The following is a 72089-nucleotide window of genomic DNA, read 5'->3' as shown; positions in this document are numbered from 1 at the left end:
TTTTTAAAAAATACTTTAATCGGTGCGCATTCATTGTTGACGCTTCTGCCGATGACACATAGAGTAAAGAAATGCGATGACATCACAAGTGATGAAACTGTTGCCATTCGCAGTGCAAAATATTTAATTCGCATCTTTACTCATGTGTATTGGCAACGATATGGTTGATAGCAAGCGTAGAGCGCAATATTTAATTCGCTTCTTGATTATCATAACGTGGAAACGCGGTAGAAAGATGCGCCTAAGTGCATCATTTGTGATGTCATAAAGACCACGCCTTGTTTGAAAAATTGGACATTTTAAAAAATTAATTAAAAAATAATTGTTGGGAAAATAAATGTATCTTTTGGGTCCATGTTTTTTTTTTTTTTTTTTTTTGTTACTTATTCTATCAATTTCAGTGACTAAGAGTAGTACTTATGACTGAAGGAAACAACCCCATTGCGAGGGGCCTCTACGACCATAGGATTCCCGAAGGAGAATGAAAACTGTTCATAATAAATGCTTTACATTGTAGTTCTATGATTTGACTAAGGGGCTTACAAAAACTGCGTTTAGACGGCTAAGATTTTTAAGTGACTAATTTGGAATTCATTAAAAGAAAATATGTACGTTTCGTGGAACCCTTGAGGAATCTTCATGGAACTTTGGGTTCCGCGGAACACAGTTTAAGAAACGCTATTTTTTAGAGGGTGCAGAATGATTATTTTGTACAAATTGCGTTGCGTATTTGAATTGAATTCTTTTTTCTACGGGGGTACGAGATTTTCTTTATGTTCTAGATGTAATGTGTTTTTAATTACGTCCTTTTTCCTCGAAAGAAAGGGGAGAGAGCAGGGTATTTGTTTGAACGTTTTTTATTTAAAGATCGGGTCGCTAATTGATTGGACGGTTCGCTCATCGGCTGGGTTTCGGAAGCTTGGTCGCTTGGCGAGGTAGGCAATAAGCCAGAGGTTCCCAAACTTCAGACCGCAACGGACCCCCTCTGGATAAATTACAAACTTTGCGGACCTCTCCCCCCCCCCCCCCCCCGGCCGCGCGCGCAAAAAAAAAAAAAAAAAAATGACGCAGTTAAATCTACTTTTTTCTAATACAATTTTACGCCTTTTTCCCTTTAAATTTATTTATTCACTGTTCTGTATATTTTTCAGAGCTCTTTTCTGGTTTTCATTTCTTACATTATTATTTTGAGTTATGGAAGTAAAATTCTATTTAAAATTCAATTAGTAACAAAAATGTTATCACCAAATTTCTGCAACAAGTTTACTAATAAAAATGAACATTTGAAGTTAGTGAACAAAACAGTTAGCCTAGTTTAAGTGTGTTAATTTTTCATATGAGTTGTATTTTTATGACACATTAGGATTTTAATTATTAACTACGGTTCATGCAAACATACCCTGGCAGCATCGTAATGCTGTGATTAGGATATGCGAACCCTTCACAATGATTCGACGTTAAATCCCGGTTATCACAAATTTGCCATTTCAACTGCGCTTGCGCGCGGACATAGCTGATTTCAAAAATCCTGCTAAAATTACAAAGATTTTAAATTTGTTAATAAATATGAGATAACAGTTAAAAATTAGAAATCACAAAGCTTTCTCTGATTTAGTTTTTAGGCCTCGGTAAATATTGAGTTTTGATTTTTAATTATCAATGGATTCGGAGTTTGATTTTTCTATTAAAGGTCCTGTTCACGGCCAAATTTTCAACCTCATAAGAGCGTACTAGAATTGCAGCATCACTTCTAATACAAAGCCGAACCATCAACCTAAATAAAAATGTATAATACTGCTGTTTACGCCTAACGTAAAATATCCGCAAAAGACGGACATCTGTACTCATATACCAATAATTTTGAAGTACACAACGTGTTTTGCGTTTACGTTAAGTAAATATTTTCAAACCAATAAATATTGAAGTGTTATTTTTCCCTTAACTTTATAAAGATTATCAGTTATTCATATCCGTAGTTTCATATAATATATCACGAAATCGCTGTTAAAATATTCTAATCGCATTCATTAATTTGTTGGGACTCTAGCTCAACCTAAATATAAACAAGCAACACAAAATCTTAGAAAGCCCAAAAAGCAAAGTTAGCGCGCAAGTGCAGTTGAAATGGCAAATTTGTGATAACCGGGATTTAACGTCTACTGAGTTCAGCAGGTGCGGGTTCAATATGGTATGAAATATGTGCTTTCTTTTAGAATTAAAATATAGTTACTTGTCCTTCAATCTCAATTACATTCAACCTATTTTGCTGGATAACACTGCGGACACCCTGGCATGGACTCGCGGACCGCCGGGGGTCCGTGGACCACAGAGGGAAACTGCAATAAGCAATAGCATTGGTGGATTGTTTGACAGTTAAAATACTAATGTGATTCAATGCTTTTATTTGGGGATATTTCGGTAATTGGGAATCTGGCGCGATCGTCTCAATTTTTTTTTGGCGTAAATACTTTTATTTTGGTAACTCTGCTGATTTATAGTTCCCCTATGTGGATAGATGTGTTCGATCTCTTTGTTTTGATTTGCAAAAAAAAAAAAACCTCTCGCGCAGTTGCTGGAGCCAAAAATTGACGCCAATGAAGAAAGATTGCCAGATTCCCAATTATCGAAATATCCCCTCTTATTTCTTCGGAAAAATATTTTAAAGGACCTTAGACTGTGTTTTTAAATGGAGTGTGCGGGGAGTTATTTTCATTCATTCAAACGAAATCCTTTAAATTCTTAGCACGGGCATCGCCGTGCGATTACAGCTAGTAAAATATAATGCATTCTATAACAAAAATAAATAAATAAATAAAAAATGGACGAATGAAGAAGAAATTGTCAGAATGAAACGAAATTTTACACACGTAATTGCAACATTGATACAAAATGAAAGCAAAGTGATCATTTATTACTGGAAAAATCTTACTAATATTATATATGCGAAAGTTTGTCTGTATGGATGTTTGTTACTCTTTCACGCAAAAACTACTGAACGGATTTTGATGAAACTTTACAATAATATAGCTTATGCATCAGAATAACACATAGGGTAGTTTTCGTCCCGTTATGGGGGGCAAAACCCCCTTAGGGGGGCAATAAAACACAATTTTTGTATAAATTCTCTAATATTGGGATGAAAAAATACTTGCACATATTTACATTATATGTCCATCGAAAGCTCTGATTTTTCTGCTGAAGATGGCACCTGTTCGAAATTTCTAAGTAGAATAAAAAACGAGTTATGAGCTTTTTAGATCCATGTTCGAAGGCTTTCTTCAACTTAATACAGTATTTAGTGTATCATCTCAACTCCCTGTCGATAGCGACAATTGTTGTATTGTTGACTTTCTTTGCTTTTCGTGATTGTTCAAGGCTTTTCTCAAGTCAAATCTTGAAGTAAGATTTTGCACAAGATTGGCAAATAATACATGATTTGGCTGATGATTTTCCATTTAAACGGAACTTTAATGTAATTAATGGTTTTTATTATTATTTATGCTGATTGAACACTTACTCATTATCCAAACAACCAGCAGATCGCCAAAATTTTTGCAGAAAGATTTCCGTAGCTGATGCATTTGGCAGTTTTTTCAACGTTGCTGTTTTTGAAGCCGAAGACTACGTCATAATATTTCTCAGCTTTCACCATGTAAACAAAATATCGCCAATCAAAGAATTTTCAAAAGACTTTTTTTACTGTGTTAAATAATCCAGCAACTAAATTAGGAAAATCCATAAACAGCACAAAAACTTCCATTAATTTTCCTTTTTGCACAATTTCAAACAATCACCAAATTGTATTACTTATTTTGGTAACATTTCGGATGAAACTGTTTAGCGCCATTTTATGGTGACCAAAAATATCTCAGCGTCTGGCGACGATATCTCTGTAACGAAAATTAATATCATATCGTTTTACAAAGTAAGGAAAGAAGGGGGGAGCATCATCGAAGGTACCCCGAAACGACTTTCGCAAATTCGGTAAAATCGCACCAAGAGCCACAATGATTGAAATTTCCCGAAATAACTAAAGCAAGTATAAGGGGATTACGAGCGCAGCTACTTTTTTTTAATCACTTCGTACTTCATTAGCCATACAGAGAAGGTTTTAGATTGAATGTTAAAAAAAAAGTATCAACAGATTAATCTTTTTAAACATGAGAAGATAAATTTCATGTTTTTTAAATTTGTATATGCTTAAATATAGTGCTTTCGTTTCTAAATCAATACTACTTTGTTCTTTATACTTATTGCTATTTTAGTTTTATGGGTAAGGAAGAAACTCGATTTTTAATCACGTCAAAAAGATGTGTTTTAAATTCTTTCACTTAAAACAGAAAACAAAAGCAAGTAACGATTTTTTCTAATAATTATTACTGACCCAGGCAACGCCGGGTATTTTTGCTAGTAACAAATAAATGGAAGTTTAAGTACTCTTTTGAGCCACCTTGGCGTGAATGTACGAGGCGATACAGTCAAGCATTGAGGAATAACAGCCTCGTACGATAAAATCGGTGAGAAATTTCCCCATTGCTGAAATACCAGTAGCCATTTTTGAGCAATCACGATTGCTTATTGTTCTCATTTGACTGTTTTGATGTCCTTTGATTTTATTTTCCCACCGCCACCCTCTGCAGCATCACCGTCGACCGGGTCCTCACGATGCTGCTACTCTAGCGAAAGCCGTCTCCAGGTTGCATCCATGTCCTACACACACGTGCATACATACACAACTACACACACACACACACGCACGCACGCACAAACACACATACAACCACATACACACAACTACCCACACATTCATACCTGCACACAGACACAAACATACCACATAACCCCCCCCCCCCACACACACATTCATATACACAACTACCCACACACATATGCCTGCACACAGACACAAACACACATGCCTACACACACATACACATACCCCCTACACACAAACAAACATACCCCCCACACACAAACACACACGCCTACATATACACACTCGTGATTGCGAAAAACATAATTTGAAGTCAAAATGTCGAAATTCAAATTAATTTTCTTTTTTTTCTTCTCTTGCTTTCATTTCACCTTTGAATGAGACTTACATCGTTTCTCAAATATTTGCGCTTGATATTATTTGGAATTTTTATTTTACTATTTAATGGGCTTAATTTAATTATTTGACGCATTATTATTATTTTTTAAACCTTGTTTTGTTTGAAAATAAAACGCTCAGTTCTGAATTTCAGCAACATTATTTTTGGTAACGTTTGATTAGTGCTCTGTTTTGACTAGTTTGGCGATTTTTTTAAAAGACCCAGCAAGTGTTTTGATAACACACCCAGTCTCGTCTTTCAAAACTGAGCGTTTTCACGCTACATCGTTATAATCAACAAAAATTATCAGTTAAAAAATTAGACGAAATTTCAAATACCCGCATGTACAAGCAAAATCTGCACAGGTATCCATTTCTAATCCAGCCTCTTTGAAACACTTTTCAAATGAATGGATAAATTTTAAAACTAGACAAATCAGACAATAAAAATAAATAGAGCGATAAATCTAATGCAATGGTAAAGTGGAGCAAATGAGTGGTGGAAATTTGCATCTACATTTCACGTGATTTTCGTAAAATGTCATTAAAACTGTTAGGCGCAGTTAAGGTCACTGTATAGACAAGCCGACGCAGTTTTTTACACCGCGGCCTGAGGATTTAGATAAGAAACGCAGGGCCTTTTGAAGAATGTCAAAAAATTAAGTGAGTGTATGAAATTGGTGGCATCTCATTTTTTTTCAAAAGCACATTAAACATAGAGAAAGGATTCAGCTTCTGGTTTAAAATGGAATCGGGGAGAAAAAGGATCAGAATATTGGAAATGTGAATTTAATCGTAAGCCTGATAGTCACTTAGTCAGGAGATTTCTCCTCCGCGAATTTTTCGAAATTGTAGTCTTAAAAATGCATATCTTAGATTCGATTTCGTTTGACTATATCTTTGGTAGTATTTTAGGGGGGAGAGCTTCAGGTACGCTTCCACCATTCATTTTTCAAAATTTAAACTTTTAAAAACGCAGTTATCTCCAATTGTGTTGAGAAGTAGGGGTAAAGGGCTCTCCCCCAGAAATTGCTCGAAATCGTAGCTCTAACAATGCAATTCAGATCATCTTTGATGATATGGGGAGGAAAGATTTGAGAGCTTTCCCTCAGAAAGTTTTCGAAATAGGTCAAATAACTTAAAACGAAGTTTAAGACAATTTTCCACGATTGTGGAGAGAGGGGGATGCTCTTCCGGAAATTTCTTGACGTAAGCTTTTAAAGCGAAGTTTTAGAAGATCTTTTGTACTGTTAGTGGGCGGAAATGTTCGCGGAGCCTCCATCGGTATTTTCGGAAATAGAAATTCCAGAAATGCTACTGTAGATGATTTTCAATGATGTCTATCAGCAGGGAGTTCGGGTGCGTTCCCTCGAAAACTTTTTCAAAATTGAAGCTCTAAAATATAAATAAATTTCAGACGGCTTTTGATGATATTAAGTTGGGGGATGGTTCGGGAATCCGCGGAAAATTTTGGAAATTGAGGTTCTAAAAACGTAATTTTAGACAATCATAAATGATGCTTTTCGCATATTTGAGTTTGCGCTATATTTGAAGTTTTCTGGAATTGACGTCCTAAACCTTAGAATGTAATTGAAAGAGAATGAGAATGAGGCTTAGGAACGCTCCCCCAGAATTTTTTCAAAAACAAAGTTTCAAAAACATTTTTTTGTATACTTAGGAAACGTAAAATGAAGAGATAAGTTTCGGAGACTTCCCTTCATTCCCTTTTTTTGCTATTCCCCATCTTCTGTTTTGGTTTAATTGTTGATAAAAAATATTTTGGAAACCTCTCCCTGAGTTTTTCTTTTCCAAAACCATTCGAGTGCTTTGGTTTTAGATGATGGAATTTTCAATTTCCAACCTGATATTTTTATTTGTTTGAAATATGAGCGTTTGTGGTCTCAGACTCTTAACATTTTTGACTCTTGTGATACCTTTTAGTGATACAGGAGCAGGGCCGTAGTGAGCGTGAATGTCCACGGCAGGCCAAAAAATTAATAAAAGTAAAGCAATTCCAAAAGTTGCTTAGCTTCGAGTGAAGTCTTTATAAATATAAAGACTTCACTCTTTATATTTGTAAATAAAATTTTAGGGCCGAGTGGTGCGATTACTGCTAAAAGTTGCTAAGATCCCTTCCTTAAAAGTAGTCTACCAACAGAGAGCCATCATGATGGGCAAGGAACTGAGGGAGGGAAGGGGTTATGAAATTGTAGGGCCCCTTAATTGTTTTAAACTCATTTTAAATATGCAAACAGAGAGAGCGGGAATTTCATGTTCTGGTCTTTAAGAGAGTCATTACTAGATGTAAGTATTAGCAATATGAATCTAATCGTAGGTATATTATTTACTCAAAAATAAGGGGTCCGGAAGTTTCTCTCCCGGGAATGTTTCGAATTTGTACCCTTAAAAATGCATTTTTGGTTATGTTAAAGGGAGAAGAGGTTCGAGGGCACTCCCCAGTCAATTTAGAAATTGAATCTTTATAAAGGCAATAATTGTTACATCCGATTGTGTTTAGGAGAGGGAGCTAGGGAAATTTCGAAATTGTAGCTCTAAAGCGCAGTTTTAGACGATTTTTTGTGATGTTAAGGGGAGCAGAGATTTGTGGGCCCACCCCTGAAAGTATGTCGAATTTGTAGCCTACATTTTAAACAAACTTTAGTAATATTAGGGGAAGAAAAGGCTCTGTGGTGATGCCCTGATCATATTTTGAAATTAAAGCTCTAAAAACACAACTGTAAATTACCTCCAAATACAGGGTTTGTTCAATATATCGGGGCTGGTTCCAAAAATAAAAAAATATTAAAGGTATGATTATAATTACTCAATAATCTTCAAAATACTTTCCACCTTCATCGATACACTTAGTTCGGCGGCGTCTGCTACTCGTCAAAAGCCCACTGGAAGTCGATTTCCGGAATACTGTTGAGAACCTTTGTTTCACCTCTTGAACCGGCTCGATGGAGTCGAACTGATGTCTTTTGAGCTTCATTTTCATTCACGGAAACAAGAACAAGTCTGGTGGAGCCAGGTCTAGGCTGTAGGAGGGATGATGAGAAATTTCCACTCGCAAGAGTTTTTGTTTCTCGCTCAAGTCTTACGGCACTATAGCATCGCGCACACTTTCCTCATTTCAAGATCCTTTTTTACAACTGGGTGGACGGTTCCGGCTAAAAGGCTGGTCCCCTCACTAATAATGGCGATGGTTAAACGCCTGTCAGAGTCCAAAACTGTTTTCACTTTGGCCACCTTGAGCTTTTCGAGAAGTCGTCGAGCGTCCGACGCAATGATCGACTTCGACAAGCTCCGGGACTTCCTGAAACATTTTGTGCCACTTAAAAAAATATTGTGCTGATTAATTCATCATCCCCATAAGCCTGTTTAATGAGCTCAGGGTTCTCGTACATAGATTTCCAAGAGTTTGAAGCAAAATGTCAGAGTTCCACGCTGGCGCGATAACACCATGAAAAATCACGCTCACAAAAATCCACCTCCTGTCTCAACGCATGCCTGCAGACGATAAATTAGAGTGTGCCTGAGGGGTGGAGGATCCCTCTACTGAAGCCAACCGGTCGGGCTGCCCTCTACCGTTCCATTGAGGATACAGGGAACCAGTCCCGAAACTTATTGAACACACCCTGTATGTTAGAGAGGGGTTCAAGCGGGTCCCCCGGAAACAATTTGAAATTATAGCTGTAAAAACGCAGCTAGGGACTGGCCATTTTTCTAAATTTAGGTTCCAAAAACGTAATTTCAGTCGACTTTTAATAATGATTAAGGGGACGAATTTTTGCAGGCTCTCTCCCCGAAATTTTTCAAAATTGCAACCCTTAAAGCAAAATTTAAAACTAAATTTAATGATGTTAGTGAGAGAACTGTTGCCTGCTCCTGAAAAATGTCCAAAATTAGCTTTTAAAGCACAGTTGTTAGACAATCTTTAATCATGTCAGTGATAGGAGAGGTGTGGAGGCCCTCCTTTGTTAATTTTCTGGAACTGAAATTGGAGAAATGCAATTTAGATGATCTTCAATGAGTGGGTTTGGAATCTCTCTCTCTGAATATTTTTTTTTTGAAATTGAAGCTCTTAAAACGAAATTTTAGACGATGTTTTTTTTTTTATACTAAGAGAAGGGGGAGGTTCATGGAATCTCCGGAATTGTCCCAAATTGAAGCCCTAAAAACAAAATTTTCGACGATCTGTAACAATTGAGGGGTGGGAGAGCTCACCTGGATTTTAAAAATTAAAGTTGAATTTTTTGATACATAGTTGCAGGTTGTAGGCTATCTTTAATTACAATAAGGGAAGGATAAAGGTTTAGAAACTCTTCTTTCAAAATTGAAGTCTCGAAAATACATTTCTATATTACTTTTGATGACCTAAAATTTTGCACCGATTTAGTTCTATTCAATGATTTTTTAGGTTTTCTTTTTTCCAATTCATTTTATTTTAAATATTTTGCCTGTTGAGTCTCTAGATTAAATTTTTGTTTAAACTGAATACTTTTGGTTCATTCATTTTTTCAGGGGTTAAGAAAACATCCTCACACATCTTAATTTAATATAGTAAAATTTTTTTATTTTTTAAATTTAATTATTTATTTTCAATATTTGCTTGTGGCTGTTTAGGACAGGCAAAAGATATCCAGGCCACCACGCCTGGAAGAGGGACCGTAATTTGCTAAATGAATTTGAAAAAAATATCATGAATAAAAAGTTAGTTACTTTGATGATTTTTTGAAAAAAGTAGTAACATTTGAGAGCTAGGAGGTAAAAAGAGGCATTCCCATATGCCTCCCCCCCCCCAAAAAAAAGGATTTTGCATGCATGGTGCGTTTTCTGGTCTACTGAATACTTCTACACTGCTGTGGAGTATCTGAGAAGGGTAAGGTACGGTTTTCCACCCAGAATAATCCTTCTTTTTTGAAAAGGGAGCAGCATTTTAACTCTCAATGAGAAAAGAAATATTTTGAAACACTATTCAAACAAAATACATACAAGTTACAAGTTAAAGGGGTAGAAAACTCATCCCAGAAAAATTACAAAAGGTCAACTAAACCTGCATTTTAAGAGCGACACGACAACTTAAAAAAGTTACAATCAATATTTTTAAAACTTAAGTCCACAGCGACTTACTTCTTTACTGGAGCACTGAATACTTTCAGAAACACTCGGTACTTCACTCAATTTTATCATAATATATTTATGCTCATCTTCTGAAGGAGTGATTATCACCCCCAGAAGCATGTTTAAGGCATTTGGAAAATGTACCCCCCATCCCCCGAGTCGTTGCTCCAAGAAAAAATTACTGTAAGCTGAAAACCAATAGTCTCTAAAGGCAAGACTAAAACTCATAAGAAAGCTGTGACAGAAAAATGATTTTCACAAATAATGACACTTCTGTGGCATCCAATTTACAGCTTTAGAACTTTTGTTCTATGACTCGGGTTCTTGGTATAAAGCTGGAAATTTACTGCTTCACAACGTCAATATTTTCGCACAAATAGCCTCCTTATCTTCATAAAAGAAAATGCAGTTAACTTCTATCGTAGCATCAAGTTTTCACCCGTATAATACTTACAATGCATTCCCAAACAAGAGTTTCAGTAAAAGAACATATCTTAAACATGATTGAAAAATCGGATATGGAACGTGAAATCATTGTAAAATAATGACAAAAAAAAAAAAAAAAAAAATGAAACGGTTAAACAATACATTTTAGGAAAAGGAGAAATTTTGGAAAAAAAAAAGCTCACCAATTAGTTTTAGTTAATGTTGTGTACAGACAGCATACAATTTATCCTTTCTGACTAATGTAAAAGCTTGAGACTGAAATTAAGTTTTAAAATAGGGTCTTTACTACAAAATAAACTCTCTTTATGTCCAAAAGGAAGTAAAATAATAATAAACAAATCCAGCAGTTATAAAAAAGCAAGAAAATAATAATTTGTGCCGATGTCTGATGAACTTCTTTACAATATTTGTGGAGTAAATTTAATTTTAAATAGGTTGGGATTTCAGTATTTAAGTTTTTCAGAAACTCTTAAATACATTTTTGGTGATACACCTCAGAGATGTATCAGGGGACGCTAATGTCTTCTTCCAAATATAATTTGAAATACATTAGGATATTTTTCAAACTCTTAAATGCATTTAAGATGCCACCCCACTGAAGGGTGTAACCCAGTCGAAATGCCCAGGGAGTAATGCTACTGTGTGTGATAGATTAAATAAATTTAAAATGTTGTAAAAAAAGATCCAAATCAAAGTACATATGTTTTTCAAAAACTTAAATGCATTTTGGCGTGACTTCCCAATGGGATGTCACCGGGCACAAACGACCCCCGCCCCTCCCATTGAGTATGCTACTGCCTTTGGTATAGTAAATATAAGGTAAAATGTTCGATTTCAGAATAGAAGTATTTACATTGATCATAAACTTGCAAATCCATTTTGGGTGTCACCCAGGGCAGACCCCCCACCCTGTAGTGACTCTATTGTTTAGAGTTATGTCCTATCTATAAGATCAGATTAATGTAGTGATTGAAAATTATTTTGTTTGGAATCACACTTGTAGAAAAACTTAGTTAAGGTTCCCTAAACAATTTGCAAGTATCTTTTGTTAAGGGGTCTAAGGACCTTCTACCCTCAAAATTTTTGACTTCCTGGTTTCTTGTTTTGTGTGCATGATATTTCAAGAAGTTTCTTATTTATTTCCATAAAACTTTTATTGCATGTTTGTCTGGTTTTTTTTTTATAATCTGTATCTAATTTTTTCATTTATTTATTTTTTGAAATTTTATAAGTTAATATCAAAATTTTGGGCAAAAAAATATATTTTTTAGATATTTACTTTTATTTTTAGTTAAAATTTAGGCTCAGATCATAAAAATAAACCAGACAAACATGTTTACAGAGTTTTATGGAGATATATAAGAAACTTTTTGAAATATCATGCACACGAAACGAGAAACTGGCACCTAATAAAAATAGGCTTAAACAGCTGCTGTTAACATAAATCTCTATGGGGAAAGTTTACGCATTTTTACGATAACTTGAGAAGTTTTTTTGCGTATGGTAATAAATAAGGTATCAAATTGCTCAGAACAAAATTATGCATAACATATATTTTTTTCCAGAAAGTTGAAAATTTTGAAGGTCAAAGGTCCTTAGACCCCTTAAGTGGTTGCAAACATTTTTGGCTCTGCCAGCAAGTGGCTACTTACAAAGTATTTAATTTCTGTTTCTAACTTTATACTGTAGCTAGCAGTAATCTAAAAGTTATTGAAGAAAGGCAAATGACTTTTTTTTTCTAAATAAATAGCTATAAAGGTAGTAAAATTAAATAACTAAAAAAAAAAAAGCCTCTCTGCTTTAATCAGTGGATATAATTAGTTTCCTAAAAAGCAGACAACCTGTTCATTAAAAATGTTTCATTTTTTCTGACCAATATTTTTCTATGTCATTACAAATTTTTATGAGAGTTTTTTTTCTTCTCTCGCATATGAAGTCCAATGACATACGACTAGGAAAGTTGAATACAGAAACAAATATATTTTTTCTCCTGAGATTACAAATAATAATAATAAAAAAGTTTCTTGCAACTAAAAACAAGCTAGCTCCATGTTTAATTTGTAATTATGGTTGAAATTCTTTTTCATGATGTGTTTTTTAGACTTCTGAATGTGTGAATGAGAAACAAAAGTGATATCAAACATCTAAATAAATAATCTAGTTATTTATTTAAAAATGAAAATTCAGTAAGAAATGTAACAGTTGCAATTCAATAAAAAAGATAATTTTCAGCTGAGTATGCAAACTAATTTGCACATAATTTTGACATACATACAGTAAAAATCAAATTTTTTAGTGTTAATGTGCTTTAAAAACGTTTAAAAACTCAAATGCACCAAAACTTTCATACTTTAAGCCAAAATATCACCAAAAACTCACTAATATGAGTAATAAATGATAACAATTCAAAATAAGTGGTTTCCATACTACATTTTATATATACATCAATTTACAAATAATTTGTGAAAATGTACAAGTAAAAACAAACATACAGTAAAAGAAAAAAGAAAGAAAAGCAGGTTAGAAGAATCCGCAAGTTAGAATAAAATGCTAGAAGAAGAAAAACATTAATGTTTTCACTTCAAGCCCCATTTACCCAAAGAGCCATTCCATGGAAAACGGTCATTTTGTTTCGCATGTGACGCTTCATATATTTCATTAAAAAAAACTTCAAAAAAATAGAACAATTTTTTTCTGCTTAGCAAATTTCAAACTTATGTGTGAATTCTTAAGCAAAAATTTTTTGTCATTATTCTTAAAAATTATTTTTTAATGAAATAAAATTAGTGCAGCATCTTGTCTTTCTTGGTTACTTTTATGGTGCCAAACCGGGTACCATAAAGGCATTGGCGCAGCTAGAAATATTTTCTCTGGGAGGGGTTTCGAAAATCAAATATTGTTGCTTTCTTATGCATTCATTTATAATGAGAAAATATTCAATATTTAATCAAAGAGTTTCTATGGTTTAGCAATTATTCATTTATAACACCCACTTAAAAAAAATTGATAATTCGTACTGATATCGCTATGACATTAAAGCAAAGAAAATAGAGGAAAAACCACATTATATTTATCACTAGGTTTTATTTGAATCTTGTTATTCATTTTATGCGGGTTTTTTTTTTTTGCGAGATCATTTAAAACTTACTCTTCAAATACATCAATGTCTATGAATGTCAAATCCTAACCAATAACAGTTTCAATCTTTCAATGAAAATTGGAAAAGAGCCTCAGAAAACACATCTTAATAACAACTGTGCTTTTTCTTTAGTTTCTGGTAGCCGTACAGAGGTGACCTAGACGACCATTTCCCCATCCGTACAATTGCCTGTGTCCCTCTTGAATAGGTTCTTTAAATGCGTCGACATGTCTTTCAAAGCTAAAACTTTATTCGGAAGTGTAACATTGGTGATTTCGTATCGACTGTTTCATCATACACTTTTTGCCATGGACTGCCGACTTTTAAAAATATTTTGTTATGTATTTTTGCCCAACAGAACTTAACATCAATAAAGAACGAGTGCATGTACACTGAAGAAAATGCAAAAAATAAATAAGCAAATAAATAAAACAAAAGCAAGTGCGTTTAAATTTACAATTTTTTGATTTAAAAAAAAGCCACTTTTATTAGCTTTTTGCTACGAAAATACATGTTCTTGATTGGTGATTGACTGGCGGATAATCGGGAGTTTACTGTACTATAATAGAAACTATAGCCGCAATTTCTTCATTTGTTGATTCACTGTCTTTAGATTTTTCCAAAAGATAATTATCAATGTCCTCCTCTGGCTCATTTTTCTCAAATGTATCCACCTCTTCTCCACATTACTGGCCAAATCATTTACTTCATTGACTAAAGGATACTGATAAAGTACAAGATAGGGGCAATTAAAGTTGGAAAAATTTTGCTGCATCAATTTGCTCACCATTAGCCTTGTGTCTCATATGGTCCCAAAGTCCGAAACACTGTACTGTCATGCTTTTGCTTCATATTGCTACATTCTGCTTCTTTTCTTACTTTGGCACTAATTTTAGGGTACTTCAAATTTCTAATTTGTTTTATAGGTAACTTGAAGCATTTTCTTGGCGAATCAAGGTATCAAATTGATACTTTTTTGTCTTTTTTAAATACTTGCCTAACGAGCAGGCTAGTACAAATTCTTAAATTTGGCCCAGACAATATCCTTTGGGGCAACTTGAAAAACTGCATTCTCTTCAGAACCATTGATTTTCAAATACACTGGTGGAAAAAAGATCCCAAGACCAAGAAAGACTTGTGTTTGATAAACAAAATTCAGTAAACATGTTTGATGACATGGATTCAAATTTCACGCTTCGTGCAAAAGTGCGGCACTAGTAGCGCCACTCAGAACATGCAAATTAGGGTTGCTTTAAATGCGTGCTGCAAAATTCATGAGCATTATTTTTCTGTGAAATTTGACTTATTGAGTTGATGTTAGTCAAGAATTCTATTAAGAGAAATCATAATTAGCTCATCCAGTTTGGTTGAGGTCGTGCAATAGGGCTACGAGACGATAGATTTTCTTTCTGCAATATTGCATTAAGACTTAGCCAGAATGTATCCACTGTGCATGATTGTTAGGAGTAGTAGTCAAGAGATGGTACTGCTTCAAGAAGACCGAGTTTCGGGTGGCCACATGGCACTATTAAGAGGGAGGACCGCTATAGCCAGCGTTCGGCTGTGGCGCATCGTACTGAGTCTACAGCAGAAATTTGAGCTGCAGTTGGAACCACAGTGACACAGCAAACTGGGGAGAAATAGACTACCTCACCGACAGCTCCGCGCCGGGCACACTGTAGAGTGTGTTCTACTGATGCCAAGACATTGCCATTTGCGACGCCAGTGATTTCAAGCCAGAGCTCATTGGAAGGCGGAGTGGAGATCTGTTGTGTTTTCTGATGAAAGCAGATTCTGCCTCAGTGCCAGTGATGACCAGTTGTTGGTTAGAAGGAGGCCAGGGGAGCACCTGCAACCAAACTGTCTGCGGCCTGGACTCACTGGACCAACACCTGGAGTTATGGCCTGAGGAGCAATTTCCTATGACAGCGGGAGCACTCTCGTGGTTATTCCAAACACAATGGATGCGAATTTGTACGTCAGTCCGGTATTTCAAACTGTAGTATTGCACTCATGAACATCACTCAAGAGGGAGTTTTTCAAACAGGATAATGCTCACTCTCACACCTCTGTAATAACATAATGTGCTCTACAGTGTTGACTTGTTACCTTGGCCTGCGAGATCACCAGATTTGTCTCCAATTGAGCATATATTGAAAGTTTTGGATGACAACTCCAGCATCATCTACAGTCAACACTGACCGTCCCAGTATTGACATAACAAGTTCAACAAGCATGGAATTCCATGTCACAAAGTGACATTCGGCACCTTTATGACACAATGCATGTTGCATTCAAAATTGTGGAGGTTACACCGGCTATTAAAGTAACAGCACTTCACATTTGAAACGTATTTTCTTGAGCTTAAATTAACCAGTGATCTTGAAAACTTAATCAATTAAACATACTAACTAGACAAATGCCCTGTCTAAATTTCCTTATTCTACAATAATTTTTTTCTTGGTGTTGGGATTTCCCCCCTCCTCCGTCAGTGTATACAGTAAACATTCCAACTTCTCATCATGCATGTTGCTAGCTTCACCCATGAAAATACTTCATGGGCGAATTTTTCGAAATAGAAGTCCCTAAATCCAGTTTTAGGCTATATTTGGTCACTTAAGGGAGGAAGGGTGGTCATGACCTCCCTTTTGGATCTGTGCCTGCATAGCACAACATGTAAGAGCAACTGCGGAGGAAAGATGGAAGAACGACAGTATTTTTCATTTGCCTGGCACATCTTGAGTTCAAAGCTTTGGATGAATTCTTGATTTGAATTTTCCACTTTTCATAGAGGGGCGCCCAAGTAGGAGGTGACCGTGATCGCCCAAAAATGTCCTTGATCCGCAATTCTTTAATTTTGGGTACAATAATGTAACATTGATATTCTTTGATTTTATATTATGAATTTTTTATGTAATGTTGCTTCTAGTTCCAGCTTTTTAGATGCTATGTATGTATAGTATATGTGCATACTCGTATTTTATCCTTCAAAGTTTGAATTTTCATTCAGTAAATTGAGAATTTCCCCTTGTTCTGAAACCTAGTCATTAAAAATGTTTTTTTTTTTTTTCAAATACATTTTCAACATTGAACGTAACGAAAACTTATTTTACATTCATTTATCATGAGAAAATATTCAATATTTAGTCAAAGAGTTTTTATAGCTTAGCAATTATGCATTTATAACACTTACTTAAAAATAATTAATAATCTGATATCACAATGACTTTAAAACAAAGAAAATGGGGAAAAGCACTAAAATTTATCATTTGTTTTACTTGAATCTTATTATTCATTTCATGTGGGAGTTTTTTTGCGAGACCATTTAAAACTTCCTCTTCAAATACATCAATTTCTTTATGAATGTCAAATGCTAACCAATAACAGTTTCAATCTTTTAATGAGATTTAGGAAGGAGCCTCTGAAAACTCTGTGGGATAGGCTTTGGCTCTTTAGGTTTTAATAAAAAAGGATTTGTGCAGTGCTGGAAGGGCCGAGTGACCGTGAGACTCTGTTGCGCTTTACTGAAATCATTTTAACTCTCTTATATCGGTAGAGTTGCTCATCATGAAATATTACTTGTTTATTTAAGAATTGGAAAATAATTTGTGACTGCTTCTTAATTATTAAAAACAGTAAGATATTTTGTTGAAACCTATCCCGCTTAGAAAAGTTTAAATAGGGTTTCTTTCCTTAATTTGTATGGGGGAGATAAATGTGTTCAAATAAATGTTCAGATAAATGTGTGCGGGAGGGGTTTTAACCATAAAACCCCTCCCGCGGCTGCGCCACTGCATCAAGGTAACCAAATGATAGAATAATAGTGTTAAGCGTTTTACATATTGAGCTTCCACTTTCAAAATGTTACTTGAAAAACAATTTATGATATCTAAACATTTACTGTATGGTTCAATCTCAGCTTTATGGAATTTCATGAAAATTTATTATCACATCAATAAAAATGGGAGAGGGGAAAATATTTTTGTTTGAATATAGTAAAGTTTTCTTGACACACAATCAAATAACAGTAACACCTGGTTATATTGCCCTTGTCGGGAGTCGACAAAAAAACGATATATCCAAAAACACGATATAACCGAGGTCATAAAAAATAAATATTTTATTCATGTACGAGTTAATCACATGTGCATCTGTAGAAAGATAAGTTTATTATCCTATCATAACAATCTTCTAATAAAAATAAAAGAAAATTTGAGGCAGTGAGAAGCAAAGGGATGGAAGTGGCAAAATGAAATATTTGGAGATAACCAGTACAAATGGTAGGTTAACCCCTCTTCTGTCTTGGGGCAAGAGATAGTACTAGTAATCCTGGTAGGTGTTGCTCTACAGCATCATTTAGAAAAAAAATTCAATGAAAGCCTACCCAGGATGTTACCTTTAAAGTCGTTTTACTCAAAACTTGAAAATGTCCACTTACATCCCTTTGCTTCGAACTGCCTCAATTGTTTTTCTTTTTTTTTAAATAAAATAATTATTTATAATATTTCAATTATTTTGTGGTGGAATACAAATCAAAAGCTGCAGCTTAAACTGCAATGAATTCAGATGAATGGATGACATGCCAGTTTTGTTCATTGATTAAAAAAATGAAATATATTTTTCTCAGAAAAGTAACTTTTTTTTTTGCTTTATGATGCCAAATGCAAAGCCACATTTTCCAAAAAAAAGTAAAATAATTTTTCTGAAGACAAAGGAAGAACATGATATAAGGAGGTGCAATGTAAGGAGAAGTCATTGTACTTTCAAACATGAAAGTTATTGTTCGTAAATTTCTCATCACCTTTATCTCACAACAGGTTCATGCACACTAAATTGGGTAGAAGAAGGGAAAAACAAAATGGTAAAAGAAAAAGGAGAGGTGCTGATAAAACTTGATCACAAAAAGATAACGATTTTGTTGGTACTAACTCAATATAATCTTATGCAATGAATGGTTAATGGTAAAACAAACTGAACTACCTCCAGCAGATCATTGGTGGACACATATTAAAGCTGCTGAAAATATCTCTTGGATAAGACATTGGTTTATCACTAAAGTTTGCTGTCATTTTTTTAAAAACATTTGATGAATTCAATAAGCATAGCATAAGAAGATTTTTGCCAATTTGAAAATTATATTTTATTAGTAAAAATTGCAGTCATTTTGGCAGAAGTTCAATACACATACAATTAGATAAATAACTCTGAAATTCATTACTTTATAAATCATTGAACCTAACAATAGATAGATTCTTGATCATATTGGAAAACATATCAATTGGCTGCCAGTACTTCTGCAAACACCTTATTATAAATGAGTAAAAAAAAAAGGACATTGCAAAAAACCTGTGGCAATATTGGTTGGTTCACAGCAAAGATAACAGCGGTGTTTGAGATCCGAAAATTTTGGGCTGACAACAAATTTTAAAACTGAAAAATATTCCCCCCCCCCCAAAAAAAACTTAATGTTTTTTCCCCAAAGACTTTTGGATGCAAATTTCAAGAGTTTTTATGAGGAAGAGGGGGTCGAGCTTCCTCAGTTTCGGAAAGTTCTGCAGTCTTCAGAAAACTTTAATTGAGCCCACTATCACTCCTGAAAGATAAGCATTAAACCAAGTCAAACTCAGTATGTGTGTCTCTGTGTGTAAAATATTAATCCTTTTAAGGAAACTGTTTTCAGCTGGAATTACCTTCAAATGCAAACTGGAACATTAAATAAAGAAATATTTCTACCTACATACATGTCTATACACAGCAAGTCCCTATTTAACCTGCAAGACCTCTATTTTTACGACTGCTAGTCCAAAATGCATACTTGTAAAACACGTCAAAATATGATACAGAGCAAGAGATGAAAAAATTTGAAGCAAAAAAAAAAGTATGAAATTTAACTTTTTACAAGGTTTTCAAGTTCCCATTGCATTTAGGGAAATCACAAGCACGAAAAAACAATGCAGACACGAAAAATTTGACAATAGTATGACCAATATTTACTCAGATATGAAACACAGAATGTAGAGTTTTGTTATTTACGAGTTTCAAAATTATATTTGTGCATAGAGTGGTTTTTCAAATTATACGAGCTTTCATAGCGTGTTTTTATGTATCATAGCATAACATTTTTCAATAGCAATGAAAAATATGTTTTTTTTTTACTTCAACTACATATCATTCTTCTGAAAGGGCGATATGTTCTAATCTCATCTTCTGCACAGTCCCAAGTAACTTTGAATCAAATATTTGCTTAAAATTTGGTCACAAATGTTTATAAATTTCTGCGTCGGCTTTCAATGTCGATTATTTCTCCAAATGCTATGTAGGAGACTTAGGGACCACATAGAGAGTTTGATTTAAAGTTCTCTCCCCCCCCCTTTCGAACTTTTATTCCTGAACTCTACATCTAGGACTAGCAATTGCAAAAATAGAGGCAAGTTAAATGTGGACATACTGTATAGTAAGTTTATAAGTTTTTTAGTATAGAATATTGCCATACACATTCGAAAATTATTCCAACTGGAAACATGCGGTAGGGTTCATTTTGTGAAATTTATTGTTTGCTTGGAAAAAATAGGGAAATTTGCCAACATTGACCCTAAAAAAAAACACAACATCTACATAACTTGAAGCTCCAACAGATTCTAGTCAGTTTGGAAAAATCTTGTTTCTCAAGATAGAATGTATAAATAATATATCAAAGACAAAATATTAATTAAACTATCAAACATCAAATTAATTAAATATCTTTCATAGTGTTTTAAAGTCGCATTAAAGCAAGTTACTTTTAAGAGTATCTCATATTTAACACAATCAGCAACTTTTCCATTTTTACTGCTTTAAATACTTACAAATTGTTATTTTCCACCCAAAGACACTTCAACATAATTTTAGCGTGTTTTACTACTATATTATAATAATAATATAAGTCAATAGACATTTTAATAAAAAAGGAGAATATATAACCAGAATATAAATTATTTGAACAATTATGTCATTTTCTAAAATGTAATTTAAACTTAATCTTACTATCCACTTACTTCATACAGAGAAATTATGCATAAAAAATTATCCAGATGTAAAACCTATGTTTAGGGGACTTTATATTTTTTCGCTTATCTTTTATTCTATCAAAATTATTGTTTTCAAAGCAAACTCAGAAAATGTTCAAAATGAAAGAAGCAGTTGAATTATAGTATATCTGCAATTACCATAATTAATTAGTCAAAAAAAAAAAAAAAAAAAAAAGCTGAAATATCAAAGTTAATCAACTTTTGAAAAGTATCCAGCACTATTTTTCTTCTTAAAAAAAATTGAATGATGCTTTGCAATATGTTTCAAGTGCAGCAATTTTTGATCTCTACGTGAAATAATAGTTTTCTAATAAAGTTAAAATGATGCAGGAAAAAGTGAACTTAAAGAATGTTTGTGATCACAAATCAGTACCAAAATAGGCAACTGTTTTAAGGATATTACAAAACATAAAGCAGAAAACAAATTCAGCAAAAAAGTAGTTTGTGCAAAAAAAAAAACCTACAGTAACCATATCCAGGGTTTGCCGATATATATCAGTCAATATATATTATGATATATATCCGATATTTATTTTGAAAATATCATGATATTTTTTCAATTACGGTATTTTTAACATAAAAATTACATTAATCAAAGTAATATTGTTTATTAATATTAAAAATAACTAAAAAGTTAGTATTATATTGTGATGATGTATTAATACATCATTAATATAAGAAAGTAATGTACTTTTTATTATTATTTTTTTCTTTTTTAAATTTTTATTCATAAAAATTTTAGTAATGTAACAATTTTAATCCATGTTAAAAGTCAATCGATCAAGAAAAAATGTCTTTTGACCTGTGCACCGAATAATGTATATTTTTTATTTCTGAATCATTAAAAGTAGCTAACAGAAGAAAATTTAGTAAAACAGCTAATACAAAATTAAATATTAGATATAAATAAAGAGAGAACCTTAAGTCTACATTTTGTAATAATAAAAAAAGATAATAAATAGTGATTTGGGGATGCATTTACTATTTTGAAGACTTTAGTTTGTGCTGATTGAAAGTATCGGATACATATCAAAATATCGGATATATATCAAAATATCGGATATATATCAAAATATCGGATATATATCAAAATATCGGATATTTTCGAAAATATCGTGATATTTTTGAACCCCTGACCATATCTATAAAATAAAACAACTTGGTACAGTTTATAAGACAAAATTAACACATTCACGTGATAATCCGCATTATTTACAAAGCCACTTGCAAATGGCAAAGTCCATGAGTCAACAAAATTTATACCTAAAGAAAAATATTCCTTTTAAAAGTAGCAATTGCAGTAGCTACTAGTTAGTATGCACAAACTTCAAAAGTGACGTCCATGATAATTTTTATGTGGCCTTTGAAATCTGTCGTAGTAGTTATTACGCTTCCAAGGGCGATAACCGTCATATGGTTTCTGGTGATGATGGCGATATTTATACTGATAGGTCTGGAAATAAAAAAAACCATACCATTAAAAAAAGCAATAATAAAAATGTAAAAAAAAAAAAAAAAAATCCAAATGTCGAAACATAATATTTTGCTTATGATCTTCAGAAGTGCCAAATTACAATATGTTAATGAATGAAATATAACTTCAAATCCTTTCAACAAATCATTCACACATTAATTGTTAACTTTTTTTTTTAATGGGGCCTGCATTCTAATGCTATTTAGCCTTTAGCAGATCTAGTGTGATCCCCCGACATGGCATCCAGTCTTTCATATGTCACAATTAAGGCGCAGGATGTCAATGGCACGTATAATTTGGACGCCCAGTTTCCACCAGATGGAGGCACCTGGGCTTTCGTTTGATGTGTAACTGCGCTAGGAATTTAATTTAGCCGAGGGGTATTCTAAGCCAAACGAATACCCAAGGGATCTTTTACATGCCACATAATCATACAACATGGGTGCTGATGATTTTCTGCATCTCAAAAATTCACCGACAAGCAACCCCAGGTCAGAACCTGGGTCCACAGGCGTAGAAGGCCAGTGCCTAACCATCACGCCATCAGCCGGTGCTTGTTGCATAAAACTAATGTAATAAATATTTTTTTTATAATACATAAACTATTATATAGTTACATTTCTTTTTCTTTCCAGATAGGTCAAAGAAAAGATTCATTTATGCCTTAAGGACCACATGACCGAAGGATACCCTGTTTAAAGCTTAAACGCTTCTATAATACAACATACAAGACAAATATAATAAAATTTGGAGCAAAATGGTAGCAAATTCTGTTTTTTTGCAGTCCAGGTTTATACTATATAAAAAAAAAAAAAAAAAAATTTAAACCTCAAAACCAGTCTTAAATTTTTTTTTATCACCAAGGATCTTATCGACTTTCATGTGTTTGGCCAGAACCAGTTACATATTAACTGGTCGATATATCTGGTCAAGAGTCACAAGAAGGTTAAAAAAAAAAAAAATAGAAAACATCTTTAAAATATGCATTTAAGGCATACTAACATATTATAACCCTGGTGTGAGAAAAATTTAAATTTTTTCCTTTCTTTCTCTTTTTTTTTTCTATTTGACAGTCATACTAGCCAATTTTCTGTAAGGGAAAGGGGGAGGGGATGGAATTCGCCTAAGATATGCGTAATCTTTCAGATAACACAATGATATTTTGAACCAACATAACCAACATTAAAATTGCGCATGTTCAGAAAAGTAAAATAAGACAATGTGTCAAGTTAGAAATGCTGTACATAAAATACATTCTTTTAGATTTTTCCTTAATTACATAAATTAAATCAATTACATTACTTTTCACAACATTCTTTGTCACATTAGGCTGTTAACAAAAATTTCAAAATGTTGCTTGTTACATCGTACATGCCAGCAAAATTATATTTTTACTTGGAGCAAACTCTTCTATTATATCATAAGAAGCAAAGAGCATTACAGTAACCTAATCTTTTTTGCACTGGAGATAGGGTTGTCCTCAGAGTTCAATCTGCTAACAAACTTTAAGAAATTTGTTTTTGGAAAGGGCTGGAGATAAAAAAATTTTTACAGCCTTCCAGACTCTGGAATACTTTTGTTGGAGAAATGCTCGACTAAGGTGGTTGAAGTCAAGGTATATTATGTATAACAATAAAATCAATTTTAAACTGAAAACTGCTGTCTTTCACTGTCAGGCCAAGAACTTTTCAACTTACCCTCGAAGCATAGCTATTTTAATGCGCACACATAAAAATGCATACAACATGCACTTATTACATACAATTCTACAGTTTTAAATTTAAAATTAAGTATTCGACAATTGATCAGTAAAATAATATATTGATGAATATATGATACAGGATCTTTTCTAAATTTGTTATAAATAAATGATAACTGAAATAAGAATACTTACATTGAATTTTGAATGCCCATGATGACTATTGGCATAATTTTGAAATGAATTACGACTTGAAAAATTCTGATACCTGTCTTTTGGCTTTGGTTTCCTAACCTAAGACATAAATGAAAAGTTATAAACTGAAATACTAAACAGTATTAATAAAAAATTTTAATGTGTAATAAATACAAGAGTCAATGTCTCTATAATGGTTCAATATTTTTCTCCAACCATATCAATTTCTTCTTAAAAAATAGGCATAAAAAATGACATAGATGTGTGAAACTCCATACTGAATTAACTATTCACACTAAAAGTCAACAATAAAAATACTATATTCAAGGTTGAGAAAATCAACAAAATGGTGAAAATTTTAAAACTTGCTGGTACCTCCTAATGTGTTACAATTAGATTAATGAAATTTTAATTCATTTCTCTCATGGCAAGTCAATTGGACCGCTTACAGTCTTAAGAGTCATGCAATGCACATGATAACAATAATGTAGAAATATGATTCATTCTGCAAACACAAAAAGCTAATTTAATTTAAGCATGAGTTCATTACATTAAGATATGAAGTAAATGATTTATGCAGTGGTGCCCAACCTTTTTTTATCCCAGGACTGCACCACATATTAAATTGATTCTTGTGGGATAAACATACAAAAAATGTCAAAATATTTAAAATTTTACAAATTAACATAAAAATGGGAAGAAAGTTACAAACCAAGATTTGATACCATCATTACTTGATGCATATTTTATCAATGGCAATAGTTTTCTAAAAACCAATTTTTTAATATTTGGCTCTAAATTTGAGACATTGTTACTAATTGTGGTTTTCAATTTACAACACTGAACAAATGAACCGATGACACAACCTACCAACCAAACCAACAGAATACCAATATACAGCCTGTGGGTCATATGCCGCCCTCCGGCTATATGTTTTAGCACTACTCATTTATGTAACAAAAGCAACAAATTACCAAAATAAACATATGAATTAATTCCATTAAAACTAAAAGTATAAACACACAGATATGTTAGGAAGGGTATTGAGGATCCTAAGCTTGTCAAATAAAGTTTTAAATTCTGCTTCAAAAATACTTCCCACAAAAAGAAATGTTTGATCTTGTTCAAAAAAAAAAAAAAAAAAAAAGATTAATATTGATTTGATGCCCATCCAAAAAGAAAGAAAAGAAATGATCTATATTTCTTATAAGACCTCCTTACAAGGTTTCTAGTTAGTGTTATTACTATGCTATTGAGAATCAGATGCAAACGCATAATAGCAGATATATCTTAAGTCTAATGTAGTCCCGTGGCTAGGTAATCAGATTTAAACATACAGTAGGCTATAATTTCCGATTCCTGAATTAGGGTGGCGACAGGAACTGGAAATAAAAGTTCCCTCACTTTTCCCTGATTAAGATCACCAAATTTCCCTGATTTACGTTATCAATGATAATGCTTTCCTTTCTTTATCATACCTGAAAAGCATTGCATATTAAATAAAATGCAGTGTTTAGAACGGTTTAAGCTGTTAATTAAAAATATATGCTCCTTTTCGGTAAAAATTAGTCGATTAAATTATCGTCAGAGAAATATTGTAGGAAATCTAAAACAAATACTTTACTTCCAGGTACAGTTAACATAAGAATTCTAAGAAATTATTAAAATCACTCTTAAAGAAATATCTAATCATGATAAAACTAAAACATTTAAATGGAAATAATCTTGAACTGAATTTGCAAGCAGTATAATTGTTGCTGCAAGAATAACAACTGATAGTTGAAGTATAGAAGTAATGTAGTTTTACTTACGTAAATAATACTGCCGTGTGCAGGTAAACGGCAGTATCTGCAGAAATTAGTTTTTGAGATATTTGAAGAAATTTGTGGTGGATTCAATACTAATAGGAAATTGTTGGAATTAGACGTTTTTTTCGCACCTCTTTTTCAGCGGAAACCAAATAAGCGAGTATGTACAATAAAGATAACGTACAATAGATGACAAAAATGCAAATGTGCAGTTACTGCCTTTTACTTGCACATGGCAGAATGGACATATTTATGTAAAACAAATTGTAATATTTAATCAACCAGTCATATTTATTGAGCTATTCTCTAATCAAAAACTTTAGGTTTTAATGAATGAATACAGCACTTTAATTTAAAAAATAAAATAAAAATATTTACTTATGTACACAACTTAATTTCAAATGATTTCATTAGTTGTCTAAAAAAACCTTAGATACTTTTTAGTAACAAACAACATTGAAATTCATAAACAATTATTAATTTCAAAATGTATATGATTTTAAAATAAAAGAGTTTTAAAGTCTGGAAAAAAAAAAACTCTTCGTGTAATCTGAAGTGACAGCAAACAATACCATGGCCAAAAAAAAAAAAAAAAAAGATTTTCAGTCAAAATTCCATTTTAGCAATTAAATTAAAATGCCAAATGATAACTTTTAAGATTTTTTTTAGCATTAATTTAAAAAACAAAGATTTTTTCTTGAAATCGTGATAACAGTATGCTAATTACTTCAAGACAGGGTCATTCCATACAGATTCAACGGATGAGTACGCTCGACCATTTTTAATTTTTTTGAAACTCATATCCCAAAAAGATGCATATGAATGATGTTTAAAACCACTTTTATTTTTTCTCTAACCTTAACCCTTGATTTTTTAGAGGTCATCAAAAGTCATTTTCGTAGTCAAAAATGGGACTTTTAGACCTTTGCATTTTGGCCCAAATCTAATTGAATAACAATTATGGCAGAACATTTTCCATTTTGATGTCAAAGTACATAAGATAATAGCCTCACACACTGCGTTATATAGATATAACTTAATAATTAAAATAATGGTAGCTGGCCGAAGTTCAAGGTCAAATGTAAAATTTTTACTCATTTCAAAGGGTCATAACTCGCTTAGGGGATAAAAACACAAAGTGAAATATGGCAAAAACTAGTCACTGGACTCACACTAATGAGAAAATATAGCTGTAATTGTGTGTTTGTTTACCCTTTATAAATTACAATTCCTCAAAGATCAGAAAATTGAGAAAAATGACATTTTTAGACCCCGGTAAACCAAAAGGGGATGGAATTAAAAATAAAATTTCTTGGCCAATTGAATATTCCATTCAAGTACTATACATGTTATATATATTGTTTTGTGTATTTGGTTTTTAAAAAAGATACAGGTCTTTGAAATTGAGCAATTTTGCTAGTTAATTCACACACTAAAACAGAAATAAAAAGTGTGAAAACTTCATTGCACTTTCTTAAATTATGTATAGTGTGCTCTATGTAATATATTATACTGGAAAAAGATATTTTAAGTATAAAAATAATTATTTTAATTTGATAACTTAGACATATTTGAACATAAATGAGTAGTTCATACATGATTGACAGCTTAAGTAGTTAATTTATAGACTATCTACACACAAATTTTCAATACATACAAACATACGCTCTGTACATTAACTTATATAACTTTCCTAAACAAGTGCAAAAGCATTATCTACATAGTTGAAAGGGAAAAAAAAAAGGTGCGTTTTTCATTTCTTGCTTCAGTGTAGTTTTAAGAAAATGAACTCACACAGTAGTACTATAGTTCTGGTGGTGACACAGCATGTGGCGTACTGAAATACTTTACTCAAATACACAACAAAAATAGAAAGAACTTTCTTAATTTGTGTAATCACGAAACGGATGTCAACTTGAGAGCTGAATGGCATTTCTATGCAATATCACACAGTAATGGACATTGTAACAGAATCAGAAGAACCTTAAAAATAATTGATATTACTAAGACTAGCTTGCAAAGAACTACTAGAAGTAAAAGTCAAGATTTACGGTCGCCACTCGCCACGTGGCGACTCAGTTTTCACAATTGGCGACCCCAAAAAATTTCTACAGTCGCCAACTTTTTTTGGGGGGTTATTTTTAATTTAGGTCCCAAGAAAAGAATTTCAATGCATCAGTACTATGAGGATTCACCGATAGAGACCGTACTCCGACTGAATGTTGTTTATTTTACAAAGCTTGCATGCTCTTTCTCACTGCCTGCCTGTATGTTGGTTATTTTACGATGCTTAAATGCTCCTCTTACGCGATTTAGGCCATGTAAAAAAAGCAAGAGTACAGTGAATTAGGAAGCCATTTGCACAAGATTACAGCGTTTGCTCCTTTGTCTAGACTCTTTGTTTTTCCAAGTAATTAGCGTACTATAATCATGATTTCAAGAAGAAATCATTGTATTTTAGATTATATTTCAGATTAATTTTGATTATTTCTTCAAAGTAATGACCTTTTCACGTTTTTAATTTAGTTGCTCAAATGGTATATTAAATTTGTAAAATACTTAATAAAAATGTAAAAACTTTGGTTAAAATTGGTGAGGCATAATGTATAAAATTTTAAATAAAATATTAAACTTGAATATTTCATTTGTTTACCATTTAACTTCATATTAATATCATTTGCGTTGTGAAGGTGACAACAAAATGATTAATAAATGTGTAACAAGCCATTTATTTTAAATATAAAAAAAACAATAAGATATCATAAATTGATAGTTATCAATCTTCATTTAAAAACACAATTATAACGGATAAATTCTTAAAATTCGAGATTAAATATCATTTCATAGAATACCAATCAATTACCATCAGTGAATATATATTGACCGATAAACAGTTCCACCAATGTAGATATGGATTTAAGACATTAGTAAACACATTTTTGACCGATAAGCAATTCCACCAACGTAGATGATGAATTTAAACCTCAGTAAGCACATATCGACCGATAAGCAGTTCCACCAATGTGGAGATGAATTTAGATATCAGTGAGCACATATTGACCGATAAGCAGTTCCACCAATGTAGAGATGAATTTATATAAAAAAAATACGAAGGGATGCGACGATCCCAACGTAAGACTTGCTGGTAGAACCAACGTATTTCTCAGGGATGGTTAATTGTAGATTTGGTCTGCGAGTCTTCACAGGCTCATCCAATATATTTTGCTGTGGCAGTCAGTTCCAAGGGAAGACATTTCGTCGTTTCTCTGGGACGGTGAGATTACTAATTAGTCTGAGATTATTTACAGACTCATTCAATACATTTTGGTGGCGGTCAGTTCAAAAGGAGGACATTTCGTCGTTTCTCGTTGATGGCGTTTTATGAAAAAAAATTGACAGATGATTTCTAGGTTAAAATATATGATGATCACACTATACACTTTGTTTCGAATCTTTTACGATTTTACGATGATAAAAGATACAAATTTTTTTTACGTTTTCTTCTAAAAGGCAAAAATAGCCCGCCAACAAACTCGCCTCCACACATCATCGCCGCTTGAAGAGCACACACTACAAGAGCAAGATAAATCACGAAACGAAGATTGCAAAATGGCAAAGGACGCTATCACTTTTGACGAATCATAATCCTGGGATTTAAACTTGACGTTTACCACGCCTTTGCATTTGACGTCATTATGTAACAGGCTCAGAAAAACTTTCGTTGAATATAAGTAATGCCAGCTGGTGCTGCCCTCTTGCGTGTGATCATGTTGTTAAAGTGAATAAAAAATACAATTCAACAATGAACTTTAACATTCCCCCCCCCTATAGGAAAAAGACGAAGATGGGGAGAGCAAATGTTTGTGGTAATGTGTAAACATTTCAAAATACATGACATTCAAAAACTAAAATGGCAAGTTACCAAAAATTTCAATGGAAGTGAAAACCACTCTGTATTAGCATTAAAGAATTTTCCAAAAAAAAATTGAATCGAAAAAAAATTGTTGTTCTTAATATATATGACAACATAGTTAAACTGAAAAACTGTTCGACCTTCAAATTGTAACAATTGTATGTTCAATAAAATTTCCATGATAAATCACAACAAATATTGCAATTGTTAGTTAAAACATTCTCCAAAGTAGCTAATTTTAGACAATGACCAACCATTATTGCAATTGTATATCAGGTAGCTAATCTGATATTAATTATTAGAGTGATCATATAGATCTTTTGCAGAAACAATACAAATGTATATTACAATAATAAATGAAGAGACAAAACAAAAAAAAATCCCCTACTCAGCAGGAAAAATTTTACTAACATGTAATTTAATGCTTTTATCATTTGTATCCTGCGGCTTTACCAAATAATTGTCATTTCTAAAAATTCTTTCAATGGTAAATGGCCCTTTATATTTAGGCATCAAAGCACCCGGTTTGTTCAAAACCCGAATGAATACCTTATCATTAATTTGAAATTTGTGAATTTTTCTACCCTTTAGTTGGGCTGCGTGTTGTTTAAAATATTTTTCTTCATTTTCTGCCACGGCTTTTTTATTTTCATTTGCACATTTATCCATTTCCTTAACATATGCATCATAATGAGACACTAATTCAAGATCAGAAAATATTTGCATTGGAACATTGATGTTTCTACCCAAAAATAGTTCAGCAGGAGAAAAACCAGTAACACCATGTTTACTGGCGTTATAATGTAATTTAAAAATCTGAAGTTTTTGAGACCATTCATATGTATTTTCGGATAATGATGCAACAGATTCCTTTAAAACTCGATGGGTTCTTTCAATTGTGGAGTTCCCACGGGGATAGTAAATTGAAGATTTCCTATGCTCAATGTTTAATCCCTTGAAAAATTGTTCAATCTCATCAGAAATTAAATTGGGACCATTATCAGTCAAAATTACCTTAGGCACTCCATAAGATGAAAAGTAAGTGTTCAGGCATTTAATTATACTAGTAGACGAAATATTTGATAAACAGAAAGTTTCTAAAAATCTGGAATAATTGTCTACAATTGTAAAAATAAAAAATTTGTTATCAACCGACCTACATAATTTACCTACCAAATCACAAGATAAAAATGATCCAGGGCTTAAATCCTTCTTAGGAACGAATTTTGGTACAGTGTTATTACGCTTGTTCTTATTAGCCAGACATTTGGGACAAGCACGACAAAATTTTTTAACCGCAGTAAACATGGATGGAAAAAAATATAACTTCTGCAAAAAATTATATGTCTTCTGAGCTGCAAAATGTGGAGTGTGGGCATTTTCAATAGCAGCATTTCTTAAAGTAGTTGGAACATAAATCCTTTTAAATTTTTGAATTTTATTCCTCTTCTTTACCTCAACAACCTTAAGTAAAATTTTGTCATCATCTAAACAAAATGTTTCCAAAGTATTTTTATCATTGTTTTGCAATCTTTCAATAATTTCTAAAATTTCCCCATCCTTCTGCTGTTCCTGGAAAATAATGTCCTTCGACAAGTTATGTTTTGGTTGGAAAAGATTAATGTTATTAACTGTCATTTGATTTTCCTCATATACGCGGCTTAAGAAATCGCTTGGATTTTTTGCCCCAGGGATAAATTGTGGGTCGTATGAAAAGTCACTTAAAAATAAAATCCATCTGCATACCACGTCAGGTTGTTTTTCCATGTGTAAGAATTCCGTCAAGGCTTTTGCATCACAAAAAAGAGTAAATTTGACTCCATATAAAATTTCCCTAAAATGTTTAATAGAAGAATAAATAGCGAAAAATTCCCGCCTCACAGAAGAATACTTTGATTCAGAAGGTGACAATTGCTTAGAAAAAAATTCAATTGGAAAAAATTGGTTGTTGATTTTTTGCATAAGTATAGCTGAAATGGCAATTTTGCTAGCATCAGTAACCAAAAATAAAGGAGCATCCTTTACAAAATTTTTTAGTGTTGGCTTATTTAAAATGGCATCCTGTAATTTTTCAAAAGCATCCTGACACTCGTTTGACCATAGGAATGGTGTGTTCTTTTTAGTCAAATTAACAATAGGAGCAACAATTTCAGCATACTCAAACACAAGATGTCGAAAGTAATTAGTCATGCCTAAGAATGCTTGTACTTCTTTGGTGTCTTTTGGGATGGGAAATTTATTTACCTTATTTATGTTATTCTCAGAAGGAGAATAGCCATTATGGTCAATGTTGAATCCTAAATAGGTTATTGAAGATTTACACAGCTGAAGTTTAGATGGGTCAAGAGTCAGGTTAAAAAGTTTCAGTCTATCAAAAACCTGTTGTAGAAGATTTAACAACTGGGATATGTCATCAGCTGCCAGAACAATATCATCAAGGAACCATTGTAAGTTAGGTCCTTTTAATCCCTTTAAACAATGTGATAAAAGAGCACAAAAGTAGCTTCCACTATTTCTAGCACCAAAAGGAAGTCGTTTAGGCTGAAAATTCCCCAATTCAGAGCAAAAGGCCAACTTTTCCCTATCCTCGGTTCTTAATAAAATTTGGAAAAGAGCAGATTTTAAATCAAGCACACAATATAAATTTCTACCAGAAATATTCTGCACTATCTCTGAAATTTTTGGTAAACAAATTTTGAATGGTTCAGTAATAGCGTTTAAAAGGCGATAGTCAACTACCATTCTGAAATTTGGTTTTGCATTGGGATCATTTGATTTTGATGGTTTTTTTACAAAAATGCAAGGGAAAGAATAACTACTAGTGGAATGTTCAATAATTTCGGCCTCTAAAAGCTTATTAATCTCCTTTTCAGCAAATTGCTTAGCTATTCGAGGTAAAGGGTATGGTTTAGTTGATAGAGGAAAGTCGTGAAAAAGTTTAAATTCAGGTACTATAAAATCCGTAGAACCAAGTGTTAAATAATTTTTTGAAAAAACTTCATAGTTGTCCATTAACAATTTTGTCATTTTGGTTTTGTCATTGTCATTAAGGTGATCTAAGCAAAAATCATTGGGAGAAAGTTCTTTCTTTCTTAACTCCTTAATTTCCTGCATTGTTAAATTGTTTACATGAGCGGTTTGAGAATCAGAAGGTTGTTCAAAATCATCTTCAGAAATTTCCTGAACAGTACCTAAGCATTGATTTTTTTGAATGATAAATTCAGTGTCCGAATTGTTGTCAACGATGATGTACATTCCCTCAGCATTTTTGGCAGAATGTAGAGAAAAATTGATGTTACATTTATCCTGAATCTTGCCAGGTGAAAAAAGCAATAGGTTGGAATCTCTAAGTTCCTTAGGAATACACATTTTTACGATTTCAAAAGAATTAGGAGAAATTTTAACATTAAGAGCAGATTTCACTTTGAAATAATTGGTTGAAAATTCCTGAACATCATTACTAATGGTATCATTGGTTGCAGTAATAGCATTAGCCTGCTTAATTTGCTCATTAGGCGAAATAATAACGAAATCTAATTTAGTTTTGTCAGTGATTATTCTCTTATTTACAGTGTCGAGAATAATTTTGTTACGTTGGAAAAAATCATATCCCAAAATAAATTGATAATTAGTATTCCAAGAAAAATTTGTGGTGAAAAAAAGATTTGAAAACCATTTTCCCTGAATTTTGAATTTTAAATCTACCGCTGACCTACAACTTATACTTTCGTTATTCACGGTTTTAATTTTCACACCCCTTGATACATAGTTTAATTTTGAGATCTCTTTAATCTTTTCTAAAACAGAACCTTGACAGATTGAGATGTTCGCACCAGTGTCCATGAGTGCATAGCATTTAAAATCCTTAAAAGTAATTTCAATGACAGGTAATGCATTATCAGAGTTGGTGCAAGACATTAGTACCTTATTAGTAAAATTCTGTAATTCATTATCATTTTGATTGTGAGTATCAAATTTTTGTAAGGTTCCCATCTCCTGCACAATTTTCACATCATCTCTATAAAAAATATCATTGATCTCATTTGAAAATTTTTTATCTCCTTTAAAGTTTGGATCCTGCCATCCTTCAGTCAATTTGACATGATTATGGGGTTCCGAATTCTGATGGCTAGCATAACCTCGAATACCCCCTTCTAGTTTAAATTTCCTCTATTTGCATTTCCTTTATTGTATGGCCTGAAATTCCTAGCTCTCTGCCGGTTGTGATAACCTCTATAGCCTGAGCGGTTCCTTTGGGAAAAATTGTTTTGATTGTGACCCCTGGAATTACCTGGAAAGTACCAACATTTAGTGGTCCAGTGATTACGGCCGCAAATATGACATTGAACATTTTCAAAATTGGTTTGATTTTGTGAAGTTGATGGAGCCTGATTAAAATTTTTATCTTGAAAATTATTTGGTCTATTCACCTGAAGAGAATTTACATCATAATTAAAAGTTGCAGCATTCTCATTTATCCCCTTTGAACTTTTTAAATTGTTAACAGATTCTGTCAAAATGGAAATTTTTCGATTAGTTTCCTCCTGGCTTTGTAACAAAACATTAATTTCCAGTTGTGGGTTACAGAAATTCCCAGAACTGTTAAGGGCATTTTCAACATGCTTCGCAATTTTAAGTGCCTGTTTGAAAGTGTTGGGACCCTGCTTCTGAACCTCAATTCTGATGTCGGGCCTTAGAGCATCAATAAATTTGGAAAATTTTGATTTATCCACTAAATCCAAAAGATCCTTCTCTGCGTTGTTATTTGGGTTTAAAAATCTATCAGCGGCTTTAACAACACATTCACTTAAATCCGTTACGGATTGCCCCTGCTTTTGTGATATACCCCAGAAATCCTTTTGAGCAGATTCAAAGGAAATTGTGTAAGAATATTTTCTCTTTAACTCTTGAGAAAGCTCGGAAAATGTAGCATTGGCATTTCTTTTTAAGATTTCGGAAATAAATTCCTGTGCTTTGTCTCGTAATCTCAATTTTAAGATTATTATTTTCTTTGCAGCTGACCATTTTTCGAGTTCAGCAATTTCACAAATGTTATCCAGAAATGCATGCACATTCTCGGAGTTCTCTCCAGAAAATGTTGGGATAAGGGGTAACAATGAATTTGCCATGATATAAATTTTAGTACTTATTCAAAATATATATGCAACTCAAAAAAAATATATATGCATTCATGGAAAAATGACACATAAATATTCAACATAATAATAAAAATCATAAAATGCAATAAATTATATAATGCAATCCAGAGTGGTCCCCAAAATTTCATTGAAAATCAATAACCCCTGTTCGGCACACACGGCACCATAAAAATGTAAAATACTTAATAAAAATGTAAAAACTTTGGTTAAAATTGGTGAGGCATAATGTATAAAATTTTAAATAAAATATTAAACTTGAATATTTCATTTGTTTACCATTTAACTTCATATTAATATCATTTGCGTTGTGAAGGTGACAACAAAATGATTAATAAATGTGTAACAAGCCATTTATTTTAAATATAAAAAAAACAATAAGATATCATAAATTGATAGTTATCAATCTTCATTTAAAAACACAATTATAACGGATAAATTCTTAAAATTCGAGATTAAATATCATTTCATAGAATACCAATCAATTACCATCAGTGAATATATATTGACCGATAAACAGTTCCACCAATGTAGATATGGATTTAAGACATTAGTAAACACATTTTTGACCGATAAGCAATTCCACCAACGTAGATGATGAATTTAAACCTCAGTAAGCACATATCGACCGATAAGCAGTTCCACCAATGTGGAGATGAATTTAGATATCAGTGAGCACATATTGACCGATAAGCAGTTCCACCAATGTAGAGATGAATTTATATAAAAAAAATACGAAGGGATGCGACGATCCCAACGTAAGACTTGCTGGTAGAACCAACGTATTTCTCAGGGATGGTTAATTGTAGATTTGGTCTGCGAGTCTTCACAGGCTCATCCAATATATTTTGCTGTGGCAGTCAGTTCCAAGGGAAGACATTTCGTCGTTTCTCTGGGACGGTGAGATTACTAATTAGTCTGAGATTATTTACAGACTCATTCAATACATTTTGGTGGCGGTCAGTTCAAAAGGAGGACATTTCGTCGTTTCTCGTTGATGGCGTTTTATGAAAAAAAATTGACAGATGATTTCTAGGTTAAAATATATGATGATCACACTATACACTTTGTTTCGAATCTTTTACGATTTTACGATGATAAAAGATACAAATTTTTTTTACGTTTTCTTCTAAAAGGCAAAAATAGCCCGCCAACAAACTCGCCTCCACACATCATCGCCGCTTGAAGAGCACACACTACAAGAGCAAGATAAATCACGAAACGAAGATTGCAAAATGGCAAAGGACGCTATCACTTTTGACGAATCATAATCCTGGGATTTAAACTTGACGTTTACCACGCCTTTGCATTTGACGTCATTATGTAACAGGCTCAGAAAAACTTTCGTTGAATATAAGTAATGCCAGCTGGTGCTGCCCTCTTGCGTGTGATCATGTTGTTAAAGTGAATAAAAAATACAATTCAACAATGAACTTTAACAAAATTCAAACTTTATTTTTACATCATATTATACACCGCCTCCGATTATACGAAACTTTTTTTTTTCTTCAATCCCATTTTAGAACCTGCAGATTATAGGCCGCCTGCGGATAATACACAGGAAAATACGGTTATTAAACACGGTTCGTACGCTCCGGAAAACCTGGAATTGTCATGGAAAACGACATAGTTAAAAATGTCAGGGAAATTTCAAATTTTGCCCCCCCCCCCCCAAATTTCTTTTTCTCCAATTTTTTCCCAGGGAATTTTGCACCTTGAGTTCTAATCTTCGTCTTTATCAATGTTTCCTGAAAAAAAAAATATATAAAAGTTTTGAGGCAAAATGACTCTGGCAATAAAATAAAAAAGGACTGCGCCATTTTTGCCCCTCAATAGTTCCAAAGAAAAAAATTCCTAGGGTGAACAGGAATTATGCACAAATTTAATGACAAGGAGTAAAGGCAAGGGAGCAAAGTCATTAATGACGACTTCCTCTTTGGGTGTAGGGTTGTTTATTTTACATAGCTTGGAATGCTTGGAAGGAAAATTCAAGCAAGGTAAAATAAACAACTTCAGAGACACAGAAGCAATCTTAGGAAGCTCATCCTAAGATTGTAATACTTTGACCTTGAGGAAAAAAGATGCAGAAATATGCAGCACTGTATAATTGAACCTCATTAATTTTACTTTTTAAGAAAAATAATTGGCTGAAAATTCATAGGGAATCAAAATACTTCATTTTGCAAGGTAAAAAAACAATTTTCCCTGAAATTTTGTTATTTTTTCAAAATTCCCTGATATTTCCCTGAGTGATAAAGTTCCCTGACTTTTCCCTGATCTCCCGCCACCCTGTGAATGGAACCAAAAAAAAAAAAAAAAAAAAAAAAGATTAGTGAAGAATGTGAAAGCAAACTTAAATGGTACAGATATGAAAAAATATTTTGTGAGACTTATCCAATTTAAGAAGTTGGTGGATCATTATAATCATGAATTAAGGACTGCCAGCAATAAACCTGTAGTTATGTAGTTAACAGAAAAATAATAAAATATAAAGTAACTATGGATAATCTGGATGGCCTAGAATGAAACCTCTGACCCCCCCCCCCCCCCCCGCCCTAAAAAAAAACCCCAACACGACATTTTATATATGTTATTAGATGGATAAGCTTGTATCTGGTTCAATTTTTGCTTCTGTAAAGTTTTCACTTTTCGAGTTATGTAGTTATCCTTCTAGGCCATTGAACTGTAATAATTAGCAGGTACTTTCCATGTTTTTATGTAACACTGAAGAATTCTTACATTTATGAAACATTTGAAAGTGTTGAGAAAAGTAAAATTTTACTTGCAACAACTTTATTTTATATTTAATTAACATAAGAAGATTCAAATAATACACAAAATTATGCATGCCTACAAATTTAACTACTATTACATTAAAAACAAACAATACTTACTTTTCCTCTATCAAATTCGTCATCATAATTGTCATATGACTTCCTATTTTCATGCTTGATGCTTGAGAATTCCCTGTAGTGGTTTCCCCCTTTCCATGTGGGCACTAAAAAAAAGTGAAATTATTAAATTTACCACCATACATACCTACTCAAATTAGCTGTTTATTTTCTGATACATTTGCCATTTTGTAAAAAAAGAAATAAAGTTGTTATATAAATGCTGAAATGATTAAAAAATATATTACTATTCTAAAAACAATGGAATACAAATATTAACTGCCATGCAATGGCAACTCATTGGTCATTCCAATGGAAGTTCACAAAACAAAATTTAAAAGTGAAATATGTAGAAACATTGTTACTTTTTTTCAAATTTAAGTTAGTTACTTTTTTTTAATTTAAATTTCTTTGTTTTCTGTTCCTTTTTCAAGTAAACAAACAAAATTTGCATTAAATCTATGTATGTTGTTTTTCATGCTTTTTTCATTTGGGAGAATGGTTTGAGCACTTAGTCTGTTATAGCTGTGATCATAGTGCTTCTTTATATCGCTCACTGCCGACAATAGTGACATAATAATTGATTTAAAACTGAAATTTAATGCTTTCTTGCCACAAAACACAACAAAGTGAAATACACCAGAGCTTAGCCCTGGTGTATTTCACATTGTATTCGTATATTTCTGCTTTAGCCCTGGCTATTGGGCGGTAATTTACTGAATACAACAAAGTGAGTTTACATAACTCAATTTAACTATTCCAAAAAGCAAGTTTTTAAAAAATGTATTTTAGATCCTGGCACTTATTTTTTTTTTTCTTGAAAGTTTATGTTTGGTTGCAGTTTCTGCTAATGAAATGTTTTTAACTATTACTGTCACTAAAATTATATCACATAGTTCCAAACATATGTTCAGATAAAATGTGAATAATGGAATAATAAATCTTCAAACTGAAGGATCAATAACGATTTGCCAAAAAAAAGTTAGCATAAAAGATTGACTAGTCACTTGGTTATAATATAGCATAGCTCAGCATAAATTTGTAATAATTTTAATTTAATGTAATATTGATACAAATTAAACCTTTTAAAAAAAGCTAAAATAAGACTCAATTCTTTCTTAACATTTCACATTTGTGTTATTTCCATGCTAATTTCAAACTTAAAATTTGATTTTTTATTTTATTGTTATGCTGATTTTAGACGATTTCAGATTGGCGGGGAAAACCCCGAAGTGGTTTTTCGGGGAAAAAAAAGTAGGAAATAAGAAATAAAAAAACTAGGAAAGGTAGGAAAAAAATTACTTTAAAAAGTAAGAAAAATAGGAAAAGATATGATTGCACACCCCAAGAGGAACCAAATTTAAACGTAAATTTCATTTCCAGAAGAAAAGATAAAGTTAATAACATAATACAGTCGACGCTCTATATAACGACCATCTCCGTCCCAGAGAAAAAGGTCTTTATAACGAGTGGTAGTTATAAGAGGTATAATTAAAAAATATATACACGGTCATCATGCATGCCCCGCTGTTCCGACAAAAATGGTACTTTTTCAAACATTCCAGTTAAATGCCCAAATTATTTTTATCATAGGAATTTTTTAGAAAAATCGTGTGCAAAATATTATGACAGAATATTAAACAAATTTTAAAGTAGAAAATATAGGGAGGAAAATGTTACACACTTGCAAATCTCCTACTACTACCACAACATTTTCTGAAGATAAAACCAGACAAATGTTTGCCTTTTTGACAGAAGTGATTTTTGCGAAAAATTATTTTCTGTTTCAGATATAGGTGATAAATTGTGTTTTTCTTGCTTTTCAAAGAAGCATTTAAAAGTCCCTCGAGAACCCCAAATTTTAAAAACCACTAGATTCAAACACCAAACTACCAACACATCTGTCAACTCCCTATTCTTAGGAATCTGGAAATTTCTCGATTTTTCCTCCCATTATTTTTTCTGTGCTAGCAGTGGTGAATGGTAATCTCTCCACCCCTCTCAAAGTTCGATTTGACATTGAAAACTTCAGGCAGATGTCCGTAAACAATAATCAAAGTCATTTCAAGCTACAAATTTGTTTATTGGAAAGAACACCAGAAATAGCCTCCGCTGAATTCAGTCGCTGTATTGGATTAAACGATACAAAAAGGTCGTTATAATGAAAGCAAATTAACATAGAGTTCATAGGAACAAAGTTGGGACTTTTACCACTGGTCGTTATAATGGGACGGTCTTTATAATGTGTGGTCGTTATAATGAGCGTCGACTGTATACAAATAATATTTAAGATAATATATAAATACAACAGACATGATTACACACACATACGTCAAGGGGAAGCAGTCAAATTTTAGATAAATTTTATTGGCAGGAGAACAGATATTTATCTTGTAATACCTTAATATAACATGCAGAAACTAGGTTAAGAAAAATGGAAATGTATTTTTCTATTAAACTTTTAAGTTAAATATACAAATACATTTGAATATTTATTAACCTGGTTTTCGCATATTATTTAGTTTTTCATGAGCGGCAAGCAGGTCTTTAGCATGCTCGAAAAGGTTTAAAGTTGGCTCATGCAAGTATGTTTGATTCATGTCGGTCAGGTTTTCACACAAAAATAAGATCAGATACTTTTTTTACAGCCCTTGTAATATAAATATATAAATGGAGAAAATAATTTGGTTTTGTTTGTATTGATTTTTTGAGAAATGACGTTGGTTATTGTTCTCATTTGACTATTTTGAATTCCTATGATTTTATTTTCCCACCGCCTCCCTCTGCAGTACCACTGTCGACCGGCCCCTCCCGATGTTGCTCCTCTAGCGAGCAAAGCCCCCAAGTTGTGTCCATATCCTACACACACGCATACATACACACACCTGCACACACACACACTCGTGATTTCGTGATTGCAAAAAACATAATTGGAATTCCAGATGTCAAAATTCAAATTAATTTTTAGTATATATATATATATATATATATATATATATATATACACATAAGAGCCTGAATAGATTATGTTGCACCAAACAAAACAGGTGCCAAAGAAACTTCGAGAATTTGGAAAAATTTTGCCCAAATAAGCACACAAAGTTTGAAAATAAATGAAAATTAATGATGAATACCTTAAAATTAAAAGCGTGGGTGGGGGGGGGGGGGGGCACTTTCTACGATATAATAGTATAAAAAAAAAGGTGAAAAAAATATTTTTAAAAAGAGAAAAAATAGATTAAGTTGAAAAATAAAGAAAATTGGCATTTCTCTCCTAAAAAAGTAAACATTCAGAAACATATCACATGTCAGTGTGAAAACCAAAAAATTTTGAATTTATTAGACGACACTAGTTACAAAAATATGAACACTTTTTAATAACAGAAAATGATCCAAAAAATGAAAAACTATTCAATCTGGTCTAAATCAAAATCAAGGAAGTTAAAGACACTAGGGTGCAAAAAGCATCTTCTAACAATGGGGTCGTTTCCGAAACTTTAAAAGTATTTTTTTCTGAAAGAGTGTGCTTCAAAACATAGGACTTGACAATTTAAAAAATAATTTGACAAAGTTTACTATTTAAAATAAAAATATTTAAAGCGGTGCGCTGACTCAATTTCATCTTTATGCTTCTGCGCTTGACATCGGAAATGATGAACTGCCATTCACTGTTGCCATAAATGCAGAGAGCAATATTTAATTCCCTTCTTTACTCATATGTAATGGCAACGATATAGTTGATAGCAAGCGTAGAGCGCAATATTTAAGTCGCTTCTGAATGGGGTTGTTTCCTTCAGTGAAAAGTAGTACTTTTAGTCACTAAAATTGATAGAATAAGCAAAAAAAAAAAAAAAACAACAACAACAACATAGACCCAGAAAAGGCTTTCATTTTCCCCAACAGTTATTTTTTAATTAATTTTTTTAAATGTTCGATTTTTCAAACAAGGCGTGATCTTGATGACGTCAGAAATGGCTCTTTGGCGCATCTTCGTACCGCGTTTCCAAGTTATGATAATCAAGAAGCAAATTAAAATTGCGCTCTACGCTTGCTATCCACCATATCGTTGCCAATACACGTGAGTAAAGATGCGAATTAAACATTTTGCTGTGTGAATGGAAACACAGAATGGCATTTTATCATTTGTGATGTCATCGGCAAGAAATGTAAACAATGAAAGAGCACCGATTTAAGTAATTTTTTTAAAATATTAAACTCAAACAACTTATTTAAAAATGGTCAGATCCTATGATTTTAAGCATGCTCTTTCAGAAAAAAACATTTAAAAGTTTGGAAACGACCCCATTATCGTAACCTGGAAACACCGTAGGCAGCAAGCCTAAATGTTTAGCGCTCCAGTGAAATACGCGGCAAAGTGCATCATTCGTGACGTCATAAAGACCACGCCTTGTTTGAAAAATCAGACTTTTAAAAAAGTTAATTTAAAACAAACTTGGGGAAAATGAAAGTGTTTTCTGGGTCGACGTTATTATTATTATTTTTTTTTTTTTGGTTGCTCATTCTATCAACTTCAGTGACTAAAAGTAGTACTTTTGACTGAAGGAAACAACCACATTTAAAACTGTCCCAGAAATAAACAGTATTTTTAAAGCGTTAAAGTGGTGGAATCAAGCATTAAAATCAATTTTCGAATTTTCTCGGGTACGTTCTGCCCATTTCTTTCTTTCTTTCTTTACAACTCTTTGCGAGGAAAATAAATTAATTTTCATAATCATGTTTACGCTCTGGAAGGAACCTTTCTAGAAGGACTTTTTTCACATTTATGAAAGTTTCCGCAACTTTCTTAAAGTGATTAGTTGTTGCAAATTTTTGTTATCTGTTGCTTTTATTCTGTACTAACGTCGATAAAATTTGTACAGGTTTTTCGTTTTTTGCTTCCTTACGTTCCTTTTAAGGTTTTACATTGTCTTTTTGTTTAAAACAAGCTCCATTTTACTGTAACGGCTTTTCCCGCACTTTTCGAACAGTCCCGCCGTTTAATGGAATTAAAATCTCATTCTAATTAACGGGTAGATAATATATAATTGTATCAGAATGTGTCAGTATCTATTTCTTAACTGTTTTGTTAAAACAGTAGGACAAAAATCGACGCAATAAAGAGAAAAGTCCACCGTAAATGTTGCTGCGGCAAAAAAGTCGCACTTTCGAAAATTCAACTTTTAAACACGCTAACGACGCTGCGTTTCTTCCAGAAATTACTATTCAGTCAATGATATGCTCACTATCTGCTCCTTTCCTTTTTCTTTTTGAAAAAGAAACATGCAAAAAATTATCGGTGAGGCATAGGAAATATAAAAATCAATGCACAATTAGAAGTGCTATACTAAAAAAAGAAAAAGTAGGAAAAAAAAAGGAAAAAGTAGGAAAAAAAGGAGTGGGCTTCAAAAAGTAGGAAAATAAGGAACTCTTCGGGGTCTGGCGGGGTAATGCTATAAATGTAAACTATTTTACCCACCCCTCAGGTGGGGGGCATATTTTATAAATTTGTCTAACAGTGTTCATTAAATAAAATCAATATATTTTATACATATTTGATCAGTAACATACTAAAATAATAAATCTACAAAAAAAAAAAAAAAAAAAAAAGCATTGGCAAAATAACATATTTGCAATTATACAGGGTGTTTTGCAACCGTTAGTCCTAAATGTATACTTCTAATTGCAAAAATGTTCACAATCAGGTGCTGAGTTAAGGGATTGAAAGTTTCAAGTGAAAATAAAAATGAGTCAAAAAATACAAAATGTAACTTTTTATACGGGCCCTAGGTACCCAAACTAATATTTAGAAAAATAATCTCCATTGAAAAACTATTACTGACACAAAAAATTTGACAGAATTGTGCGATCAAAATTCAAGGAGATATTCGAGATTAAAGTTTTTAGGAACCATACAGAAGATGATATTAGAACTTGTCACCCTTTCAGAAGAATGACTGGTTGTTGAAGTTAAAAAACCAAGTATTTATATTTTTCAATGCTATTAAAAAACGCCATGATATGCAAAAACACACAACAAAGCCTCGAACAATTTGAAAAACTACTCTATGCACACATATAATTTCAAACCTTTGCTTGAGGTTATATTTCCTCCAAAAGCTGTTATTGATGGTGAGTGTAAAATGGTGTAAGTCACACAACGCTGCATTTCATATCTCGCTGAATATTAGTTGCACCAATGTCAACCTTTTGGTGTTTTAATTATTCTTCAGTGAGGATCATTTCCCTAAATATAAGTTAGAGGACCTGGTCCCCGTATAAAAAGTTTAATTTTGTATTTTTTGAGTTTTTACTTTTAATTCAAACTTTCAATATCTTAACTCATTACCTTGATTTTGAACATTTTTGCAATTGGAAGTATACATCTAGGTCTAACGGTTGCGAGAATAAAGGTCTTGCAGGTTAAAACGGAACACCCTGTATAAACAATATATTTGCACATAATATTTTTAAAAAACTTACCTTTGGCTCCATAAACATATGATGAGTTTTTGGTAAGCTCTGCAACAACATTTTGTTTTGAATTTACTTGAGATTTGGAAGGAGAGGAATAATAACCAAGTGTCTTAGGCAGTTTATCTTAGGAGAAAACATCCAGCATTAAATCTCATACAAAGAAAAACATTTACAAAACATCAAATGAGGCAGTGAGAAGCAAAATGATGTAAGGGCTATAATTAAAAATTTGGAGGTAACCAGTACAAATGGTAGGGGAACCAACCTCTCCTCTGCATCAGGGCAAGAGATAGTTCTAGTAGTCCTGGTAGGTGCTGCTGTATAGTGTAATTAAGAAAGACATTTCAACAAAAGCCTACATAGAACCAGAACTTTAAACATGTTTTACTCAAAACTTTTTAAAAAGTTCACTTAAGGCCCTTTGCTTCTCATTGCCTCAAATATGCATTTATTTTCTTTAACAAAATTCAAAAAAATTCTTTTTCTTTCTGGGTTGTCATCAGACATGAAATCTCTGTTTTAGCTATCTTGGGAAACTATAATTAAATCTAAAGGCTTTAATTTGACTTTCAAAATTTTTACGAGACTAAAATGAGCAATGTCATATTACTTGTTGATGTTGATTTATCTGCTACTATCTTAGAAATAGTATTACTTTTAAAACATAACAGGGTTGCCACAAAAATTTAAGAATAAGATTCCATGACTTTTCCTGGTGGTCTTACAAAAAAATCCAGGTTATCGACATCATCCTACTTTTAGTAATACTAATATATGATATGCATTTTTCAATTTTGAATAAAAACCCTTTTTATAAAAAATGCTTTTGAAAATTTATAAACAATGGTTATCAAATCTTTTTTGTTTACAGAAATAATCTAAAACTTATTTCAATTCAGCATGCTGAAGTAAATATTTTACTACAGTGAAACCTGTTTAATTGACACTTGCGGCACACTACTTTAGTGCTCAACTTACAACACAGGTGTTCAACTGATAGAGGTTGATTTATAAAATCTATACTAATAATATAAAGCTGTAGAGTTTGTTTGTTTGAACGAGCTAATCTCAGGAACTACTGGTTCGTATTGAAAAATTCTTTTTGTGTTGAATAGTCCATTCATTGAGGAAGGCTATAGGCTATATAACATCATGCTACGATTAATAGGAGTGGAGCAGCAATAAAAAGTATTATGAAAATGGGAAAATTTACATTATAATATAAAATGCTTGCAACACAGAAAATACGTAGCCACAGTGGCTCGACCTGAAAGTGCGGGGCTTCGCGATCCAGTGGCCGTAGGTTCGAGTCAGCCATGAGGAAAATCTCGAGGGTACTTTTCAGAGAAAATCCTAAACAATGCTTTAAATGATTTGTAAAAATATATACATATACATTGTTTAATTTTTCTTATTAATTAATTATTAACTAATACAGTGAAGCACTGTTTATACGTTTCTCTTTTATTTGTTTTTATCAATTATATGTTTTCAAAATTAGTCGATGCAAAGTCTAATACACATTAACCTATACCTATTATACGTATTTTCGTTTCTATGCTTTTTTCATACAGTCCCTTCAAAAATGTATAAACGGTGCTTCACTGTAATATAAAGCTGAAGAGTTTGTTTGTTTGAACGCACTAATCTCAGGAACTACTGGTTTGAATAGAAAACCTCTTTTTGTGCTGAATAGTCCATTTATTAAGGAAGGCTATAGGCTATTTTTTAAAAATAAGATTGACTAAAATATTTAATTGAAAATTAAATGTTTAATTAATTGTTTAGTTCCATGAATTGAATTCTTAATAGATGGCAGGGTAAGTTTAGTTTTATGAATTCCTAATAGCAGACCCCAAAGTGGTTTTTTAGGGAGGGAAAAGTAGGAAATAAGAAATCAAAAAATTAAAAAAGTAGGAAAAGCAGGAAAAAAATCACTTAAAAAAGTAGGAAAGATAGGAAGAGATAGGACTACTCAACACATCAAGAAGAAACAAATTTAGCTTTAATTTTTATTTCTAATGTAAAATAAACTAATAGTATTTTTGATTGAAACTGTCCCAAAAATTTTTGAAGTATTAAAGAGATTTAATGAAAGACCGAGTCGCAAAATCAAAACGAAAGAAACAAGCTGACAATCATCAGTATGAAAAATAAACTGGTGGAAAACAAAGATATATGAAAATAAAATTCAAATAAAGAAACACTTTTCAACAATAGAGTAATAAGAAAATTTAAGTTTGAAAGAATAAAATACAATTATAGCGATTGCAAAATAATAATAATAAATCTCATATTTTGGTGCAATAAAACCATTTTAGTGAAAGATTTGTTTTGTCAAAAACGAAAACACTCCTTCGAGAGCATCCCTTTATCATTTGAAAAATACTTACACTTTCAGCTTCTGCTGTCATAAGCTATGGTACAAAAAGCAAAGCAAATACAAGTGTGCACCTCGAAGAAATTTTTCGAAAATTCGATTTTGTTCTTCTATTGCAATTTTCAGAACGTTTTCCGGAGCAAAATTATCATAAGATGGACATGTAAATTATCAAGTTATCATAACGTGGAACCGTAACATGGGCAAGCCAATTGGCGAGAAATTCACCATACGTTATTTGTAAATGTACAGGCGAACCAAATGACCTTTTAATTTTTCTACTACGGGGCAAAGCCATGTTGGTACCACTAGTTTATAATAAAATAATTAAACTAAATAATATAAAAAAATAAGTAAAGGGCTTGTATTATGCTATGTATCTTTAGCATTCAACATAAATTATTGTTTCAGCCACATCATTTATGGGGGTCAGTTGGGTCAATTTCTCCCCTCCCTGGCTTTGTTAAATTAATACTTAACTATACAAGTTTGTGCAGTTTTTGTTGTTTTCAGATAAAATTTGCATTCAGTATACATCCTTCGCTAGCCACTCCCAGGGGAAAAATTAAAATGACGGGCCAGTTTTAATTTTAATCAAGCAATAAAAAGGAATATTGTTTTATTAGTTTGAAGATTTTTTACCTCCTTCTTGTTCCAAAATTTTTGTCAACGGGAAAAAAAGGAAAAATCTATACATTGGTAAACATAACATTTTTATCAAAGACTAAGTTACTAATGTTTCTCTGTGCATGAAAAGGAAGGCATGAAGTTTCTCTCAATCCTCACCATACAACAAAAATATTCATTCGGAAATTGTTCACGACATTGAGAGTGTGGGGGGGGGGGGGGGGGGAGCACCTGGCATCAAATGCCTGTATATATATCTTTCTCCCCCCTCCCTTTGATCAGGCGCCCTAAATACAATAACTTTCAGTAGATACGCTACATGGGTATAATTGTTTTACTCCTAAAAGAGTAAGAGCCTGTCAAAAAATCTTAAATGTTCAGAAATGCTGCATTACCATAAACGTAGCACATAAAAATGATGAGCAACTCCTCGATATTGATGATCAGAGTAGAAAATGCCCATTAAAAATTTAAAAAAAAAAAAAAAAAAACACTACATATTTGCTTGTGATTCCATTCCCCTACTTTTAAAAATGTGAAGAAATAAAAACGGAATCTTGCATTTAAATTGATTTCGGATTTTTCTCCAAAAATTCGGAACATTTTGCCCATCTAGGTTTTGCCTTTTTTTTTCTTTTTTGCAACTACACTTTTTGCAAGGAAAGAAAATTAAATTTTATAAATTTATAATCATGTTTCCGATTTAGAATGAACAATAATCATATTTATGTATGAAAAAAGTTAGTTTCCGTGATCAGACACCAAAGTGGTTTTCGGGGGGGGGGGGGGGGGGGGGGGAGTTGGAAATAAGGAATCAAAAATTGAAAAAGTAAGAAAAGTAGGGAAAAAATCACTTAAAAAAGAAATAATAGGAAGAGATGGGACTACACACACGTCAAGAGGAAACAAATTTAGAGTAAATTTTATTTCTAATGTAAAATAAACTAACAGTATTTTTGATTTAAAACTGTCCCAAAAATAAAACGAAAGAAACAAGCTGACAATCATCAGTATGAAAAATAAACTGGTGGAAACAAAGATATATGAAAATAAAATCCAAACAAAGAAACTTTTCAACAATACAGTAAAAAAAAATTTAAGTGTGAAAGAATAAAATGCAATATAGCGATCACAAAAAAAAAAAAAAAAAAAAAAAAAAAAAAATAATAATAATAATAAAATTCATATTTTAGTGCAATAAAACCATTTTTGTCTAAGATTTGTATTGTCAAAAACGAAAACATTCGTTTGAGAGCATCCATTTATCATTTGAAAATACTAACACTTTCAGCTCCTTTTGTCATAAACTGTGATACAAAAGCAAAGCAAAGCAAACATCAAATTAGTTTTAGCTAAACATAATCAGCAGCTGACATGCATTCTTGCATAAACAGGGGCAGATGTTTCAATTTGAAGAAAAAGGAAAAAGACTGAAAATGCAGAACTAAAATAATTTTGTTCTTAAATAGAGGACATAAAATTTATAATAAAATAATTAAATTAAATAAATAACAAAATAAGTAAACTATAGGGTTTGTATTATTTTGTGTGCTTTTAGCGTTCAACATAAATTTTTGTTTCAGGCACATCATTTATGGATGGGGGGGGGGGGGGGGGTCAGTGGGTCAATTTCTCCCCTCACTGGCTTTGGCAAATTAATGCTTAACTATACAAGTTTGTGCAGTTTTTGTTGTTTTCAGATAAAATTTGCATTTAGTATACATCCTCTGCTAGCCACCCCCGGGAGAAAATCAGAATGACGGGCCATTTTTAATTTGAATCAAGCAATAAAAACGAATATTGTTTTATTGGTTTGATGATTTTTTACCTCTTTCTTGTTCCAAAATTTGTCACTGAAAAAAAAGGAAAATTACATGCATGGTAAACATAACATTCTTATCAAAGCCAAAGATCAGTTACTAATGTTTCTCCGTGCAAAAAAGCGAAGACATATAGTTTCGTTCGATCCTCATCATACGACAAAAATCTTCATTCGGAGATTGTTTACGAAATTGAGAGTGAGGGGGGAGCACCTGGTATCAATCGCCAGCATATATCTCTTCTACACTCCCTTTGATCAGGCGCCCTGAGTACAATAACTTACAGTAGATACACTGCATCGGTATGATTGCCGCACCCCGAAAAGAGTAAGGGTCTGTCAAAAAATTTTTATATGTTCCGAAATGCCGCATTGCCATAAATGCAGCACATAAATGTTATGAGCAACTCCTGGATATTGATGATATATCAGAGTATAAAATACCCATTAAAAAGAAAATTAAATACAGTACATATTTGCTTCTGGCTCTATCCCTCAACTTTGAAAAATGTAAAGAAATAAAAATGGAATCTCGCATTTAAATTGATTTCCTGTTTTTCTCCAAAAATCGGGAACGTTTTGCCCATCTAGGTTTTGCCGAGTTTTTTTTTGCAAATTTAATAACCATGTTTACGATTTAGAATGAACAATAATCATATTTATGTATGAAAAAAGTTTGTTTCCGCCATTATTTTTTAAGTAATCCGTTTATGCGAATTTCTGTTATATGTGCCTTTTATTTTGTACTAACATCAATAAAATATGTACAGCGTACAGGTTTCTCATTTTTTGCTTCCTTACGTTCCTTTTATGGTTTTTCATTGCCTTTCTGCTTAAATAGGGCTCCATTTCACTTGTAATCAACTATACAAAAAATTGGCAAATAGGAAATTCGGCTTTTCTCGCACTTTTTTGACAGTCGGTCGTTTACTCTAATTAAAGCTTCTAATTGAGGGGTAAATAATATATAATTGCATCAGAATGGGCCAGTATCTATTTCCTTGTTGTTTTGTTAAAACAGTAGGACTGAAGTCGGGGCGATAAAAAGAAAGGTCAATCATAAACGCCGCAACGGCATAAAAGTAACTTACGAATATTTAACTTTTAAACACGCAGACGCCGCAGTGTTCCTTCCAGAAATTACTGTAGTCAGTGAATTAAAAACTTAGGATTCGCTTGTTTCTTTTGCTTTTTAAAATTGAAACATGCAGAAAATTATTCGTGTGGCATTGTAAAAATAAGAAAAAATTGCACAATTAGAAGTGCTATACTAAAGAAAGAAAAAGTAGGAAAAAAAGGAAAAAGTAGGAAAATAAGGAGAGAGCTCTAAAAAGTAGGAAAAATAGGAACTCTTCGTGGGGCTGTAATAGATGGCGGGGTAAGTTCAACTATTCGAGAGAGCGCTGGCAGACAGTGTCGATAACAGAGAGAAAACAATCCCCAGGCTATGTTGTTGTAATCAGCGAAAAGATTTTTGAATGACTTTTTTTTCGATGTTCAGGTACATAATTTGAATTTGAAGTATTTTTCTATTGGGTTTTGTTTTCCTTTTTTTTTTCAACATTTGTTTTCGTTCTCATAGTTGAAGATAGTTACTTATTTAAGTAAATAATCTGATAGAATAACAAAATTGATATTGCTGCTGTCAAAAATTAACAGCAAAATAAGAATATATTTGCTGTTTAATAGTTTCAAACTTAAAAAAGTCAGCAACTCACTTTATTGTAATTTTCTCTACTTTTTGGGCATTCGTAATTTTTTAAAACCGTACACATTTAACATTTAGATTTTCATGATACATTGTATATTCAAAGCTCAAAACTATTAAATGCTTTGTTAGATGAAAGTTAGTTGAAATGGTTACATCCCCACAACTAAAGCATATCTATCTTCACCATTTAAGGGAAAAAATTACGAAAACGTATTTTTGCCAGGACGTTTTTCCACTTATTGCAAAAACTCAAGAACCCTACTTCCTATTTTTCAAATATTTAACACAAGCAAACAGGATAATAGACTTAATAACTTTTTAAACATATATGTACTATAGTGTTCGAATTAATTGCGTCAAAGCTATTATTTTGCGGACTTTCAAGTTAACTGCAAGCTAGATCCAGCAGGTCCCACTAAGTTATGCTATCTGTCTTAATGCAATCTGGATGTCAGTTTTGATTGCTTAGAACTGGTTTAGATGAGAAATTTTGAATTCTGAACAATTCTTCAGATTGTTTCTGAGAGAGAAGAAAGTTATACTTTGCATTAGTTCAATTTACTATGCTAAAAAGGGATACCACTCCTGGAAAGTTAGCAAAGATAATCACACTTAACAGTCACACATCTAAAACTGAGAAAATACTACTTCCATGATTAGTATTAGAAAATCAAGCTTCTCTGGGCATCTGAAGAAATGCATTCAACTGAGCCATTTCCTCTTCAAAGAAAGGGCAAATGTTACGGAGAAAAGAAAAAACTTCAAATTAGGATAAGTTCCCACTCAAAAGCAGCACTATTAGACCAACAAGAACTAGCCAATATATTATGAGGTATTTACTGTCCATTGGTAGTAATATTTGTTGTTTGAAACTACAGCGGAGACCTCTCACTGTTGGTCAGAAGAGAAGTCTAAAGTTAAGATTTTCCAATACCAACCACAGGAAATATTTTCCTACCCCATGGATCTGTGCCCGTTAAGAACGATTATCTTAGGTGATGTATCCTTATTTCGTACCCTACAATGAAAGAATTGAAAGTGTTACTTTCTCTTCTCACAGAAACAAACTGAAATTTTTTTCAATATTTCCAATTCTGGATGTCATCAGAAACAATGTCAAAACTGACATCCAGATGACATTAAAACAGACAGAATTGCTTAGGAGAACCCACTGGAGCTAGCTGGCAGCCAAGTAGAAAGTCCCTGAAAAAATATTTTTGTCCCAATTAATTTGAACACTAGAGTATATATTTTAATAACTAAATTAAGAACTACGAGATAAATGAGAAAAGCTACCTTTTGATGCAGAATGGTGAACATTCTTAGTATTCTCTTGGGTTTTTTCAACCCACTCATATTCTATTTTACTACTGGAACTTGAACTACTAGAACTTGAATTGCTATCACTGTCGCTTTCTGATCCATCATCAGATTTATTATTTACATATTTTTTTAGTGATCTGTCATCTGAATGTCCACTAGATACACCATTTTGTTGCCCTTTCACTTTCTGGCTGGACGAGTTTTTATGAAATGCATCATTTTGTGTAGACGCACTTGGTTCATATGTGTTACATCTGTCTGAGTTTTTCGTGCTGAACTTAAAATTTTTGTCTGAAGAGTTTAGTTCTTTCTCTGAGAGTTCCTCTGAATACTTATGTTTCTTAAATAATGGACCAGATCTGCTTTCATTGTAAGAAAACTTGGAGTCTTCAAGAACTTTCTGATCAGAGTCACTACATTTCCTTTTGAGAAAGGAGTTGCTTTCCCTGCTGTGGATTTTTTCGTTTTTATAAAATGTTTCGTTTTCGGAAGATTGCCGGCGAAAATTACACTTACTAGAAGGCGAGTTTTCTTTCGAATCACTTCTATTAAGTCTATCATTTGAGGATACTCTTTGAGATGCACTTTCACTATTTGCAGTTTCTGGTGGACTCTTGGTCTGATTCTTTAAAGGAAATTCTGGTTTATCAACCCCTGAAGAAGTGCCTGAATTATTTCCTGAGCTAGATTTGCTTTCTTCACTAAACTTGTCATCTGAAATGGAAACACTATTTGATTGTTTTTCAACTGGAGAATCTATTATTACCTGCCACCCAGCCGTAGTGCTGACACTATTACTTGAATTAGAAATAGGTGAAGCAGGATTAGGTGCTTCTGTCACTGTCCATGATTCAGTGGCTATAACTTTAGTGCAGGAGGTATTAGAGGGTATTGCAGATGGTGAAGATTTAGCATTAAAAACAGATTTAGAAGGTTTAACAATATTTTGACTAACATAGGAAAATTCATTATGTTTTTTTGTGACTATTTTCTTTAGACCCTAAATTTTTGTTTTCAGCATTATTTACATTAAAAGCATCAGTTCTTTCAGCTTTAGTGTTTGATAACTGCACATTTTCATTCTCATCCGAAGAATCAGATGAATCTTGAACATAAGGCACAAGTCCGCAGAGGCTATTATTTGTGTTTGAATTCACTGGAGATGGTTTAGGTTTTTTATCTACAGAATTAACAACACTAGGAGACTTATTCAAATCGGAAGAATTGGAGATTCGAAAGCCGAAAGAAACCCGATCCTTCCTGTTGGGAGACAGTGAATGGTTTTTATTAGTGGGAGAAAAGTTGCGATCTTTCTTAAAATTTGGAGAAAAGCTTTGTTGTTTGTTCACGCTTGGGAAAGAATACACAGATACTTTGGCAGAGGGACTTGAGGTAACTTGATTTATTTCATTCAAAGGTGAAGGTTTCGGTGTGGATAAGTCGGGAACTTTTTTATAGTTTGGACCTAAAAGAATGGAAACTAATGCAGTAAAAGAAACCATTGGAGTAACAAAATGCTGATATTACAAATGCTGATTAACAAAAAATGTAATACTTACTTGAAATATTTCCTTTCATTACAGAATTCTTATTTTCAAGGCATTTCTATAAAAAAGATAAATATAAAACCAAAATGAGACACATACATCATTGAAATTATTATACATATTGAAATAAATGACACACAAAATCACCAAAAAATATGTCTACGTATTCTTTGCTTCCCCCCCCCCATGCTGTTTAGTGGATAGCTTAGAATAAATTTAAAAAGCTTAAAACAATTTTTTTAGTGTAAGTTTGAATTAGAGGACCTTTTTTTCATTACTAGAAAATGTGTGTTTACAGCGAAACCCAGTGTTACTTTCGTAGGCAACATGTTAAATAACATGCAAAGTTTACCATTTTGCTCACTGATATGAATATTTTTTGCTGCCTGTTAAACAAAAGTTCGGAAAGTCGCCACCACTCATTGCGTGTCTTGTCAACAATATAAAAAGTAGGTTCCTTCATTAAATTGGTTCTTTGTGAGTTTAAAATGAGTTTCAGTACTACAAAAAAGTGTTTTATTGATTAAAAAAAAATCAGTGTTTTATCAATTTTTAAACAAACAATGTATTAGTGTTCAAAATTGTTTTGATGTAAGTAAAGAGTTCCCCCCCCCCCCTTTTTTTTGCAATTTAAAGCTATCACTTAACTTTAAATTTTGGTTTGAGAAAGTAGCTTGAATGTTCAATATGTTTCAAATACTAGGAAAATAATAGAAAAAGTATAGATCCCCTATTTGATAATATTTCAGAGGGAGTAAGATCTATATTTTATCATTATTTTTTAAATCAAGATACATTTCAGTTAAAGTACAACCATATTTTATTAGAATTTCTTCATTACCTTTAAGAAAGAGTTTTCTGAAGATTCCATTTTAACATAAAATAAAATATAAGCACCCTGGTTTAGAACCTGGTTCAAGCTGACTTGATGAACCTGAAAATGATACAAAACATGGCAAACTTCATTCATATAAAAATACTGCATTCATTTGAAAAAATCTAAAAATCAAAATGAGAGAAAGAAAAGAAAAATGTGAAAGGTTGAGTGAAGAAACTTGGAAAAACCCTTCTCTCTTATTTGTAAATTAAAAAAAGTTTGTTGAAAGAAAAAAAATGTAACTAAGCATGTAAAAGGGAAACATATTAAGGCCTAATAGGAGATGGAAATATTTCAATTATAAAAAGCTAATATGAAATCAGAAAAATCATTAAACAACACAATAAAAAATAAAGAGTCTTCATAAAGAACCAACTGGTAATGTATCTTTTAATATTGAAGTTGAGTCAGTATTGATAGAATACGTGAAGCACAAAAATATTATTTCTAGGTTTCATTACAAATTCCATAAAAACAAAATTTTATTAGTTGAAAATATGATATCAAATTTACAAAAATCACCACATAAATATAACCAACAGTCATGACATAAGTACTTTCATTACATTAATAGTGATAATTCACAAGCAGAGCATGGTTCATGTTGTATGACTGATAGAGAATACAGGTAACTTTCAATAATCAGTCCTTTACATTCCAAAGGTTGGCACCTGTAATATTAACTTTAAAATCAAATCTTACTATTTATTGGTTCATTTCAAAAATTTAACCATTATTTTTCAGCTTTTCATTTGTATAAAATCTGATTGTTAAAATATTTACTGCAAAAATCAATGAGATTAAAGAGACTCACGTTACACATTATGTAAAGACAAATGTATACAATGAAAATTGAATCGATTATTAAAATTCTATGGAGTAACTATTTGAACCATTTTTAGGATTCAATACTGGATGAATTTGAAGCATTTGGTAGGATCATATTACATGTTTCATTATACTTTAAAATACAATTCAAAAAAAAAAAAAAAAGAATAATAGAACAATTTATAAGACATACCCTCTGATCATCCATTATGTACCAGTATCCGTTTGAATTTTTAACATAGCAGTAATAATGTCCAGAATTGCAAGAAGCTCCAGTGTGCACTAATACCGCATTCAAGCGATACAAAACAGGATCACCCTAAAAAGATCATAAATGGAAAATTTCAATCGATTTTTTTTTTTTAAAAGCATGAAGTTTATATTAAAGATAATTTTGATTCCTGCATTAGAATGTTTCTCAGCATTCTATAACAAATTGCCAGCTGATATAAAGTGGTCTGTGGATTAGATTAGTGTTGTCAGAATGAGTTTGAAAATGCTAAGAATAAAATTACTTTCCTTGTTGGTAGAACAACCATACATTTATTGCAACTTTGTTTGAAAAATATGCACTACTTACTTTGGGTTCAGACATATATGGTCTCATGTTCAGTTTTTCAGGGTAAGTTATTTGTTTTGTGATTTTCCCTCCAAATGATCGATTATAATCAAATCTAGAAGAAATAAAGAAACATCATTAGGAATATAAGTTAAAGTAAATTAATTATAAAAACACGATTAAGGCACAAAGTACAACAACCAGAAGATTAAATAAAATCACTGGCCAGTAAGTTTTTTATTCAGTTTTTCAAGCATTTCAGTTTTGTAAGCATTACTAGTCATACTAGTAGAAAACATAGTTTTTTGTCCATAACATAACTTCTAGATTGAAATTAAAAATGTAATTTATCTAAAATGCAATTTAGAATATTATTATATGTTAACAGAGATACATTAGTATAACTTGCTGAAATCAAAGATGCATAAACAAGTCAACGTATTTACAAAAATGAGATCAACCAGCACAACTATGACTGATTTGACAACAAGTAATATACCTGCAAATAGTTAAGTCCTTTGAAATTTAAATTTTGATTAATATGTTTATAGATTTAATATGAAAAAACATAAAAAAAATGTGAAAAAACATGAAAACTTTCAAGTGTTGTGAGATATGTAGTCCAGGGAAAACTGCTCAAGGAGCATGTTTCCTAGTAATCAAATTCCACTCAAAAACTGTTAAACAGTGAAAAAGCTTTAAGATTTTTACTTTTGAGACATTGAAACCAGTTATTTTGCTGTGCTCCTTGGGTTAACGGTTCTGATGTTTAAAACTATTTCAATTGAAAAAAGAATAAACAATTGTATTTTTCAGTGGTTGCTGCTCAAAAATGAAAAGATATGCAGAAAGAAACAAAATACGTAGAAACTTATTGAAGATATAAGACACTTTGACATCAGCTTATAGATGCTTTGCAGCATGCCTCTTTTCTCCCTGTAGCACCCCAGAGTACTGAGGCATCCACTTCAGGAACCCCTCAGATAACCAATTAACCTTTTCTGACGTTCAATTTTTGAAATTGAAATGAAAAGACATAACAAACCTTTTTAGTTGAAAAGTTGCAACATTCGGAGCACGATATACTGTATACTTCTTCTGTGCAGCAACACTCGTCTTACATTTCGGACAACTATATGAGTTGTCTAGGTGCAAGAGCTCTGGCTGAATAGATTTTTCAAGTGCTTTCTCCAAACTGAGCACATTTTGCTGCAATGATAAGAAGGAAACACTAACCATCAAAATACACATTTAATAATTACTCGTAGCACATCTAATCTTTTTTTTTCCTGGTTGAAAATTGATTCAGAAAAATACATGATTGCAAATCAAAAATTTAAGTCGAGAATCTAGAGGAATATATAAATATAATAAAGTGATAGTTATCTACAGCATTGATGAAGAGGTTTTATGTTACACAAGCAATACTGAAATCAGTGCATTTAACACATAACTGGAAAGAGTCTGAATTAAAGAGAAAGCTCATATAGTATTAAACAGTTGTATTGCTGAAGATTTTAACATAGCAGTCCTGCCAACCTCAAGGAATTTAAAAAAAAAAAAAAAACAGTAGATTGAGTCAAGTTTCAAGGGAGAAAAAGGGAAATTTTAAACGACGTTATTTGAGTAAAAGGTATTGTATTATAATAAATGTATGGTCTAGCATTTCTAGCTCAAAATAGAATAATTTAATACATAAAATAAATACAATCTCAGTGTTCTAAAATATTCAAGTAAAAGAGCATCCAAATGACATATGCTTAATGAAACATTTGGTTATTATGCAAAACATTGATACAATTTATATTCATGCCATTAGTGCTAAGACGCTAATGTCATCTAAACATTGATTTTAATTATGTCAATTAATTGAACAAATCTGTACAAAGTGTAAAAAAAAATGTCACATAATCATGGGAAACCAAAGTAAGTACTCAAAAGGAAAAAAAATGTCATCACAGAATTTTCAGCTGCAGTACATGTCAAATAGGACAATCATCTTTTATTTTAAGAGTATGCTTCTGTTTTTTTTTCTTTTTTTGGCAGGGAAGGGGGGGGGGGAGACACCCCCAAACAGGGGATAAAATACTTTTGTACTTTAGCTCAATAGGCTTTGCACAGTGCATAGTTAAGGAAATTATCAGAAAAAAGACAAACCAGAAACAGATGCTAAAAGATTGCTGCCAAATTACATGAAATGCAGTAAAATTGCGTAAGCCTTTTTCCTACGTGCATACAAACTGCTGTACAGATATTTATATGATGCTGTTGCGTCTTAAAAAAATCAAGAAGCTATGGCAGTTCCGTCTATTATGTTTATGAAGAATGATTTTGACTTTATAAATCAAAATCTCGATCAGTTATGAAAAACAATGATCAAAACCTAAAGAAAAACAGGAAAAATTGAAACTCAAACGTAAAACTGGGAAAAAGGGGCAAAAACAGGAGAGTTGGCAGGGCTGACAAAGGTTTTCAAGCAACTTTTCTAATTAAGGTACAAAAATTATTTTCTTCAGTAATTTTTTTCAAATTTGAGTTTTGTGTAGGACATTGCTGTTTGTACATGGTTTTTGTACAAACAGCTGTTTGTACAAAGTGTTTTGAAGCACTCAAATTTCAGGGGTGATATTGTAATCAAGTAAAATATTCTGAAAACAGTGAAATTTTCTGAAACTACTTGAAAGCTTGACCTCTCCCCTCCTCTTCAAATATGCATACACATATCATTGAAAAAAATCATTTAAAAGTTTTTTTTTTTTTTTTCAAAATAATTTTTAAGCTTTAGAATGTATTGTTAGTTCATTTTCAGAAACTGCAACCCAAAATTTTCAGAATTTTAGTATTACGAACACCCCTGCCTAATTACTTCCACTTGGTAAAACTAGGTTTTCATTTCCAAAATCTTAAGATTTTCAAATGCATGTACTCATGAAATTTATACTTGTTTCCTGGAGCTTGGGAAATTTGTCTCCATATTTATGAGTTATTTTTTTCATTATTCAAGTCTAAAATATTTTATGTAAATTAAAACTGCAATTACCAATTTATTTCCTTGTCTTTAATGTCAAAAGTAAAATTTAATTTCTTATGTTGAATTCGTTAAATTTTTTTTCAAAATTATACGTGTGTTTATGACTTTGCTATGCAACATTAGTTGTATTAAACTTATTAAGCCAAAATTTTAAAGGATTTAGAAGCGCAAAATCACTTGCATAGTTTTTCTAGGATATAGTTCTGAATTTTTTAATAATAATTTTTAAATATGCATATTTCTAGAATAATTTACAATTCAGAAACAAACTCTTAACTGAAAATAACTTAATTAGAAATGGAAGATGTTTACATATCAATACCTTAACATCAACAAGGATTTCCATGAAATGATCATACTTGTTACTTTTCGTTTTGCAGCTCAAACACGTAACTACAAGAGGAGAAAAAAACAATTACACATACATATATTTGCATAAAATTTTTAAAATACAATAATAGACGTATCAACACTCAATAATTTTATAGCATATATTACCTTGACTTCTGTGATAACCACCAAAAATCTGATTAATAATAGTAGTTTCTTTACTTGCAGGATCTAACCTGTGTCAGAAGAAGAAAATTAAAACCTATCACAAGAACAAACATTAAAAATGCTACTTGAGAAAATAACTTACTTTGTACAAACATTTCTTTGGGCTAAACACGACTGCACCAAATTATCTATAACAAATCTAAGAAATTCATGTGCATCTTCTTGCCTGCCATATTGGAAGTGTTTTGCAATTACTAAAAGAAAAAGGATACCCCTAGATAAATATAAGTGCATTTTTTCCCTAAAATAAATACAATACAGTTAATGAAACCCAAATTGAAGAGAATTGATTTAAATAATTAAACCAGTTCAGAGAGTATAAGGGGCCATTTACATATTTAAAGAATGAGCTGGCTGAAAAGAGGGGTTATTTTCATCTGAAGGGAAATGCTTTGCGCCTCATTCTACTTCTAAGGGCAATTACAATAGTTCCTAGCGGTTTCAAAGAGATATGACCCCTACTCCACTTCATACATAGGGAGAAATTAGAGGAGACCACGTTCAATGGGTCTGCATGACTTTTTTTTTTTCAATGCAAACATACCCTAAGATAGCTAGTTAAAATATTTCACTTCCCTCATTCAGTTTTGAACTTTAGCAGACAATCAAAATAAATAAGAATATATATAAAAAAAATAAATCTTTACATTATGAAATACAGTGGAACTCCGATTTTACGTTGTCCGTTTCATATGTTATTCCGCTCCCAAAGTCATTTTCTGTCGGTCCCTGAAAAAGCTATACTGATTAAGTTAAAATATTCCGGATTATATGTTACCCATTTTCAGAAAGTTCGCTTAATACATTTTTCTACAAACAGATCAAAATAACTTTTCATCTAAAAGACTCCCACAAACTTTTTTTTTCAATTTCTTTTATTTTTTTCAAGATAAATTTGTTTTTCTCTGATTATCCCATCTTTCTTCATGGCAATTTATGATTAAAGCTGCTGACATTCTTGAAAATTTAGAAGTTGGTGATACATGTATCGTCTGATCACATCACGAATTCCATCAATATCTGATACTTCCTGCTTTTGATGATAATGATGAAGACGAAGAAATAAGCGAGGGTGGCCCTACAGCTGATCAAGCGATTCTAAGCGTAAAAACTCAAACTATTTTTGTTTGTAAATACCAATTAAGAAGTAAATTTACAAAAAATTGTTAGTACCAATGGTGTTATAAATTAATTTGTGGCTAAAAAAAAGACAAGAAATTACACATTATCCCAGCTGCGTCTTGGATAAGAGTATTTTTAAACAATATGCTTCGATTTCTTACACTGCCTTGATTTTATGTTTTCCCGCTTGGAACGTGTTTTATTACTGGTTTGACAGAAAATGTAAAATTGGGATTTCACTGCATTTCACTTCTAAAAAGCGAGAATGGAGGGGAGGGCACCAAATCAAGTTTATAGCTAGTGTCTACAAAAGCCATAGCTACAAAAGCCCTGGATATATGTAATAATCAACATTTTAGAAATCATAAAACAAAAGCAAAAAATCATACATTTGAGACGTTGATATACATCTAGTGGCTTTATAATTTCTCCAGTTTTACCAATTGCTCTCTTCATATGTTTTTGAAGAACACACATCATGCAGAAACCAGTTATTGTGCCTGCAAATTCAAACAAAAATTATGAGGAAATTTGTTAACAAGAAAAAACCACAATAGTTAAAAGAAAAAAAAACCTTATCATAAGCAGGGCTCCAACTCATTTTTAGAAAGTAAGTTCCCTGACTTTTCCACAAAATTCTAGACTTTTGAATTTGAGGTTTTCTTTTTTCTGAACCTAAAATTTATGATTTCCTTTGCAATACATTCAAAAATGCTTAACACAAAAATAAGAGGACCGAAAAATTTTTCCCAATAAAATAATGCTGTGTTAAAAGATTCGTATTGAATTGAATAGTATACAGTCCAAACCATTACATCATTCTGTGTCACCTGATTTTTCATGTTGGGCGTTATTGTGTTTAACATATTTTACTGATATAAAAAAGACTCTTAAGCAATTTAACATCAGCTTTAGAAATCATTTCCTATTGTGTTAAACATAATAATGCAGTTGAATTTATTTTGGCAAGGTATTTTAAACTATAGACTCCTTGAAGAAACTCATCTTAAATAAATTTATACAAATTATACAATCTACTTAATGCAAAGGCAAATGAAGCAAAAGATTATGTTTTTCCAGGGTTTTTTTTTTACTAGGTTCTTAAGGTTTTTGATCAAAATCATATTACTTAACAACTCCAGGTTTTTCTTACCCATGGGAGCCCTGTAATTGCCATTGAGTAATAATTTTAGAGTATTGACAACGTTAAAACCATTTTGCTTAAAAAAAGAAAAAGCTTCTATGGTGGAAAAAAAAATGCATTTTGTGATTGGTTAAATATGAATTGCAAAAGTGTAGAAGATTATAACTTGCAATACAACATAATTGAAATATTAAAATGACATTTAACAAGTTTTTAATAAATTAATACAAACATTTGCACAAACAAAAAGGGTGCTCTTAGCACCTGATTCATTTCAATTTAGTAATCATTAAAATGCTTTGTTAACTGGATGAGTTATTATAAGCAGAATATTTTTTATCCATTAAAAGCATGAATGCCATGAAATAAACTAGCAAAAAATGACAAATTGCAGTCATATAAACACTGTAATAAATTTTACCAATGTGAAAAAAACAAGACGTAGTAATACTCTGCTATTCCCTCTTAATGTTTAAAAACTTATATAATCTCAGAGTGAGACTTTCTTACAAATTTTTTCTCTTTGATGGCATCTATGAGTGAAGATTCCCCAAGAGTCTTTGGGCCTTCTTACTAAAAAGCCAGACAAACCAGATCTCTCTAACAAAATATTACACAAGGTGTAAAAAACGAGGAAATTTGTTAGAAAATGATTAAAACGAATTTTGAATAACAAGGTAATGCACACACAATATTTTTACATCCTATTAAAATCTCATAAATAGAAACATTTGCTAAAAAATAGAGCTGTGACTAAATAAATATAAATATCAAATTTGAAGTACTTAAAAAAACATACACTTAGTAGGGTGATCATTGTCATGCAACAAGTAATTTGCCAATGGTGGACAATACGTCAGACATTGAATCACAGTGTTCATAAAGCATGTATTTCCTAGGTTGTTGAGGCCAGCTCCAATTTTGTGAACTTGCTTCCATTCCACATGGATCTTTCCAGTGTAGAGCTGGACTTTAGGTTCTTCTATGCCATCATCTGCCTTTTCTTTATTTCCATTCATGGAATTATACGTATTTTCTAAATCAGGAGGAGGAGGAAAAGACTTTTTAAATGATTCAACAGCCAATAACATGAACAAGCATCATGAAAATTACATAGAAATTTTTCTAATTCAGAAAGGTTGTGGTCCTGACTGTTCCAGATTTGGGGTTATCAAACTGTATTAATGCCTATGTAGGCACCATAAATTTAAGATAATATTTATAGAACAAAAACATTGCTATAAAATATATCCAAAATCCATTTACCTATTGTATTTTTGTTTTGGTCAACATCACTTTTGAGACTTAGTTGACCATTAAACAATTGTTCTTTACCACTACTTAGTCTATACAAATATTTTCCTTGAACAGAAGGTGCTGAAAAGTTCTTTTTACACTCTGTTACAACAAAGTCTATATTAGAGAGCAACACTGATGCTTTTGATCCATTAGCAACCTAAAGAAAATTCAAATGAAAAAAAAAAAATCAGCATTTAATTAATACATGCAAGTGGAAGATACAAATTGGTCACAACAATAAGAAATATTGAGCATTAAAAACCGGGTTTAAAACTTGCTTAAATCAGAATATAAGTTAAAAACTAAAGACAATTTGGTTAAAACTTATTTACAATAAATTATATATGATGTTTTCAATTGAAATGGGAAACTTTAGTAGGTATTACGTAACTTTTTATCTGAAGCACAGTAAAAATAAGAAAAATCTTAATTTTTTTAAAAGAAGGCTGGTTTTCCTCTGAAACTAGAGTGATAGACAAAAAAGTGTGCAAATCATGTACATGAGTTATGCTGCAATGAATTTTGTTACAGTTAAAAGATTAATCTTAGATAAATTTTATTTTAGCATCAACGAATTTTTTCTGTATTGGGCAGTAACTGCAAATTTTTAATTTTTAATTTTTTTGCATTTATGTCATCTATTGCATGTTAGTTTAGTAAAAAATATGCAAAAAAAAGTCTAATTCCAACGTTTCCCTATTACAGTAAAACCTCGCTACAACGCTATCCGATACAACGATAAATCCCTCTACAACGATAATATTTCGTGATCCCGGTGAACTCGCATTAGGAATTAATGTTATCCTCCTCTCAATATTGCGATATTCTCTACAGCAATAAACCTCTGTAAAGCGATGTTTTTTTTAGTTTTCAACCCCTCTTTATTACGATAATTTGGTTTTCAAGTACAGTAAAATCATGAAAGTAACCCCTCATATTTTCAAAAAAAATAAAAAAAACCTTAAAACTTTATTTTTTCTTTAAAAATGGTTAGCTCCAAGTTTCGCGCTTCATTTTAAACAATGCGTTTCCAAAATGGCGTCACGCTGGAGATAGTTCATTTTCACAAGTCAAAACAAAAATGCACCTTCCAAAATAAATAAAACAGCAGTACAATCGTATAAATTTCTTTTGCAACACATATGAACAAAAAGAAAAGGCGCCCTTGTATCAAAAGGCGTCTAGACTATAGGAGTAAAGAGCTGAAACTGTCCCCCCCCCCCCCCCCCGAGATTCTTCTTTTATTTTGTTTAAAACCAGTGTTTTTTTTTCTTTTTTGGGAAAAGAAAACATGCACATAAAGAGGGAAACTAAACATCTAAAAATGCTTGCCAAGTAAAAAAACAGAAAATGTTCAATTTTTTTTTTTGAGTGAGTGGCAAATGAAGATGATCCGAAAAGGTGTAACATTCCCCTCTGATTGCGTCATCACTGTCACATGATCGACGAAAACGAAAGATTTGATTTTATTCACTAGTGTATTTTTCCCTAAGATGGCAGGGAGAAAGCAAATTTCATTTCAAGATAAACTAAACGTCATCAGCGATATTGATGACGGAATGAAGCAGGTTGAAGCAGTTAAGAAATATGGATTATCTCAATCTACAGTTGCAACGTTCCTCAAGAAGAGGAAACATATTGAAGATGCTGTGAGATCAAATTCAGTTAATCCCAAGCGAAAACGACTAAAAGTCGCGACTAATGAAAACATTGATGCTGCCGTCCTGAAGTGGTTTCAAGAGACGAGGGCAACAAATATCCCAATAAATGGAATCTCTGCGGACATTTGTTTCAAGTCTTCCATCCACAAAACGAGGATCATTTTCGTGCTTTGGACTCAATGTATACCTTGTTGGTTGACTTAACAGTCAAAAAAAGCGGCCAAACAAACAAAAATATTGGATGTTTTTCGATAAAAACGGATTTGAGGTATGTTTACGAGCTTATTCTCGGAATTTATTTCAATTGATAGTAATATTTAATCATAATTAACACCTTGCCAATAAATGTATTACAAATATACTATATATAAAAACATTTACACCTAGGTAATGCATATACTATAACATTTAAATAAAAAGAACCTATTGTATTATCAAAATATATAGGCCCTCAATATAACAATATATCCCTCTACAACAATATATTTCTTTGGTCCCCAAAATATCGTTATAGCGAGGTTTTACTGTATTAGTATTGAATCCAAAACACGTTTCTTCAAATATCTCAAAAACTTATTTCTGCAGTAACTGCTGTTTCAGCCTTAATATTTTGGAAAAATGAAAAAGAAAAGAAAGGTGAAAAATCCAATTTCCATTCCCAAAAACACAAAACAAAGCAAAATATAGAAAATATTTTTTTAGACATTTTTTTTCTTTTAAATCATACTTTAATTAAAAAAAAAAAAACCATACTGTAAAAGGCCCCCCCCCTCTTTTTTTTTTAAACCAACCCTGGTCTACTCTGTATAAATAGTGCAATTTCCGCATAACTGCAGTCATATAATGCTCACTAATTATTTACTTTCGAGAACCATGAAAAATACATGTAATTGTAATATGTTAATAACTTACCTGTTGGTTTATGCTGGCACTATTATTTATACTTGATGCAATAGCTGAATTCATGTTGAAGAAAATACTATAGCATTAGGATAGCATCTTTTCAAACATATGTCCAAGAATATCATGTGCACCTAAAAACATGTAACATATTTATAAATTAACCTAAAGCAAAACACAAAACTTTCAATGCCTTAATTCAATTATTATTATACAGTAGACCCCTCGTTTTACGCGGGGGTTATGCTCTACGGAAATGCCGCGAAAATTGAAACCACGTAAATTGAGACTTAATAGCAGTGTTAAATTAGGGGTTACGTTTCGTAGATAAAAAAACTACTTCATTCTAGTGATGACTAATAGTATAATAACTTTAATGTGTACTTATATCGATTTTTATGCACAACATGTATAAAGAAAACATAAATTAATTTTGTGTTCTGTTTATAAAGAGGAGCTGGCAATCATAGTCTTTTGGCAGTCATTAAGAATTTTTCTCCGTAATTCATTGCAGAGCATTAACGCATCCATGACCACTTGTGTCATTTCCATGATAGAATCTTCCTTCACTAACAAATCAGAAAGATCATTTCTATTGTCTAGGAATGGCTCAGAATTTTCAATGTGAACGTTTTTGATTGTGTGTCACTGGTGTCGGTGTCATCGGTCGTTGGTTTTGTCCTCCTTTGGTCACTCCTGAAAGCTCTTCTTCCAGTGAGTTCTGAACTGTATGAGTTCAATAACTTTACTTCTGGAAGGACCTCTGGAACCAGTCTCATAAAATGTCTCCAGTGTTCGAATATTAGAACGCCAAAATGCAGTTGATTACGCTTAATCAGCAATCTTTAAGAGTTTGGATTTTGATAGAGGTGAAAATTTTATCTGTTTGCATTGCCACATCCGCATAAAACCAAAACTTATCCGCGTAAAATTGAATAAAGGTGTCAAATCTTAAATTGAGTGTGATCAAAACCAAGTAAAACGAACCTGCTTTAAACGAGGGTCTACTGTACTAATTTACCTGAGAAATGAAATAGTGAATCAATTTGGGTTAGTTATTTAAAATACTTAAACCAATATGGAAATATTCTGTCATAAGAAATAAAAGTTTCCCAGGCACAGAAGGACAAATAATCAACATAACTACAGGGGAAGAAACGTAAACATGCAAAACCAGGGCCCATTACAGGCTGATTTTATTCCCGCTTTTCGGTACCCTTCACAAAAATCTTATTTTAAAACCAGTACTTTCACAAAAACCAAGAAATTAAATCAGCTGATTCACAAATTCCGCATTTCAAAACAGAAAATTAGTTTATCTGTTTAAAACAAAATTTATTCATAAAATAAAATGCTAATTTATATCAACAATTTAGTATCGATTTTTTCATAGTATTTTAATTCAGCTGTAGTCGTTTTTCGTCATAGTACATTTGTGCAATTTTAATGCAATCTTTTAGCATCTATTTTGGGGGACCGTTTTTCCGATAATTTCCTAGATTGTACACACTACAAAAGCCTACTGAGCTAAAATACAATGATAGTTTAGAACTTGGTAGGTTTTTAGCTCTCCCCTTCCCCGCAAAAGAAAAAAAAAAACTGTTAGAAATAATAGTAGATGAAATTTGCACTTATTGAACTAAAATTTAAGTTGCTCTAAATTATTTTTCAAAAATTAGTTTTTGTGTGCCTTTAAAAAATCACAAACACAATGCTGATTTAAAAAAAAAAGAACTTTAACAAAAATATAATGCAGAATGCAGATGCAATACTTTCACAAAAATAGGTAGAGCAAAAAAAATCCTGGATTCCTGAAAATATTTTAAGAAATATTAGAAAGTTTTTTTTAAAACATAGTCTCCAAGAAAAAAAAGCATTGATGCTTGTTTTAGACAGTACTTTTTTACTAATAATAAAGCTGAAAGTCTCTCTATCCGAATGTCTGGAGGATGTCTGGATCTCTGTGACGCACATAGCGCCTAGACCGTTCAGACCGATTTTCATGAAATTTGGCACAAAGTTAGTTTGTAGCATGGGGGTGTGCACCTTGAAAGCGATTTTTCGAAAATTCAATGTGGTTCTTTTTCTATTCCAATTTCAAGAACAAAATTATCTTAAGATGGACGAGTAAATTACGAAATTATCATAACGTGGAACCGTAACATAGGCACAAGCCAATTGGCTAGATACGAAATTATCATAACGTGGAACCCTAACATGGGTACAAGCCAATTGGCGAGAAAATTCACCATACATTATTTGTTAAAATACAGGCGAACCAAAAGACCTTTTAATTTTTCTATTGCGGACAAAGCCATGTGGGTACTACTAGTAGTGACATAAATACAAAGGAAGTCAAATTATTTCAAAACCTTGGATGGAAATGCATCAAGATTAGTTGTCTATTAACTACTATTTTGTGTTACATTATACTTATATACCACAAAGCATAAGTTTTACAACGTAAAATCATTTGACAAAAATTGTTCTGCAAGTATACTTCAAGCATTGTATGCGAAAAATCGTGACATTTTCCACAAATTGGGTGCAAAAATCAAAATTGTTTCATAGTTTGTTTTAAACTGGACTGTTGCTATTTATTTGCTAATTATTGAAATGAGATATTTCCAGAAACATCACAGCTTTCAACAAAATGACTAATTAAAGAGCACTGATTTTGGAAAATTAGTTGATCATGAAAACTATAAAATCAAAAAAACTTAAACAATGTATCAATCCTTAACTGATTGATATTCTCTAAAAATAATTTATTTGCTTTCTAAAATGTATAGAAAGAGCAAAGATATAAAATTTAATAAAAATCTGAACCTAGGTGGCAAACCACTTTTTTTTTTGGTTACTTTTACATGGCATGAAGGAGCAATTAAAATAATGTTACTAAATAAATAAATTACTAAAATAACAAATAAAATGAGTCGAGTTCAGATTGCATATAATTAGTGATGTAAAATACCTGGGTATTTATTTTTAGGGGTAAATACCCAGGGTATTTATTTCAAAAAATTTATATTCAACTAAAATATTTTTCTGTATGTATTCCACTATGTATATATACAGGGTCTATTTCAAAAGTAATGCTCAATTTTTTTTAAAAGTAATTTATTGAACAGATTTGCACAAACACTCAAAATTCTTCAAAGTAATGTCCTTGGGCTTCTGCACATTTCTTCCATTGTCTCTGCTATGACTGGCAAGTGCACTGAAAGGCGTTTTTGGGGACCTCCCTTAAGGTCTTCGTTGCGGCTGATTGGATCTCTTCTAGGGATGAAAAATGGGTTCATTTCAGGCCTGAATTAATCCGAGGGAACAAGAAGAAGTCTGTCAGGGTGCCGTCAGGACTATAGGGGGCTGGGACAGCGTTTTCACCTGGTGTTTAGCTAGGAACTCAAGGATTTGCAGCGCGTTATGGCAAGGTGCTTTGGCAGGAACTTGCCTCACACTTTTCTCATTGCTAAATCTTGTGTAATGCGAAACTCAGCAGTAGACAACATGTTCAGTTCATTTGCAACCATTTTCATAGTCAATCAAGGGTCAAAGTCCAACAATTGAGGAACACGAGCCACATTGTTGTCGTTTTGCTGGTTGCCGGCCGCCCAGAGCGTTGTGCATCTTGAACCTCTTCTTGGCCCTCTTTAGAGGTTTTTTACAGGGTTCATACTCTATTCGGATGAAAAAATTCCATGACTTTTCCAAGACTTTTTCATGACTCCATAAAATTTTTCATGACCTTGTTACACGACCAGAATAGTACTATTTAATATCAAACTTGCCAATATTTGGAAACTAATATTAGTAGGGTCAGGTGGGGTGAAATGGGTCATGGGGTGAAATGGGTCATGCTGTGTATTTTTATTAATAAAAATTTTCGGTATGGCTGAATTTTTCTCAAACTTTACACAAGTTATGAGGGGCTTTTTAGCTACAATTCTGATTTTTAAAAAGTTTCTGTGTAAATTGCTGGGAGCACTACACTGACATTTTGTTTCTCAAGTCACATGTGAATTTTTAGGAAGCTGACAAACTTCTTAAAATCTTGCTATAAATTTTTTTCTCTTGAAATTCTGAAGTGTTATCAGTTAGAACAGACTTTCATCTACAATTTGCAAAAAACTGGTAGGAAAAGCATCAATTATTTCTTCTTTTGTTGCTATTTTCATGTGGTGGGGTGAAATGGGGCATAGTTAGGCTTAGTGAATTTTAATTCATAATGAGAGTAAATTAACCTTTAAAATCCATAAATAGGTCTTAAATGGAAATTCAGAAGATTTTTTAATGTAACAAAAATAAAGTATGTATTATTAATGTGTAGAATTCAAAAGATAAACTTGCCATCCATATTTACAACATATTACCTACCTACTCTTTCCTAATTCAAATTTTTTTTTAAAATTCAATGAAAATGCCTGAGATGTATGTAAGAAAAAAGGGAAAAGGGATTTAGAGGCTGCACTAATTGAAGTTGAAGATGGTTTAGCAATTCCTGCAGCTGCAAGGAAATATAATATGCCAAGAGAAACGCCGAGGAGATGGGTCTCCTACACACAAAGTCGAAAAGGTTGGTTGGAGGTACAATGCTAAGTGAAGAAGCAGAAAGATGTATTGCTTCAGTTCTACAAAGTGTGGTTTCCCATTTGATAGGAAGATACAATCATTGTTGCTAAGGTTTTCATAAAGACCAATTCTGAAAAATGCAATTGTGGCACTCTTGGCATAGAGTGGGCCAGGAATTTTGAAAAAAGGTCGGCATACCACTTATGTAAGAGGAAGCCAGAATTGATCACGAAAGCAAGAGCCACTAATCTTCTTGGAAGCAGCAACCGTATAAAACCCAACTCTTGGATGAAGAAATGTCTGAGTTACTTATGCAAGAACTAACACCTGGGAAGTGACTCTTGTCTAATACAAGAGCAAGAAATCATCAACAGAATTTGTTGATTACTTGACAGAAGTCAATGACCAGGATTACAACAGCATACATTTTCTACGAAAAGCCAACTCAGGCAAATACTACATTTTTCCTGAGTAGGAAGATACAGACATTGTTTCTAGATGTCAAATTCTGAAGACATTGAACGAGCAGAATTTAATTGTTGTGGGCATTATATTTTTGAGTTTTAGTTCAAAATATTTTGGAGGTGAATAAGTTAAAATAAATAAATGGCTCATGAGAAACAATTTCTTTCAGCTATTGTATGTGTTTTGGTAATAATTTCTCAGTTATTGTATGTTTCTATTGCTATGACCCATTTCACCCCATTAAAACCCATTTCACCCCACCGTGGGGTGAAATGGGTCAGATACTATATTTGCAATTTTCATATTGTCAATGACAACAAATTTCAATGAGAAGCAGCTTAAATTAAAGGGGAAGAATCAGATGTAAAGAAGAAATTTTAAAAAAAGTACAAAAAAAAGTTTATGGGTTTGCAAACGGCATCATTTTAAAAAATAGACAAAATCCGCCCCATTTCACCCCACCTGACCCTAAAACTTTTAGGTGAATGCCACTACCTCATTGAAGCACTTGTGCTTGAAAAAATATCAGCGTGCACCTAAAAACCCCCTCACCTAAACCAAGTAGTTTGATTACACCCCAACCAATAAAAGCGGCCTGGAAAAAAACATTGCATTACTTTTGGAATACACCTTGTATAACCAACCATATACAAAGCAATAAATTTTTGCCCAAAAATTGTATTTTGATCACATATTTAAAGAATTATTGGGTGAAACAACTTAGCAATCTAATATGATATTCACATTAAATGTGTTGGATATGCCTAATCAATGTTGATAGCCAAATTTCATTTATAAAAAGAAATTCTACAAAAAGTAAAAAGTTTAACTGGTTACAAAAAAAAGGCAAATATCTTTTCCAATTATGTTTGGTTCACGATATGTTTCTTTCATAATTTCATCACGTCTTTCAATAAAAAAATTATAAACTGTATATTAGGGTGGTCCAAAAAAGGCCCTTTTTAAAAAATTCCTGATTTTTATTGGTCCTACCCCCTCATTTGGTTCCATCTGAGTAAAAAATAATTATTGTGAAGTTTGAGCTCATAATTTTAACATTTAGAGGTAGCTCAACCGCCTCAAATTTCCGCGTTTCACCATTTTATGCCATAAATGCAGATAGAAATAAAATTGACGGTAGGAAAAGTATATAATTTATTTAATTAAAATTGCCAGCATTTTGTAAG

At 32.2% G+C, this 72089-nt stretch overlaps 1 protein-coding gene across 1 annotated transcript; it reads right to left on the bottom strand.

Annotated features, from left to right (window-relative positions):
- Positions 1 to 37776: 37776 nt before the first annotated feature.
- LOC129226647 (ubiquitin carboxyl-terminal hydrolase 36-like) lies at positions 37777 to 63096 on the bottom strand. Its single transcript, XM_054861277.1, has 15 exons — positions 62805 to 63096; positions 61251 to 61361; positions 59822 to 59933; positions 59680 to 59747; positions 59504 to 59574; positions 57196 to 57359; positions 56172 to 56265; positions 55785 to 55910; positions 54728 to 54820; positions 53899 to 53944; positions 53339 to 53804; positions 52313 to 53289; positions 44486 to 44602; positions 38009 to 38112; positions 37777 to 37797 (listed from the first exon to the last, which is right to left on the bottom strand). The coding sequence occupies exons 1-15, from the start codon at positions 63094 to 63096 to the stop codon at positions 37777 to 37779; spliced, it is 2862 nt and encodes a 953-aa protein (XP_054717252.1).
- Between the last annotated feature and the right edge of the window lie 8993 nt (positions 63097 to 72089).

This window comes from Uloborus diversus, chromosome 7, assembly GCF_026930045.1.
Source record: "Uloborus diversus isolate 005 chromosome 7, Udiv.v.3.1, whole genome shotgun sequence".
Taxonomy (NCBI): domain Eukaryota; kingdom Metazoa; phylum Arthropoda; class Arachnida; order Araneae; family Uloboridae; genus Uloborus; species Uloborus diversus.
The sequence above is the reverse complement of the archived record's forward strand: the minus strand, read 5'-3'. Positions and strand labels throughout refer to the sequence as shown.

Coding starts and splice junctions, on each gene's coding strand:
- LOC129226647 (XM_054861277.1), bottom strand. CDS start 63,096: ATGTTATTGGCTGTTGAATCATTTAAAAAGTCTTTTCCTCCTCCTCCT. Junction 61,362..62,804: donor CAATGATCACCCTACTAAGT/GTATGTTTTTTT, acceptor TTGAATTTGCAG/GCACAATAACTGGTTTCTGC. Junction 54,821..55,784: donor ACATAATGGATGATCAGAGG/GTATGTCTTATA, acceptor TATCATTTTCAG/GTTCATCAAGTCAGCTTGAA.